This window comes from Momordica charantia (assembly GCF_013281855.1).
Source record: "Momordica charantia cultivar OHB3-1 chromosome 3 unlocalized genomic scaffold, Mcharantia_2.0 BLBB01000003.1, whole genome shotgun sequence".
Taxonomy (NCBI): domain Eukaryota; kingdom Viridiplantae; phylum Streptophyta; class Magnoliopsida; order Cucurbitales; family Cucurbitaceae; genus Momordica; species Momordica charantia.
Genome location: NW_028275161.1, coordinates 16,725,128 through 16,797,216, shown reverse-complemented (window position 1 = coordinate 16,797,216; position 72,089 = coordinate 16,725,128). Strand labels below are relative to the sequence as shown.

The 72,089-nt window shown below is 35.6% G+C and overlaps 3 protein-coding genes and 1 long non-coding RNA gene across 6 annotated transcripts; 2 read left to right on the top strand and 2 right to left on the bottom strand.

The window, feature by feature from the left end:
• The first annotated feature begins 2,363 nt into the window (after positions 1–2,363).
• Positions 2,364–10,304, top strand: LOC111012620 (Mo25 family protein). Of its 3 annotated transcripts, none has more exons than XM_022286835.2 (11): positions 2,367–2,785; positions 5,175–5,336; positions 5,639–5,757; positions 7,161–7,235; positions 7,869–7,962; positions 8,277–8,336; positions 8,735–8,803; positions 9,251–9,349; positions 9,622–9,666; positions 9,755–9,857; positions 9,953–10,304. In XM_022286835.2, the coding sequence occupies exons 1-11, from the start codon at positions 2,666–2,668 to the stop codon at positions 10,024–10,026; spliced, it is 1,020 nt and encodes a 339-aa protein (XP_022142527.1). In that variant the 5' UTR covers positions 2,367–2,665; the 3' UTR covers positions 10,027–10,304. The 3 variants fall into 3 exon arrangements, with proteins under 3 accessions (XP_087977951.1, XP_022142527.1, XP_022142525.1); XM_022286833.2 differs by having other exon boundaries at positions 5,172–5,336; XM_088121825.1 differs by lacking the exons at positions 9,755–9,857; positions 9,953–10,304 and having other exon boundaries at positions 2,364–2,785; positions 5,172–5,336; positions 9,480–9,634.
• A 15,647-nt stretch (positions 10,305–25,951) lies between these two features.
• On the top strand, positions 25,952–27,763 carry LOC111012733 (uncharacterized). Its single transcript, XM_088122237.1, has one exon. It carries the CDS (start codon positions 25,952–25,954, stop codon positions 27,761–27,763), a length of 1,812 nt encoding a protein of 603 aa, XP_087978363.1.
• Positions 27,764–59,964: 32,201 nt separating this feature from the next.
• LOC148212476 (uncharacterized) lies at positions 59,965–60,369 on the bottom strand. The gene has a single exon (XM_088122236.1). The coding sequence runs from the start codon at positions 60,367–60,369 to the stop codon at positions 59,965–59,967; it is 405 nt and encodes a 134-aa protein (XP_087978362.1).
• A 4,892-nt stretch (positions 60,370–65,261) lies between these two features.
• On the bottom strand, positions 65,262–67,049 carry LOC148212475 (uncharacterized). The gene is made up of 3 exons (XR_015789871.1): positions 66,628–67,049; positions 65,858–66,045; positions 65,262–65,694 (listed from the first exon to the last, which is right to left on the bottom strand). It is a non-coding gene; the product is annotated as an uncharacterized LOC148212475 (long non-coding RNA).
• Positions 67,050–72,089: the final 5,040 nt, after the last annotated feature.

The window sequence follows — 72,089 nt, the reverse complement described above, 5'->3', positions numbered from 1 at the left end:
TAAATAGCTAGAATTATATCCCCACGATTGAAGTTGAAAAGGCAGGCTAGATAGTAAGCTGGGTAATAGTTAATACTTGTTATTGACTTTTGTCATATATCAACTAATTGGCCTTATGATGGCAGAAATTTCTTGCTAGTTAAAGATCTATCTTTTTATGTGATTCGTCTTTATATGCGTTGATGCCGATTTTTGGACAGATGCCACATGTGTCCGCCACGAGAGTGCCTCATATGTCTCTATCTCCATCTCTTAGTTGATCAGAGTTCACTTGCACATAGAAACGTCTTGGACTAGTGGGGTGCTCTACCAAATGCATTTTAATACCTAAGTTACAACTTAAAATGAGAGCAAACGGGTATGGAACAAGTAGAGTAAGAACGATGTAGGAATCTTTGAGTACCAGTTTCGAAAGTCTGCATGCATAATTTTCCTAAGGATTCGTGTATGAATTTTTACTTACATGTATTAGAGTTTCGAGAGAGAACGATAGAGAGAGGAGGGTTGTGCCAGGTGTCATGGAGACCATTGACACTCTCATTCCCTCTGTGTAGCACAAGGGGGCGCGACGACGTCCTGAACGATCCTTTAGAGCGTATCATGATTCAAGCATAGTGTGTCAGTGCCTTTGCTACCGAAGTCGTCTTTCGTACAAACAACCCTAAGCATGTTCACCCCTTTGATATAGTGCGCTCAGGTTGTGACACGATGCACTCGATTCTCTTTGTCTTGCATCACGCAAGTGACGTCCACGTGGCTCAATTGGAGCTCGAACAGGTGTCGCCAGGCCCGATAACAATAAGATTAAAAGACTGACTACTAAATGTAGCAATCACACAAATGGAGTAGAAACACCAATTTCAGACATCCAACCGCTAGCCTAGACAAAATGACAATCACGCTTATGTTGAATGATATTCTATCAAATGGGTATTAATAGCTACATTTTGAACATGTCCTTCAGATTCAACACTAGACCTTGAAACAACTTTTTGTATAGAAAACAACAACCTTGAGCTAAAAAAAGTGTAAAATCCACCATCAGTAACCAATTAGCCAAATCAAAATCTGTACAACATGAGGAAAACTGATTTAAAGATGCAGTGAAATAAAATACCAAAAGAATTAGGTACTCTTTAGTCCTTAGATAACAAGCAATTGTTTGACAATGTGTCAAAAAGAGCTCATTAGAACACAAAAACGAAACATATTTTATACAAAAAAGTTTAGATATCAAAATTAAATATGAGGGTGCGATTTAAGTATACTATTGCCATTAGAGTTGCAATTTGTCAATTTTTGAGCCGTTCTTAGTCAATTAAAATACGACAAACTTTTCCAATCCTATAGAGATGAACCGAATCAATAGTTTTTTTTCTTTCTTTCTTCCCAAGAGAATCAATAGGTTGTTTTATTATCAAACTTTGGGGTCTTAAGATATCATCTACCTCTTATTTTTTACGGATCTATTTCCACTAACTTCACTCTGCTCAAAGAATGATTATATTTATTATAACCAACCACAATATAGATTATATAGAGTTGAAAAATTAAAATACAGGAAACATAAAAACTTTTTAAAATATAAGAATGATTATATTCATGATGACAAACAAGATTTTAAATGTCGATGTCGAGATCTCAATTTCATGAAAATATCCATAAAATGTCGATGTTGATAGATATTTCTAAAAAAGTTAGAAAAATTAAAAAATCGTAAAAAAGTATTTAAATTAACAAATACACATTTTCCTATTTCTCAATTAATTAAAAATAATTAATATTTATATTATTGTCGATTTTCTTATACTATGATGGAAATATCAATTTACCTCTCATGTTGATGTCGAACTGATGGAAATATCGACGTGAATGACTAGCCGAATAAAATTGTTACACTAAAATAACACATAATAAAAATAGTCTAAAATTGCATCTAATTTTTTAATGAATAAAATTGTTACGTTAAAATAACACCTAATAAAAATAGTCTAAAACTGCATTTTATTTTTTAATGAGTAGATAAAAAAAAGGAGTAGATATAAAACATATAATATTTACCAAAATTTATACTAACTTTTATCAAAGTTAATAGTTAAACATAATTCACCAGTAATTGACATTTATTATTCTTTCTTTTTTGAGTGGAGGTTCAAATTTCTATATCTCCAATTTATTGTACTAAAATAACGTTTTTTAAGTAAAAATATCTTTAATAAATGGTAATAAGAATAAAATAATGTACTTTTAACTAGATCATCGTAGTTGTTTTATTCATTCAACTAGGTTGGAATTAATTTAATTAATTTTTATTCTTTTATGTAAAAACATATTAATTGGAGAATTTGCCACATTTTCCTAATTTTCTTAGGAATACGAAGAAAAAAGGGGAAAAGAGAGATGAATTTCTGCACCTCTGATCTATCAGCTTCATCTGTGTAGCCCAAAAATCTGGTCCATACAACCACCACAGAGAGAGCAGAGCAGAAAGCCCTTGGATTTACTGTACTTCGTTCGAAGCATTTCAGCAAAAATAGGAATCTGTGCGTCCGGACCTGCTCCTTCACGGGGAGCCTCGTCGGTGGTGCAGAGGCTCTCGCAAAACCAAGATCAACAACAACAATCTCAAGCCGCGCCGGTTTTGGATTCCCAGAATTCGAAGAAGATGAAAAGCCTCTTCAAACCCAAGCCCCGTACACCCATCGATGTCGTCCGCCAGACCCGCGATCTGCTTATCTATACAGACCGGAACCCCGAGACTAAGGAGAGCAAGCGGGAGGAGAAGGTCTGATCCGTGTCTTTTTTTTTTTTTTTTTTTTGGTTTTTGTTGCTTCTTAGTTGAGATTCGTACTTTGGGTTTGTCTGTTCTTGGGTAATTTTGCTTTGTTTTCCTGTGTTTCTCTGTTTCTGGGGCGGGGAGGAATTGGGATCATATCGATTTTTTATGAATTCTGCCCTTTTTGCTTCTGGGTTCTGTGAATTGCGATCGAGGATGTCTTAAGACAGTGTTCATCGGTGCGCTTGGTTTTGAATGGTTAAGTTTTTTTTTTTGTTTGTGATGGTTCAAGGGGAAATCAACTTAATTTTTGTTTTCCTGGTGTTCCTCGTTATTAAGCAGGCAGCTAAATATACTCAATGATAGTTTAATTTCGTTTTGGTTTTAGTCTTTAGCTATTTATATTGATGTACAAAATGATTGTCTGGATTAAAACCATCTAATTATTAGTAGTTTGATTTCTTCCCATCATTCAAGATTTAATAGTTATGTTTTCAGAAAAAAGAAGAAGAAGAAAACTCCTGCTTAGATGATAGATCCCTTTTGTGTCCAAAGAATAAATAAAAAAGATCATCTTTGGTTAAAAATTGTAATGCCATTTATCCTAGGCAGATTTCATTTCGGAATGTGGTGAGAAAGGTCTGGAAGGAGTGCCTCCTGTTAGATAGCTTGATTTTCTAAGGGGGGAGGGTGGCCGTTCTCTTGTTGCTTTTGTTTACATTTCGGTGGAAAGGATTGGTTCTTATTTGGTGAAGTGGGTGAGACTGTCGGAGATTGTCTAGGGTGTTGAAAAACTGATCAGCAAGAACTTAGTGCTTTTTCATAAATGGCTGTGGTCTTTTTTGTAAGGGACTTCTTATGGCACAAGGTTATGGTGACTATCTTGGAAAACCATCTCTCATCACCCTTTACTTTTATCTGAACTTTGGCACTTTCCCTTGGATGACAGGGCCTGTATTTGGTTTTGGAGAATGTATCTTTTTAAGACTCCTATCATTGGATTAACTTTTCTGTTTATACACTTGCTTAATTTGTAATTTTATTAAATTGCATCACTCACCCCTTCCTTTTCATCCCTTGCTTTCTCTTTTCTTCAGCTTCCGGTGAAACGTTAATGAAGAGGAGTTAGAATATTTGTTATTTTTTTTAACTTCACTTAGGGGTGTCAGTGTGTCCTTTGTCTCTGGTCTAGCAACTGTAGAGTATGGAGTTTGCCTTTCTCCAGAAGCTATTTTTCAGTCTTTGGATTCTTCTACAATCTTTATTATCCAACAATGCAGTGTTGTACATAAAGATGAGCCGTATGATTTAGTGAAGGTTGCTCTCTAGTGAGATTTAAGTGTGAATCAAATTCAAAACAAATATATGGATGAAAATCTAACAAATTAATTTAAAAAGGGAAACAGAATAGTTTAGAAAAAGTTCAAGAGTGGTTTAGCACAGAAAAAAGCGTTAGAAAAATTAAAGTAGGCTGAGAAGGGTCTAATATAAAGAAGTGAAGGAAAAAGGTGTTTTGGGGAAAAAGACAGGATGAAGTAGAACCATTCAAATTTTTGAATGAGAAAAAGATGGTTGGAAAAAGGAAAAACAGAAGGAGAAGAAGAACAAGAAGATGATGACTTTCTTCTAACAGTTGAAGGGTGATAAGGAGGACATCAAAGACAATGATTCTACTTGCTGTTTGGAGGATTGATCAAAGAAGAGATTTCCTTTCTTACCTTTGGAACCTTGCAGAGGATGAGAACAATGCTAAGTCTGGTTGAGTTCTTGGGCTGGCAGCAATGGACTGCTGCCAGCAGTTATGATTTCGGGTATGAACAGAAGCTCAGAGGTCTACCTTTCAAAAAATTTCCTTGTTAATTTGATATTGTAGAGACTTCCAACCTGATTGCCTCACCATGGAATTTTGTTCATGGTAACAAAGTGGCAACCATGGAATGTGCCTTGATGTGCATGCAATTGTTGCAGCAGATAAGACGTGGAATGCATAAGTGTGCTCTTGATGTGCCTTAACAACACATTTATTAAGACGTCTAATATATTATTGCTTTCTTATCAGCTGCTTTCTGAAGATTATCTTATGATGATTCTTATTCTCTCATATTTGGAAAGCTAATTTATCATCTGGATGTCTCATATCATAGGAAAGTGTTATAGAGTTTTGTTGAAACAAGAGGAATTTCAATATCATTGCTAATTGTCAAATTTAGTGCAATGATATATTATCTGATATCTAGTGCATCTGGGAAATTTATATTTTGTATTATGCTCTGGGAATAAATCAACTTTGATGTATTGTATTCTGATTGTGCTTTTTTGATTCAGCCGTTTTGTCTATCTCTTATTTTCAATTTTAATATTTTCTAACTGTATCTGTCCACTGTGCACTTTTCAGCAGATGTTAGAATTAAGTAAAAACGTCAGGGAGTTGAAATCAATACTTTATGGAAACAGTGAATCTGAACCAGTTGCAGAAGCATGTACACAGCTAACCCAGGAGTTTTTCAGAGAGGATACACTTCGGCTTCTAATTAAGTGTCTTCCTAAATTGAACTTGGAGGTAAGCAGAATGAGGCCTATTGCTTGTTTAGACTTTTATTGCGAATTCTTCAGTTAAACTCTTTTGTTTTGAGTGTTACTTATGTGGTTTCTTCTTGATACTCTTTTGAGATTCCACATTGATGTTCTTGGAGGTAAGCAGAATGGGAGCCTACAAGAAAATTGCTTGTATAGGCTTCCATATGAAATCTGCATTTGAAGTGTGAACACTTGTTTATTTGTTTTATGTTTGTGCTTTCTTGTTGCTACCCTTCTGAGATTCCACCTTGATGTTACTCGTCGTGACATGTTTACATTTTGTAGACACGAAAAGATGCTACTCAAGTAGTTGCAAATTTACAGAGGCAACAGGTTCAGTCCAGATTGATTGCATCTGATTATTTGGAAGCAAACATTGATCTGATGGATATCTTGATAGCAGGGTAACCAACTGATGATTTTTTTCTCCTGTCATAATTCTCTATTGTGAGATTTAACTAATAAGCGGAATATTTCTTTTTCCCTCTCTAAAACTGCTTTTCTTGACCACATTTAATCATGACTAATTCAGAAACAAATTATATTTGGTTAACATCTCAACTTCGAACTAGACCTTTTGATCTCTTTTTATCCTAAAGCCATGATTATACCATGGGGAAAAGGTTCTCTCTCTCATACTCTCACATGTAGACAAAAAGTTGATGTGAGCAAGGGATGAGATCAGATAACAATTTTCTGAATGTGGAAACCATTGTTTTAAAAGACATGGTTAAATGGTGCCTTGCTGTCCTAAAGTGAGGCTAGGCGCAAAATGAAATGTTTCTCCATTCTTTAAATTTAATTATTTAGTTATTTTTTCTAAGAGGAACTAAGAAAGTAAATTAGTTAAAAGCCTAAATCTTTTTCATTTATCTAAAAAAACATAAAAACTCCGAGCTGTTACTATGGCTAGAAGTTCAATTTTTGGTGGTTTCATCAAATGTCACATGTTCCCTTCAATGTTTTTTTTTTTTTTTTTAAAAATAAAGTTATCGTGTTAGCCCTTAGTTGGTATAAATGCTTTTATATACCCCTTTCAATATCTACACACTATCTCATATCTAGCTGGAAGGCCTTTTTGTAATCCAGCCTGTGGAGCCTTTTTGTATATTTTATATCATCAATGAAATACTTGTTTCTTACAAAAAAAAGAGAAAAAAAAAAGAAAAAAAGAAATGTCACATGTTACAGCCTTGAGTCTTAATTGGTTCTACTCTAAAGAGTTGCTCATAGATTAGTTAACTTGTAAGAGATCTAGAATTTCATTATTTAGGTCATCTCTGTAAAAGTATCGGAATGGGTGGATTAATTTTTTTTTGGGTATATAGTTGTTTTTCATAAACCAAACACCAGTCCTTGATTTTCCCCCCCTCCTCTTGTTCAATATGGTTTCTTCTTGTATTGTTGTTGATCACCGAGCCTTTGTGATTAGTTGTCTTCGGGTTCATATACAATTGTTGCCCTGAATTCATCTAAAGTAGCTTATCCTATTTGCACCACAATCCAAGGAATGCATAATTTTTAAGAGCTTTTGCATACTATTATCAATTAAATGATTGCATGATTCTATGGGAAAGTTGAGATTGGTAAATATTGTATTTTCTTCCATTTTGAACCGAATATCGAAAGTAATTTTTCTATTTATTGAATTATAACATGAATAGCCCATTTTGCATCTTTTATTGTTTGCGTGTTTTTCTATACAAATTTATTTTATGCTCTTCTTTTTAACTTTATAGTTTTCAAAGTAACTTCGCTTTAGTTATTATCTCATGATGGTCTCTCTCTTCTTTTTTACATTTTATAGTTATGAAAACACAGACATGGCTTTACACTATGGTGCCATGCTGCGGGAATGCATACGTCACCAAAGTGTTGCTAAGTAAGCTTACTTATTACTATTGATTAATTCGAATACTCTTGTGTGAAGGACTTTCTATTATGCTGTACCATATTGACTTAGATTTCTATTTGTAAGTTGGTGTTATTTGTTTGTTATGGTCATGAAATGATAAATTATGATATTTATTGCCATATCTGAAACAAATTTCATAAGTGGGTGCTTTCTGCATAATTAAAATGAAATTTGGGCTTGCTATATCAGGTATCAAGCTTCACAAACGATGCTGAGTAGTGCAGTCCAATCTGTATTAGCTTTTGTCTTTCGAACTAACATGCAGTAGTATCTCTAGTCTTTTGAAAATTTATGAATGCACCAATCATCTTAGGTGAAGGTATGATGATAATCCCATATATTCAATATAGTCTACATCATCATATTTTCTTATATACAGATCAACCCACAGTTTATTATCAATGACAGTCTATTAGAATTTAGAAGTTTTGCCATCAATTTAGACTTCAAAAGTACATTTTCTTTTTTAAGTTCGCTCATTTTTTCGTCAAAGTAGTGTCAACATACTTCTGAAAGAAATTTTTAGATTCTTTCAAGTTTCATTTGAGATAAAGATGTTGATTCTCCTCAAGTTATGACAAGATTTTCAATTCTTTGTAGGTATGTTTTGGAATCGCAGCACATGATAAAGTTTTTTGATTATATTCAACTTCCAAATTTTGACATTGCTGCAGATGCTGCTGCAACTTTCAAGGTCGTGTTTTATTCATAAAACAAACGATAAAAGATGCTTCTCTTTTCTTGCTTCCTTTCATCTCACTCTTGGTGCATTTATGTTCTTTTTATACTACTAAATCCTTACTTGCTTTCAAATAAATAATGTAAAATAAAAGAAAGAAGGCAAAGTATGCAGATGATACATGTTGGTTGTTAATAAAATATTTATTCTCCCTTTCAAGAAAATACGCCACAGTTGAACTTTGTTTTATTTTTATTTTTGGCAATACATAGACGTGTTGCATCTCTGCAAGAAATGTCATAGTGATGCTATATAATACTTTGTTGCAGGAATTGTTGACTAGGCATAAGTCTACGGTAGCTGAATTTCTTTCCAAGAATTATGACTGGGTAATGTGTCTTTTCTTCCTTGAAGCATATCATGGCTTTACTCTTAGTCTTCTGCTTTAGTCATTCTGTTTCCATTTATGATTCAACACAATCTCTCTGTGTAATGCTCATCCCAGTGAAATTTATTAGAAAATGCTAATCTATTTCATAGTTTTGGAGGGTTGAGATCTAAAGTCTTATCACCTTTCTCATTCAGTGCACTTCTTTTTTGTTTGTGGAATTCGGTTAAAATTTTCTCGGGAATTTGGTTCTCAGTTATGTCGTCTTTAGGTTATTATATACTGGATGGTTTTCTTCATCTTTTATACTGCAGTCCCCACATTAACTCTGCACATCTTATACATTGGTGCCACTGGTGTTCAATATTGGCTGCCTGCCTGACTTCTTCACTGGTTCAGTTTTTCGCAGAGTACAACTCAAAGTTACTCGAGTCAACTAATTACATTACTAGAAGGCAAGCTGTAAAGGTATGATTACTTAGAACACTAAATTCTTTCACAAGCAAAACACTGATTCTGAAATGCGGATTTATGTGAAAGGAATGTGTATATGCAAGCAAGCATTTGATTGAGTTGAATGCCACTCAAGATAATACTTATTTTGACATTTGGAAAAATATTGGTGTTGTTTGTGCTTGATCACCTCTCCCCCATCTCAACATGGTTTTCCAATTGGTGATGTGTATTATTTTGGATCGATCTCAGTCTAGAGTACCATATTGCAAGTCTTTTAACTTGGTTGCTTAATGCTATCATGTATAGATTAGCAAGGCCACAATTTTTGCATTCCAGCAAAATTTCATAATTTTCAGCATATAGTAACTTATATGCGAAGGTCATGTTTATCTTTGTCAAATCCGTGTACAACCCTGATAACAACATTAATTTCTCAATATATTTGTATATTTGTTTCAGCTGTTGGGGGATATACTACTGGATAGGTCAAATTCAGCTGTGATGACACGTTATGTGAGCTCTAGGGACAATTTGAGAATCCTTATGAATCTTCTTAGGGTAAGCGTACGATCTTATGTTTCATATTTCTTATTCATAAACTCTTTTAAATTTTTAATACTAGCCTCTCCTCTCATTTCCTTCTTCCCTCTTGTGTCCCTCTTAATTTCTTATCCCATCATCATCACAGATAGTAGATTTCCGTTACCCATTCGAAACGTGCTCATATATGTGTGTGATCTCAGTTTTCGTATGTTCTAAGTCAGGTGGAGCACTTAAGCAATGTTTATATGCGAAAAACTGTGTAAACTCGTAAATTCTCTACTTTGCAGGAGTCGAGCAAGACCATACAGTTAGAAGCATTTCATGTTTTTAAGGTAATGGTCTCAAATTTGTCTCTCAAATCAACCTTATGATGATTTTGTGCCGGGGTTTCCACTCAATCCGTGTCTAAATCTCGAACAGCTTTTCGTCGCGAATCAAAACAAACCTGCCGACATCGTTAGCATACTCGTCGCGAACCGAAGCAAGCTTCTAAGGCTGTTTGCTGATTTCAAAACCGATAAAGGTACAACGTAATCTTTGAATCATTTTACAATGTTCACTAAAATTCTCTTGGCTCTGTTCTCTCTTCTACCATTTTTGTGTTGCTTTTTACTTCAGAGGACGAACAGTTTGAGGCTGACAAAGCTCATGTTGTTAGAGAAATTGCTGCCCTTGAACCCAAAGGCCCATGAGAGAAGGAGGGGTTGCCTTATATGAATATCTTGTCGTTTTTTCCCTTTTTTAGAAATCCAATTTGGTTGTCAATTATATAAGCTCAACCAGCTCTCCAGATGATGACTTTGATTAAATGTTTTTACTACATTAATAATGGGCTTTATATATATATATTTTTTTTTGGCCTTCTTTTTTGCTTCTTAATGTTGTATTCTAATGGTTTCGATATGTATGTATATTGTAGACACTTGATTGTGCACAGTATATAAATAAAAATTTTATTGTTTGAGCTGCATCCTATGTTCAGGGATGAGTCGTGATTAGTCAAGGTGCGTGCAGTCCTATTTACCCTTTGATTGTGAAAAATAACAAAAGTTATGTATTTCCCAGCTTTTCAAGACTTGTAGTCTAGATTTTATTTGCTTGGCTTCCCAATACTTGCTTTGACGACTTAGCTCTTGAAGCATGTGTCTATCAATACTCCAACATTCGAGGGAGCGAGACTTCAGTATTGAAAAATGAGGAATAAGGGGAGAAGGAAGAATGAAAAGGGAGTGAGTTCTTTTTAGTTTCTTTTTAAGTTCCACTTGTCAAGTAAAATCGAGTCTTATAAAAGATGTTACTTTACGAGGGAAGTTCCTGGTCGAGTCTTTGCAAGTTCATGCTTAGGGTGGAGAGTTAGTAATTTCCACGCCCTAAAAAAGGAATTCTAATTTGAAATTTCAACTGTTCTTCATTTTCCCCTTTTATCAATTGAATCTTATTTTTTAATTAATATTTGTATCTTAAATATCTTCTCCTACATCATCAGTATTTTCTTTTGTTGGACCTTTCTATCCCTTTAAATAAATAATCTAAGAATTGAGTATAGCATAAGACACCATTAAAAAACTATAGTAAATACCGCATGTTATATCAGAATGTTGGGAGTGTACAACAATGTATGGATGCAGAAGTTTAAACCCATAATCTTTAGGTTCGAGATATATACCTTAACCAGTTGTGATATATATATACTTTTTCTTTTTTTCTGTCCCTTCAATTTTCTAAATTTTGCATGTTTCCAGTAGGAGGGAGTGTGCATTTGTTTGGTGATATGAAAAAAGAAATATGAAAATATTGTATTTAAGAGTGTTTTCAAATATGTGGTTGGTAGCAGATTTGGATTGAATCTCAACTTTTAAAAATTATTTAGAATATTTAGTTCAATAAAAAATATTATCGATTAATTTATAATCTATTATGTTGGGTTTGTAAGGTGATTGTAAACAAAGTCCCAAATGATTATGGATATATAAGAGATGACAATTATCTCCATTGGTATGAGGCTTTTTGGGTGAAACCAAAAGTAAAGCCGTGCAGGCTATGCCCAAAGCGGACAATGTTAAAATTAAATTAGTTTATAACATGATATAGTATATTTATCAAAATTTTTGTATCATTTTTTAAAATCCAAAAATAGAAAAAAACCTAAAAAATTTGTTTTTAAGATTTTCGTTATAGCTCAGTAATTGACGTATGTTTCCAACCAAGAGGTTTTGAGTTCGATCGTCTACTCCCACATAAAAAATTATTTATCTATTCTATTTTCTTTCTTAATAAAAAAGGGTCTTAAATGTCCTGCAACGTCCCTAAAATATCAGATATCTTAAAGCGGAGAGATATTGCTCTTCTAAAAAATGGGTACGAGTTTTCACGACACAATTGATATATAATTATTTTTCTATTAATTTATGCTCGAATTGGGTTTGAATGCAGATCACACCACCAATGGAAATGGTAAAAACCAGTAGTGAGCTGTAGATAATATTGTGGTACACGATCATAATGAATACCTAAATTGTAAGGAAAATGACCGAATTTGAATAGAGATCATAATGAATAGTACCTAACAATATAGGTCGCACTGTATCTTGAGATGGTTGTGTCCTGTTTCCATGTTTTCACATTATTGATTAGGTTATTCATTATATACCATAATATTATCTACAACTACCATTATTGATTTGTCGTATTTTTTAATGGGTGTCCCTATTCAAATTCAATTATTGTCTTTACAATTTAGGTATTAATTATGATCGTGTATTATTCTATTATCTATCTTTGTAATTTACATTGATTGAGTGGTCTCTATTCCATTTTTTTTTAAAACGTGGTCTCTATTCAAATTTAAAACTTATCTTTTCAATTTGAATCATAAACTAATAAAAAAATTTACATGATTTGTGTGGTGACACGTGGACCAATAAAAAGAACTCACCATAAGATTAAGTATGAACTAAACCCATTTGATTTTCATTAATATTCAAGAGATTTTGACATTTCCATCCACGTTAACATCTAAAAGTTTGGATATATCTAAATTCACTCTCAAAATTATTTATCTTTTTATCTCTCTAAAATTTCTCATTTCACCCTAAACTTTTTTTTTTTTTTAAATCTAAAATCCCGTTTGCATTTTATTTCTCTTTTCTCTAAAAAATATTTCTCCCTAACATATCTCTAGCTTTTTAACTTAGGTGTTTTCAAATCTTTTTCCTTTTATCTCTATTAATTTAATTTTGTCACTAACTTTTCTCTCTATATCTCCCTCTAAAACTTTTATCTTCTCTTCATAATTTTTATTTCTCTAACAACCCTAAATTAAAGTCTCTGGACCATTATCAATTATGAATTAGGGCTCCCCTATTAATTTAATTTGATTCTCACTAACTCTTCTCTGCTTATATATTTTTCAGAAATAACGCGGTTGATAAAATACCTCCATTAATTGAGGACGTTTATATTTCTAGTTCTTTGAACATACAAGCTATTGATCAAATTGGTCATTCCAAAATATGTTTGAATGTTATTCTTAAAATAATTTTTTGGCTAATATATATTTTAACCCTTAATATTAGAGTGTTTTTTCAATTTAATTAGTTCATTTGAATATGTTAAAATTGAATGATGATAAACTTACGTGATATGATACTTAATGAATTGACAAAAGTTTAATTAGAGGAGAAAATATGTTACCAAGAGAGAAAAAAAACTTGAAATTTCTACAAATTTTTTTTTCAAAAAGATAAATTTCAACATTGCCAGTGTATCAAACTTCTACCTCAAATTTTTAATTTCGTTGGATTGCACTCTAAATTTGGATAAGTGTTACAATATACACCTTAAACTTTAAAAAATATTGTAAATTATTTTACCTTCTACAGTTTTTGTTTGAAAAGTTGTTGAATAAAAGTCTCACGTGCATCCAATAAATCATGAAAGATATATTTGGTATATGAAATCGATAGGATGAAGAAAAAAACGTCAGTATTGCTTTTTTTTGGTCTAAGTTTTAAAAAACTTATTTAATTAATATTGATATTTGTGCATTAATATATCAAACTTAATTTTGTCTAACAGTAGTTGATTTTGTTAAATTGGTGGGTTCTTGGAGTTAATACATTCTTTTTTGGTCAAATTAGTAGGCGAATTAGTGAAAAATGGAATAGACATCAATGATAAAATTCGTATCAATAATCTAAATTTAGATTCAAAATGGATGAAATTAAGAATTTAGGATAAAAATTGATACAACTAACATAAAATCTTGATTTTTCCCATATTCTTTTCCTTAGAAGGAAGAAAGAAACAAAAACGCCTACCAACTATCATGAGGTCTTATATTCGAAGTCTACGTGTTTCAATTATAATAAAGATCCACAAGCGCAAGACATCGTCTTCCAAAAATAAAAAGAAATACCCATCACAAAATAGCATTTTTATTCCATAAAGATAGACGGGAGTAGATCTCTCCAACATCAACCCCATAACACATAACACAAGGAGACCAAACACAAACTGAACGCAAACACCAAGACAACACTAGCCAACATTATTCATTAGAGATATGAGAAAATGTGGAAGAAGCTAAGCTTTTGCTTTTGCTTTTCCATTTGCTCGGGCAAAGCAACACTCGAGGTCGATGGGGACGAGGTGGAAGTCATTGATGAAGATGTTCGCGCTCGGGTCTAGCGTCACGTCAATTTTATAGTGAAACACTGCATTATTATTGTCCTTATCAATGAGCCTCAAGCAAAACTGATAGTTGATTCCTCGAACAATTCTGGACCATCCACACACCAGTTCCAGGAACTGCAGATTAGACCCTACTTGCCAATTGTGTATCTCCACTGTAATTTTCGCCAGGCTTTGGTATTTTGGGTCACTTATGTCTACTGGTTTAAGCCCGCCGGGCTCAGATAATTGCTCTTCTACACCACTTGCCGCCACCACCAGGAGGAGGAGAGAAGCCAACCACAAAACAGACTTTCCCATGTTTAACTTTTGGGGTTACTTTGATGCTTTGTTTCAACAACTGGGTATTTATAATTATAGAATGTGTACGTAACCTAATAATATTTATGGATTCTATCTCAAAACGACAATTGGAGAAATAGGGATATGAGATCTTTAACATAATCTTGGTGGGTGGGTGGGAGTTACAATTTGCACAGTTTAACTCTTTAAGGATTAATTGAGAGGGAACGAGTTCAAATTCCATGATGCTCACCTATTTTAACAATTAATTTCTATAGGTTTCAATTTTGCAGAGTCAAACGATTGCTTCTTGAAATTAGTTGAAGTACGCGCAAACTCGATCGGATATTAAAATAAGCTTACCTCTCATTGCCATTTTAATATTAAATGATGTAATTGTTTACTACTTACATGTTTGTTTATCAATTAATAAATTAAAATTTTGTTAATTTATTCACCTTCCTAACTTTACCCTCTATTCTTATATATTAATGTAACACAATTAGAATGATCGTTTATGATTTAAGACAACTCTTTTTTTGAATATTACATAATTTTATAAAATTAACCAAAGTATTTTGCAATTAATTATGTTTTCTTGTTTCTAATTTTGTTACAAAAACATAAATATAAATATTATTTGATTATCATTAAATTCATGGGTTGTTGGGAGTTGTATAATTCTATTTTTTTTTTATAAAAAAATGATGAAACAGAAAAAAGAAACGAAAACGTTATCAAAGGGTCATAAATTTTCAATTTGTTATCGTAATTAATTAATATGGTGACGTGTTTTTGTATTAATATTACCTTGTGTACAAACATGAACTCTAACACACACAAGACACATGTAAGCATGTTGATCTTATTTTGGTAGATATGAGATTATTTATTAGTGAAATTTTCAATTAAAGGATTAGTCCAAATTACTTTTACGATGGACTTAATTTAGACCTACTCGTAGATTAAATAAAAGTTTGGAGGACTAAACGTAATTTTTAGACTCTGTTTAATATCTATTATTTCATTTTTTGTTTTATATGTTTAGAAATTATCTTGCTTCCTCATAGTTTCTTTGGAATGCTTGTCATTTTTTTTTAAATACCCATTTAAATTTTTAGCTAAATTAAAAAAGAAAAAAAGTTTTTTAATATTCAAATTCTGACTTAGATGTTGAAAACATATTACGAATTAAAGCAGATAAGCTTAATTGATGGAAATAATTTCCATTATCCATCTTCATTGTTTTGTTTCGACATTTCCATCGACGTCGATATTGTCATAGATAAGTTACTCATATTTTTATATATGATGGTTAAAAGTGATCAATTATAGCATAATTATTAAGTTACCATTAAAATTCATTTACTAGCTCAAATAATTTCTACAATTTTTCACCATTTTTGTTATTTTTCTAAAATATACCTTTCTATCGATAATTTTTATAAAATCGAGACCTCCAAATTTTCAACGTTGACATTTAACCTTGCCTCGGCTAGCTACACATCTTCTACGCATCTTACAATTTAATATTCTTAGACCAACCGTATAAAACAAGTTTTTCTTTTAGCAAAATCCAAAACACGTTTAAAATGTTAATGGTTTACATATTTTAATTATTGTCAATTATCCATCACAGTTAAATAATTGCACGCGAATTATATTTTCAACTACAAACGAAGGCCAATAATTGACATAAGTTCTTTATATTTTATTATTATTTTTTATACACAACTAGGATGCAGAATTCATATTCATGACCTCTTTAATCCGAGGTTGAGTTAAACTTATGTTAGACACATAACTATGTTCGGTTGATGTGGCTATTCAGAGATGAAATCAAGTCCAGATGATATTTTGGAATTGGAAGGACGTGATGGTAGCCCACAATGAATTTATTACTTTTGTACCTCCTTTTCATCTTTTTTATTTATTTCATTATTCTATCGTAAATGCCAAAACCCTAATGGAATTTTTTCCTATGTACAAAGAGAAAGCTCTTTACCCTGTGGACGCAATATAATGAAAAGGAGTTGCAATTGGACCACTTGACAGAAAATTTTGAATTCCTCTTATTTTGGTATCAGAGTTCAAAAAACTTAAACGAGCATGCGGTCCAAAAAATAGGACCCAACCAAAATTCGTGAACCCAAAAGAGGTACGACCATCTTAAAGGCATGTTAAGGATCTCGTATCATGAGTTACTGCTCTCATTGTCACTTGGTTTTGACATGGAACCCCATAAATGTTGATAGCTATCCTACAATTAATTATAGTAGCTATCCTACAGTGGGTTTCATTTGGGATAAAATTACATTTTCAGCGACAAATCCCACTTATGTGTCGCTGAAAGTCTATTTTCAGTGACACCGTCAGTTGACGTCGTTGCTGAAAGGACACTTAAAATAGACTTTCAGCGACATACAGTTGATGACGTCGCTGAAAAGGAGATTCAGCGACATCATATGTTGATGATGTCGCTGAAAGCTCATTTTAGTGACATTGTTGTTAATATGTCTCTAAAAGTTTGTCGCTGAAAACTCCGTTTCTTGTAGTGTGATAACGTTCCTATTTCTTATTGTTTCTGTTTCTTTATTTTTAATGAAGAAAAATGTATTCTATGGTTTCAACCTTCAAGAATTCAAGTACGATAAAACAATGTTTTTATTTATGTTTTAGAACAAATTGGAAATGAAAACAAGAAAATAGAAACTTGTTTTGATTATTCCCAAAATTTTTATACAATTGTGAGAATATTCCAAAAAAAAAAAAACAAGAAACAAAGTTAGTTGTAAAATACTTAGATTTCTTAAGAAAATTGGAAACGAGGAACAAGAAATGAGAACGTTACTAAAGAGGCCCTTAGGAGCTGGACTATAAAACTTTTCTTAGCTTGGTTGATGTCAAGGGAGGGTGAAAGTTTACGCTAGTTGGGTTCATTTAGGCACCTTACCAATCACTTTAGCTACGTTTTGTTGAATGAAGGGCTGGTTGGGTATGATTTTCACTTGATTGAGTACAATGTGGATGTGTGTTATCATGGCTTAAGCACCATTTTAATTTTAACTAGGCTAAGTTAAAGAGGGATGACGGTTTTGTGGTATTTGGATCATTTTAGCTTCTTTAAGTTCAAATGGGCGGGTTATGTGATATTGTGTTCATTTTTGCATTTTAGGAATCGTTTTAGCTATGATGACCACAACGAGAGTGGACGGTGTTTTTGGATTCTCTTCGGAATCCTTAGACACTACTTTGACACCATTTGGAGCATGTTCCTGCGGTTTTAACACCAAAAGAGTGTTACACTGAGATACATTATTACACTAGGTTAAGCTCAATGGGGTAGATTATGTGGCTAATTAATAATTGTGCTTCAATTATCCTCTCAAAGAAAAATAATTGTACTTGAATCATTTTCAACTAAAACGAGGCAAATTATTTTAACATAGTTTTCGTAAGAGTTGAAAATTTCCACGTTACTCTTTTAAAACAAAAAGTCTGTTTGGGGAAGAAAATACCCCGGACACGTGGAGGACTCCTATTGATGCTCCAAGATGACTCATGAGTCCAGATCTCTGACGTACTGATCCACCAACGCTTGGGGGCCAGGGGTGCCGCCAGGCCCAGACGCCCACTTCTCGGCATACCTCCTTTTCAGACCGCTGAGATCGATCTGAAGGTCGGGCATGTCGGAAGCAATGCCCTTCATGAAGAACTTGAAGCCCGCGTCAGAAAAGTCTTTGGCAAATCCATCGAAGTCAGGATGTTGCCTAAACGATTCCTCCAATAGGACTCCATTGCTGAGGCGCTCCTTCGCCGTCTCCAGCTCGGCAGTCGCATGCTCCAGCTCCTTATCCTTCGCATCAAGCGCCTGGAGCATGTCGTCCTTCTCCTTCAGGAGCTGGAACTTCTCCTTCTCCAAGCCCCTGGTGATAGCGTGGGCAGCTCGGAGTTGGGCCTTGCGCCTGTCCTCTTCCTTCTTCAGCAGCTCGGCCTGGGACTCCACCTCGGCCTTCAAAATCTCCACCTCAGAGTGAGCCTTCAGCAGCTCATCCTTCATGGTGGAGGAAGCAGCCTCCAAGGCAGCAGAAAACTCCTCTTTCTCCCTTGCTGCCAAAACTTCCCTCCCATCCAGCTCGGCCTTTACAGCCAGAGCCGATTGAATGGAAGCAACGAACGCCTGAGAAACGGTACAAGGAAAAGGTTAGACCGAGCTACCTGTTAGGCGAAATTAAGCAAAAATGGGGACGCTAGTCTTACCTCGGCGGCGTAGTCGATGGTCCTCTGCAGAACGGACCCAGGGTCGCTCAAAGATTTGGACGCCCTTCTTAGGCAGCGGTTCAAACTTGCAGCTGATATGCGGGACACCTGCTCCCTCACCCCGGAACTTGACGGCTCAACTCTGAACCGTGCCGTCACGTCGGACGTCCCGCCCATCCTGGCCGCGGGATCGTCCACCCGATCTGGGAAATTTGCAGGCAAGACCCTGCAAGCTCCGACCTCCGAGGGGGAGATCGCCTTCTTTTTCTTCCTTCTTTGCTTCAGAGGGGCTTCCTCCCTCACCTCCTCGCCCAAAGGCGGGGCGTCCACCGCCTCGGTCTGATCCCTGGGGCGCTTCTCCCTCGAGGGACCCCCAGAAGACTCCAGCTCGATCCCTGGGGCTGGATCTTCCGAGGCAGGCCCTGCCACGGCAGGGGTGGTAGGTTTCGAACTCTAGACGGCCTCAAGAGCATGGGCTCGGCCCTTGGACTTGCGCTTCACGCTGCTTGCAAATCCGCAAACCATGGCTGCAAAATAAAAACAGGGGTCATCACAAGGTTAGAGGAAAAAGGGGGGAGTCAAGCTCGGCATACCAAGTTCAGAGTTCGGCCTTGAGGATTCGATGGGACGAACTGCAGGGTTGTAATCTAGCAGCCCGGACTCAAGCAGCAGCTCGTCGGTCACCAGGGTTCCGACCTTCCTACCCCTCGGGAAGCGCTCCTTCTAGTATTTCAGCGTGTCGAAGGAGACTTGTGTAAGCTCGGGGACTGGTCGGATTGAAACTGCACAAAGACCAAATTTGAGTTAGACCTGAATGACAGAAAAGAAAATTACAAAAAGCAAGAACTACTCCGTACCTAGGTTCCCAAACCTAGTGGGGACGTCGAAGAAGGAACGACCTGACTCGTCCTTTGCGAGCCATTCCCCAGAAGCGTAGAACCACTTCCTCACCCATCCCTTGATGGAGGTCGGCCCTTTAACTATACCGCCTGCGCCTTTTCTTGCGCACATATAGAACCGACCAGGCTTCTTAGCTATCCTTTTCGCTTCGAAGCACGCGAGGAGCTGGTCTACGTCCAACAGCTCGGCTTCCTCACTGTCCCGAGCTCGTAGCCAAAAAAGGATGGCCAAAGCGAAAATGACACCCCACCCATTGGGGGCCACTTGAGCCGGAGCCAACCCCGTCCGGAAGAGAAATTCTTGGACGAAAGGGTGAAGGGGAAGTCTGAGGCCGTACTCAAACATTTTGAAGTAGAGAGTGACCCATCCCTCTGGAGGATTGTCAGCTCTCTCCCCCTCCTCCAGAAGCCTGAGGAGGATGTCCTCAGGGATAGCGAACCCCCTACGAAGGGATCCGATGTAGTGCTCAGGTATCCTAGAAGGGTATTCCAAACCCTGACCTGAAGTGGAGGCGTCACTATCCTCCCCGTCATCGGAGAATCTAAAGTTTTCTATCTCCTCGAGCTCGGACTCTAACCTACGAGCTAGGTCCTCATCGGATCCTAAGTTGCTGCTAAAAGAGGACGACATGACAACTACGTTCGAAAGAGAAAGTGAGGGAAGGGACCGACCTACCAAGGGTTCGAGCTGCCTTCAGATCGAACTCCAAGAATTCAGGGAACGTAAGGTATGACCTGAAGGATTGGGGGCATTTATAGCCCATCGGAAAAATTTCCCCGCCGTACACGTGTAATCAACGAGCGGCTAGGATCCTCCCTAAGATCCGAAGCGTCGGAATATTTGAATTTTCCGACAATAATTCTTCCGCAGCAGTTTTGTTTTCCCACGAATAGGAAGTCGCCACGCGTCCAAAGCAAATCGAATGAACTTCTCTGCCAGGTCGAGATCGGACGAGACAGAGAGGGGGCCAATGTTTGGGGAAGAAAATACCCTGGACACGTGGAGGACCCCTATTGATGCTCCAAGATGACTCATGAGTCATCTCAGCTCGGATAGCCGAGATGGCCGCCACTAACGTCGACAAATGCAAAGTATGAGGGCCGAGGTGAACCTGGCCCAGGTCCGACCTACCGGGGAGCTCGGTAGGGGCCAATGTGAGCAACTGTCAGCGGCGTGATTATCGGGCGTAACCGTCGGTCCCGAGATTACCGGGTGTAACCGTCGCGAGATTAGCGGGACTACCACCCATAAGTAGAAGGCCTCACTCCACGATCAGGTACGATGATTTCTGACCTCGAACTAAACTGGGAATCCGACCTATACTGACTTGATCGTCGGAGTGCTCACCTTTTTGTGCAGGTCCGCCCAAGTATTCAGATCGGTCCGGAGGCCGAGTTCGAGCTGCAATCAGAAATACACTGTTGTGCATATCCTTGCATAAACAAAGTCATTAATATATAACTCAATAACAGATAATTGGTATTGTCACAAACCAAAAGATCATGAGTTCGAATCTTTATACACCCTCATACTACTCTACTTAAAGAAAAAAAGTAATTAATTATAACTCAATAACATGATAAACGGCCATTATTTGGTTACAATTATGCAAAAATTTAGGTGTTTGGAACGAAGAGTTGACTGGAATTAGTTTCATGGAGGCAGAGGCAAATTTAATGCTCCAAACCCCGCTGCCTCGTAGTGATTCCGATGACTGAGGTTATCTGGGGACTTGATAAGAATGAAATTTTTTCGGTTCAGAGCGCTTATCATTTGGGAATAGAAACCGCTCGGCGACTGTCGGAGGGAGATGAAGCGATGATGTGGGAAGAGGGTTTGCTAGAGTTCCTCGCCTGGATGAGGGAGGAAGAATTCCAGCCTCTTTAATTTCTTTTATCATATTTCGTTTTGGGGAAAAAAAAGTGGCCATTATTTGTTAGGAAATTGCAGAAGTATTTTATTAGACAAACTTAATTATTAAATTAATTTTTTATTAGTAAATTAGTATGATTTTTCAAAAATATATTACAATGAAATTACTAGTTAACAATAATTACAATAATTATTATAACGTTCTGTTATGATCTATAAGATGGTGATTCTCTTTTTTAGTACAAAAAATATCTAGTAGGAGGAATTTAACTTTTGACTTCAAATAAACGAGTAGATATCATTTACTGCTAAGTTATGTTCATTGAACTTTCCAATCTATAAGAGGGTTTACTAATACTTTAACCTGACATTGAATTCTTTGTTTTTTTGGTTGAGTACGACAAGACTATGCATATGTATGATACTTGATTGTGCGTGGTATATGAATAAAAATTTATTATTTGAGATTTGAGCTCAATGTTGAATGGCGGGAAGATAGTTTAAATTTTCCTTGAGAATAATACATCATGTATACGGGACCCCGATTCCTACTACGAGATAGAAATGCCACTTAGATTTGATAGATATTATAGTATATTTTCTTACACCTTCCGAGGGTGTGTGGGTATTGTTTGGTTTTTATTTACTCTTTTTTTTAATACAACAATTTGAAGCAGGGAGAGTTTGAACCTCACACTTCAACCGAAGGTGTAGGTTCCAATTATTGCTGATGCTTATGTTGACGACTCTAAGAGGACATTTAGACGGACATATGTTGGAAGTGTAGTAGGATAATATAGTATTCGATATTTTATTATTCAGCCTGGAATTATAAAATATGTAGAATTATATTAATATTTACGTTAAAGTTAGTTTATTTTTAGAATCAACAACGATGGTATTTATATTAGTATTAATATTTTAGAATTAACAGAATTATATTAATATGTCGACATATGGACTTTGTCGATATGTTGACATGTCGACATTTAGTACATTGGTTGTGGGCAGGTGTTTTTTCTCTTCTTTTTTTCTTGTCTTTTTTTAGAAGACAGTAATGCACAAAGTTAGCTATTACATAAATTCGTTAAAACTTATAAATTTAAAAAAAAAAAGGGAAAAAAAGGGAACTTCAACTCTATTGTCGTTTTTGTTTTGTTTGGATTTTCTATCAATTTCATATACTAAATATATATTTTATAACTTATTAGATGGACTGAGAAAACTTATTCAACAAATTTTCAAACGAAAACCTATTAGAAAGTTAAATTACAATACTTTTTAAAATTTTTGATACAATATCTCATGAAGCTCTAGGTTTTGAGTTTTTTGTCATGTTGTTTTCTTATTTTCAAGACAGGGCTTAATGTTTGTACCTCTTCCTTTAGTTGCTTTTATCTATAACTTTTTGTTGTTTTAAGTTTCTTTTGGGCTTTTGTTTTAGGCTCCATCTTTTACAACCCTAGTTTTAATTATGCCGCAGGCAAAGAGGGATGAAACAGTTTTCATTTTGGAAAGAATATTACAGAATCTCAAGAATCAGCAAATTCGATTTACTCGAAAAATCCAGCAGAACATGGAACAACTACTCGCCAATCCTAGAGGAGTGCAACCTCAAAATCGCCGTGAACATCCACGAGCTTGAGGGGTTGAACGTAGGGGGTGATCGGCGATATGCTGGAGGTAGACAAAGACCTATGTTGGAAGAAGAAAACAATAGCCAGTCATAAAACTATGAAAATAGTAGTTTCGAATACGATGATCTTGTTGAAGAAGCAATATTAAGAGAAAATGGATAAGGAAGAGAATTTTGCCAACAAGCACAACAGAGGAGAGCAGAACACAGTGGGTATAAAAAAATTGATTTTCCTTATTGTATATTTGGTCCAGTTTAATTTTATTTATTTTATATCTTAGTTTACTTTAATTAATTTTATTTTGACCATTTTAGTTCAAAATAAAGAAAAACTAAAGTTTAGCTTAATTGGTTTTAAGCTAAAGTTTTAATTAAATTAAAAATAGACTTTGTTTGAAAAGAATTTGAATTATTATTAAAATAATAAATAAATAAGGATTTGATTTGAAGTAAAAAAATTTTGTTTTAAATAAAATGATTTTGTTTTTTAACTAAAACTGATTTTTTATTATGTTGGTTAGTTTTTCTCGTCAACCGAATGACGTGTTTTTGAGCTTAGATACCATATTAATATTCATGACTATTGTAGGTCCCCTCCCTTTTCAACATGGGATCCTTAACATAAATAAAAGATGAGAAAGATGAGTCAAGAAAGTGTATTTCTCTTATGATATATTGAGTGCACCAAATACAAGTATTTATAGGCCTTTAGCCGATTTAGTGAATCAAAACAATTTAACTAATTACTCTAACAAATTAACTAACTCATTAATACCTCGTTAATGAGTCAGCTTGACAGTGGATAGGTTTTGAGAGGAACAAAAGGTAGGAGAAGATGGTGATGGTGAGAATAAAAGGGGAAGAAGATGAAGATATCGTCGGGTTGAAGAGAGAGAAAGAAGGGAAAAAAAAAAGTAGAAGAGTGTTTAAGAGAGAGAGGTAGAAGGTGAAGAGAATGGGGGTTGTAGTGAGAGAAAGTAAATGGTGTTTAGGAGAGGTAGAAGATGAAGAAGAAGATTTTTTGAGGGAGAGAAACAATAAGAAAATTGGGTTTTCTTAGACAGAAAAGGGGCTTACTAAAGAGAAGTTTTTCCTTTCTACTGTTCTCTTCCCTGATCTTTGTGCTGTCATTCGTTTGTATAAACAGAAAATAAAAGATGAGAAAGATGAGTCAAGAAAGTGGGAAATTGGGATTTTTGACCCCTTTCAATAACTACTTTGGACTTTTGACCCCCTTTTGATTTTTACTTATTCATTGACCCCTTCACCTCGATTTCTGACCCCTCCCCTTATTTTATCAGGTAAATTGACTAAATTGCCCTATTCATAATAAATGCATTTATGATATAATAAATTTCCAACCAACCCACCAACTTAACAATTCTCACTTTGTTTTTCAACTCCAAATCACCACACACACACGCAAGTCACGTTTTTTTTTCCAATACTCAAGATTTTCTCCACGTGATTGTTGGCCCACATTATCCAATCGATCGGTCCCCACATAATCCGTTATCTCGAATCCATTGTTTTCACAATATAGGTATGTCCATTTCATCATTTTAGAATATTGTACTTCTTCAAACTTGTAATGATATGAAATTTTATCATTTTTCTAGAAAAAAACGTTATTTTACGGAAAACAGAACGGTGCATTGAAAGATCCAACAGTAAAAAGGGAAACAGGCTCTAAAGGCAGCTACTGACTCGATAGCTCAAGTTGAGTCGACTGTGATTCTTCTTGTTCCCCTTACTCACCTCTTCAACATCTATAAAAAAGCTTTTCCCCTTTGAATAATAATAAGGTCAAGTCAAGCTTTTTGAAGCAAGCTGCTGCCGCCCGCTTGGCGGGCTCCGCGCTCGTTATCCTTACTGTTCTCTCTGCAAAGGAAAGCGAGATCGTACCTCTTTTTCCAGGCCTGTTCGGACATACGGTTCCCGCGGAAGATCAAGTTGGTGAGCGGTCCTTCATGTCCAGATCGACCGGGACCGGGACCGAGATGGGGATAAACTGGGGTAGACCGGGATAGGGATTGGGACCGGGATAGGGATTGGGGCCGGGATAGGGACTGGGACCGGGACCGGGATAGGGACTGGGATAGGGACTGGGACCAGGACCGGGATAGGGACCGAGACCATGCAATATAAATCTTGAATTTTTCTTGTTTGTTTGTAAATTTATTGATTTGTATTTAATTATAGTGTTTTGGTCTATTTGCAGGATGCCTCGTGTTTTTATATTATTCGGTGGAGAATGGAAAGATATTGAAAAGGATTACGTGGGTGGTCGTACAAGAGGATTGACTGTGGATAGTAAAATCACCTATGCTGAATTTCCAGGACATGTATGTAGGCTAAGTAGTACAAATCCATTACAGGAAGATATCATAATTAGACGTGTATATAATTTTAAAGCGAAGGTTTGTGTAATGGAAATAACTGACGACGATGACCTGACTTTCTTCTTGACTGGTGAAGATGTCTCTGAATTGCCGCTATACATAGCTACCGTGCCAAAGAAGGTACATCAGAATGAACTGTACATGCCTTCTTTCCCATATTATTTAGGCCAACACGTGTCCAATGTTCCTATTCCCTCAGCTTGTGCCCCCCATTTGCAAAACCCTTATTTTCAAGACCCTCATTTTCAAGTCTGTCAATTCCGTCCTCGTCGTCGAACCCCTCTTCTTCCCGCCCACCACCCCCTACTTTGGTCATATTGGTCATGATATAGCATCTCTCACACCGTTAGGGTCAGATGTTGTTCCTTGTAATTTGGGAGATGATAGGGCATATGATTGGGATGTGCCTGGCTTGTGGAATGGAAGTGAAAATGTGGATGAAGATAGTGATGAATCATATCGTCCAATGACCGACATGGGAGAAGGAGACGACGAAGGGGAATATGGAAATGAGTACGCCAGTGATCGACTTGATGTGCACATGAGCATGAAAAGGTAACAATTCATAATACAATGGCTGAATATCCTGTAGACGCCGTCCATGAAATGGCAAACAATAGAGTCACCGGTCAGTCAGAAGGTGATAGATTGCAAGCCATGGTCCAATCGGCTGGGACCGATGATGTTAAGGAGGGTGACGTATTCGACTCGAAGAAGGAACTAGTTATGAAAATGCATTTCTTTGCATTGCGGAAGAACTTTCAGTTTCGAGTGAAGAAGTCTACGCCGGAACTATACTTGCTGCGATGCATCGATCCTACTTGCACATGGCGACTTAGAGCCACTAAGATTAGAGATTGCAACCTGTTTAAGATAAAGAAATATATCGCAGTTCACTCTAAGTGCAATGGTGCCGTTATGAAACAGGATCATCGTCAGGCGAAGAGTTGGGTGGTCGGTCATCTAGTACAATCAAAGTTTACTGATGTTTCTCGCACGTACAGGCCGAAGGACATCATGCAAGATATTCGTGAGGAGTACGGTGTAAATATGAGTTACGACAAGGCCTGGCGTTTGAGCGAAGAAGCACTCCGACTTATCAGAGGGGATCCAGCTTCATCGTACGTGCTACTACCCGCTTATGGGGAAGCCGTGAAAATCATGAATGCAGGTACTATATTTGAATTGGAGTTGGATGATAGCAAGTACTTCAAATATGTCTTCATGGCCATGGGTCAATCAATTAGAGGTTTTATGTGTTGCATTCGACCAGTTTTGGTTATTGACGGGGCACACCTTAAAGGGAAGTACGGAGGTGTATTACTCACTGCTTCTACTGCTGATGCGAATAACCAAATATACCCAATTGCTTTTGCAATAGTCGGGAGTGAGAGCGTCGCATCATGGGTATGGTTTATGACTCAATTGAAGAGTGTTGTCCACACCGTTCAGAATTTGGTCTTCATTTCTGATCGACATGCCGCCATTTGTAAAGCGATTGATGAAGTATTTCCTACTGAATTTCATTGCTTTTGTATACATCATCTAAAGATGAACTTGCTGGCCAAATTTAAAACGCCCGAGTTGGAGGGATTATTTTTTAAGGCTGCGAAGGCATTTCGCGAGTCATATTTCAATGAGAACTGGGTCCAACTGTGCGCACACCCAAGAGTGAGGGAATATCTGGAAGCTATAGGAAAGGAACGATGGGCTCGCTGCTTTCAGACGAAACTAAGATACTCACAAATGACCACCAATATTGCAGAGTCCGTTAATGCCCTTTTCAGGCATGCACGTAAGTTGCCAGTCACCGCATTACTTGATCATATCAGACGTGTGTTGCAGAGGTGGTTCTACGAACGTCGGACGCTTGCTTCTTCACGTCAGAGTACGTTGTCTGACTACGCAGAGGAAATGATTTCCGAAGCTTCGGATAATGCACGGAGACACATTGTTATGAACATCGACCAGTTTAATTTTGAGGTACGCGACGGGAACCTCAATGGGGACGTTGACTTGCAATCGCAGACGTGTACTTGTCGGGGGTTCGATTATTTTAAAGTCCCGTGCTCCCATGCTATTGCTGCAGCTAGTTCTCGTAGCATAAATCCGTACACACTATGCGATGAGGCGTACACGGTCAACAGCTGGATGTTGGCGTATGCAGAACCAATATTTCCAGTGGGTTCATCCTCAACATGGAAGAGTTCTCCGGGGTTTGTGAATATCGATGTTCAACCACCGAAGAAGGTCGTTAGGGTTGGACGGCGACAGACGGTGAGGATTCCTTCCACAGGCGAGGTCCGTCCACCGCGCAAGTGCAGTCGATGTGGTACGTCGGGACACAATCGTAAAACTTGTCGCGAACCACTAAATACTGTGTAGCAATATTATGGCTATTTACGTTGTAATATGTAGACATTTATGTACCTCAAACAAAAATTTATTAAAAGGACTAATACATTGTATTTTGGTAGATATGAATAGGTAGCTTGTACCGCAAGTAAGAATCCATGCACATGCATGAACAATAGGTTGCTATTCTTTCATATATGATTACAAACGTGTTTTATGTTACGTTACTGTTCATTAATGACTACAGCTAAAAATAAGTATGCTAAAACAAATCATGATAGGTTATATTTAGGTCGGTGGAAAAAAAATCGATACAAAGAATAATTACAACTAAAAAAAGGGTCTGCGAGCCCACATTTGTACAGCATATTGACGACGAAATAAAGAAATGTTACTTTGAGTCAAAGTGTCCATCTTTGACCCAGTTACATCGTACTCGAAAAATCTAACACAAAATATGCTGCAATTTGTGAACCCGGCTTGCTGAGGTACAGTACGTCTTCGGACCCTCCACGGCACCGTGGGCAGGTTAGGCCGAAGTGCGAGCATCCCGCTCCAATGAAGAATCGCCGGGATTATCGTGCACATTGGCTTGAGCGCCTTCTCGAGATCATCCAACGGGGTGATCGACTGCAGTGAGTCCCATACGGTTAAATCACCCTCCACAAGATCAATCCTGATCATGACCCAGTGGTTGCCGCCAATATTCATCGGCGTGTACACGATATCGGCCTCGCTCCATGGGGTGTCGTAGTCCGATTGTCGACCAAGCACGTACCGAAAGATGGTACGCTCTTGCCTCCAATCATACGTACATTTCGACGGCAGGACACCTGGCTTCATAGCTGCATATGGTCCGTCTGTTCGTCGTAGCAAGTTCTGCAGAAAAAAAAAACCCCACAAACGTCATTCACGTATCGAAGTAATATCGTTCGTTACATGGGTGAAAGGTAAGCCGAACTTACGGATAGAAGTACGTCGCCTATTGCGAATCACACGCGCAATAGATGTTTACACTTCTCAACCCTCCACGCCGTTAACATCATGAGCGAGTCGATATACTGCATGTGACATTATAAAAAGTATAAGTCTATAATTAAAAACAACTTTGCTGCTTCTAAACTTCACTAACCTCGTCGTCCAGTTGAAACTTAGGATCCAGGAGCAGGCCAAACCAACTCTTGTATTTGATCCCGACGGACGTTGAACGGGAATTGCCGTCGGTTGATGGGTCGTCCATCTATTTCTGGAACCCCTCGTCCAGGAGCGGTGGGATGGGGCATGTAGGGTTGTACGCTTGAACTTTGATACCAGTTGGCCGGTGGGCGTGTATATGGCCCGCAACTTCCACGGATATTTCCTCTTCCGAAGACCCTGGCCAAGTGGGCCTTCAATAAACTCAGGTTCAACCTGTAACAAGTATAAAAGAAGTTCAATACAAGACTTAATGACATTGAAGTTGGAGTTGGACGTTGGAGTTACCTTAACAACGGTCAAGTGTGGAGTTCCTCCATGTGATAAGGGTAGGGGTCGACTTTCTGTCCTATTAGTTTGCTTTCTCGGTGGCCCTGCGGGTTGCGGTGTCGGTACGTTAACCATCTGCCCCTTACTTGCCTCCCCGTCACTGGCGCACTTACCTAGAGTAAGATCCTAAAAATGGACGAACATTTGCTTTAAGTAAATAAAGTTAGGTTAACGTAAAAAAGTTAGTATCGTTACAGAAATACCTCAATTACGTCGACCGGACTAGGGTGGCCACTTGGGACCTCCTGGGTAGCTCCAACAATGGTAGGAGCGTGATCCATCTCCACGTTACTCTCGGTGACGTCGGCGGGTTCTTCAGAATTCTTCGGATCCTCGTCCATCCTCGGCTCGTCCCCTGTCTTCGGCTCTTTCCCTGTCTTCGGATCCTCATCCATGTCCATATCCTCCTCGTTACGCCCACTCGGATCACGTCCGCCCGAAGAACCATCCTGATCCGGCCCACCGCCCTTCTATCATATTTATTCTGGCCCTTCGACATAACCTACATAATAAAAATTATAAATATACGGATGTAAACAAGAAATTCAGATAATACAATTACCCTTACCTTTGTTAGCCTTTTCATAAACTTCTTTATGTCTTTTATGTCAGTCGTCATGCCCGTCAGAGTTGTCTCAATGGCCGTCACTCTGTCGCCGAGCCTCCGCGGCTCCCGACTCCACTTATGCTTCGACTTCTTCTTCTTCTTCTCCGTCCCTTTCTGTGGCAACAATTGATCTTGTCCTCCATCGGTCTCAATAATATCTTCTGTTACATGATCATCCACTGGGGAAGCATCCTTTGCTACATCATCGAGCTCAACTGGATCCCCAATCTCACCAGTAACGGGAGACTTCTAAGCGGTGGAAGTAGTAGCCAGTGGTTCTGTAGCAAGTTCTGTGGGTGCAGGAGGTCCGACAGGGGCCACTGGTGGATGCATAACGCGAGCCATATGCTGTCGTTCGACATCAGTCGCCTCCAAACGAACTACAACCTTCGACTGTATAACACAAATAGTTAGGTCAATTTTAATATTAAATACTAAAAACAATAAGAACATGTTGTACTCACCTTGACGTTCTCGAAGATCTCTCGCTCCAAAACATTAAAAGCACGCGAATAGGTGCAGGACCATCTAAGTAGACGAGGAATAGCATCGTCATTCAGCCTCAATGCTACTCGAGTCGACAAGGTTGATATTGTCTCGTATGCCCAAACCTGCAGTCACGTCAAGTTAGACTCCACGGTATTTCACAGGTACATAAATATATAATAAATTACATTTAAATTTCACTAACCTGAAAAGCGTATGGAAACCCATACAAGCTATACATCTCAACATGGCTCGAGTCCATAGCGACCTTCTGTTTGTACGCCTCGACCTTGTCCTTCAGAGCGTTCTTCAAGCTCCAGAGAGTCCTTTCAAAAATCATTGAACTCCAGTCATAATTACAGAAAACTTCCCACCGATCACAATCCCAAGGAGGCTCGTGTCCATTTTCTGCTTCCTTTCCTTGCCCATCATGGAAAGCTCTATGAAGTACACTATAACAATCTTCACAGCGTCCTCGTCATTTTCGAATGTGCGTTCTAAAAAAATTTTCTCCAACTCCGAACACTTCACACTCGCCTTGTCTTGAAAATACAGAATTCTAAGTCTCCGGTTACGAACATCCTCATCTACCCTATTAATGGTGTGTCTAAGACCGGTTATTAGGTCGAACTCCCGCTTCCCAAAAGAGAACCTATTCCCGAATAGGTTAAAGCTAATGAGGTTGTCTCTAGGTTCATCCACCTCTCTAAGCAACAGGTGATGGAGCAACGGACCATTAAATACAACGTTCATCCCTAAAATCAGACCAAAACATGTTTGACTAAACATGTCTAACTGAGAGGGAGTTAACCTAGCCTTAAGACGAGAAGAGGTTTTCCCTACGTGAGCGAGATTTGACAGCGCGGCCGGGAACCAGTCGTCTTGGTTGATCTTAAGTGTCATATCCATGTTTCCTGTAACAAAACAAAACAATATTGCTTAGAAACGGACCGGGTTGAAGCCTGGGATGGAATCCAGAAAGTCGAAGTACAAGATATGGACTTTCTGGAATCCATCTCAGGCTTCGTCCCGGTCCATTTCGAACCGGGATGAGTCCCAAGATGGATTCCAGAAAGTCCATCCTTCTTTCTGGATTCCATTTCGGGCCTCATCCCGGTTCGAAATGGATCGGGACGAGGCCCGAGATAGAATCCAGAAAGAAGGATGGTCTTTTTGGATACCATCTCGGTCTTCATCCCGGTCTATTTCGAACCGGGATGAGTCCCAAGATGGTATCCAGAAAGACCATCCTTCTGGAATGGACTTTCAGGGTTTCATCCCGGTCCTAAATCCACCGGGCTTAAAGCCGAGATGGAACCCTGAAAGTCAAAAATTAAAACAAAACAATGGAAGCAACATTAAATCAAACTTCATAATAACCTTGGCTACTTCAGATAGAGCCGAAGGTTGAAATCATTCACACCCACGCAAAGAACGAAGAAAAAAAAGGTAGAAAATCATTCACAATAAGATCGCGAGTTCGAAAGAAAAATTACCTCAATTAGGGAAGGGGGAAAGCTCTGATAGAGACGATGTGAAGGAGACGAAGAAGAAACGACGGAGATGAACTTTTTGGTTGTGAGGGAGAGACCGGGATGAAGACTGGGATGGACAACGAGATAGTGAATGAGGGAGGGGAAGGACCGAGACAGGGAGGGAAAGGAGGGGAGGGCTGGGTTTGATTTCTTTTTTTTAAATTGAGGGTAACTTGGTAATTTTACAAAGCAAAATAAGGGGAGGGGTCAGAAATTTGAGGTGGAAGGGTCATAAATAGGTAAAAATCAAAAGGGGGTCAAAAGTCCAAAGTGGTTATTGAAAGGGGTCAAAAATCCCAATTTCCCCAAGAAAGTGTATTTCTCTTATGATATTTTGAGTGCACCAAGCTCTACTGGTAATTGCCATCATATGGTAACTCGGGCCAAAAACGGTATTTTCAAGCATAGAGTTTTCTTAGTTGATTACATTGACACTGAACCCTCTACCGTCACTGAGGCTTTGAAACATGACCATTGGAGAACAGCTATGCATGATGATCAGTATACAGCTTTAATGAATAATAGTACTTGGGATCTTGTGTCTCAACCTCCAGATACGAAAGTAATAGGTTGTAAATGGGTATTCAAAATCAAGAGGTATTTACTATAGTTTTTTAAGTGAAAAATATATATATATATATATAAATTCACGTGATTCACGTCAATCAGTACTGTTTTTGTCATTTTTTTCATTTTCTTTTCCATATCTCTCCCTCATTTTTTTCCTCCCACTTTCTCTCTCTCTCGTTTTTCTTCTCACTAGTCTTTTTTTTATTTATTTAAATTCTATGGTTATCAACAACGATTAGAAATATCAATATCAATATTAATTAACTCGCTTTTCAGAAAAAAAAATCATGGTTATCATGGAAATTTATTTAAATTCTATATTTTTTTAATATTTAAAAATTTTTATTTAGGTCATAAACTATGATTTTAAGCTAGTATATTAATAACAACATATATGCATTAACATAACAATAGATGGTAAAGTTAGTAAATGTCAATAAATCAACAAAATTTGATTAATTCATTATTGATAAACAGAACATATCAGTACTAAACAAATGCATCATTCAAAAAGATGGGTCCATAGATTTGTGACGTAGGGTCAATGCGAAAACAAAGATCCAGTGATTCAACATACTACTTGCATAGAAAACGGTAAAAAATTTAATGGTAAATAAGTCATTTACCATTAAATTTCAGAAGGTAATTTCTCTGTCAAGCAGGGGCCTATTGGGTAAAACAAAGAAGCTGTGAAAAATAATTGGTGGTCGTGACTTTCTTGTAGGGAGGACCATTTTCAAGATTTGATGGAATAACTCCACGTTTCCCTTTATCTCCCAAAGTAAGTTATTTAAAATTTAACTTAAATTTAGATTTCAAAGCAACTTAAGACTAAACCCATATAGGAAGATAGTGGAAGTAGAGACTTTTTGGAAAAATAAATGGATGATTTTTGCTTCTCTCCAAATAGAAACATTTTGCTCATCCATAGTTTTGACGCAAACACTTGGAAAAATATTAGAATTAAAGTGTCTATTTTGGATTCTATCATTTTGAATGGTCAAATTTTGAGATTCCATCACAAGAACGAAAGTGTGAGGCCCCTATTTCAAAGAATCAAAGAAAAATTTCTAGCATGTCTCGTAATGTTCCTGTTTCTTCTTTCTGTTTTCTTTATTTTTAATGAGAAAAAATGTATTGCATGGTTCTAACCTCCAAAAGTTCAAGTTATGTTTTGAAACAAATTGAAAATGGGAACAAGAAAAGAGAATTTGTTTTGGTTTTTATAAAATTCCTATATAATTGTGAGAATGTTACAAAAACGAGAAACAATAAACGATTAAAGTTAGTTGTAAAGAAAATTTCTTAAGAAAATTCGAAACGAAAAACAAGAAATGGGAATGTTACCAAACGGACCCTTTATTTATTATTTTATTTTTTAATACATGACATGTGAGGGTAAAAATTCGAACTCCTTACTATTTTAGTCGAAGATAAATATCATATCAACAAGTTGATTTTAATTTAAAAGACTTTCTTTACATCTTTCAATCAAAATAAATCAAATCATATTTTCTTAGGAACGTAATCAATTAATTCGTTTGAACAAGCAGTAAAATTATAATAAAATGGCAATGAGGTGAGATTAATGGCTATTATTTTCTTAATTCATCTCCTCGAATTTATACACCTCCTCGAATATGTAATTCCAAACCATTCATAGGGCAAACGAATTGGAAGCTGGTTTGAATTTTTGGACTGGAAAGAATATATAGTTCATGTTTATTATAAATCTCTTATCATTTCAATATGAGAACGAGACTCCATGAACATTGATAGGTTACGTGCGCATTAATTCTATGGCTGTAAATAGCAGTAGGGGTGTTGAAACAAAGCATCAAATTGAAGCTAAGAAACCCCAAAAGTAGATCAGATGGGAAAGTCAGTTTTGTGGTTGGGTTGTGTTCTCCTGGCGGTGGTGGCGGCGGGAGGTTTGGGAAGTGGTGCAGAAGAGCAATTATCTAAGCCCCACGGGTTCGATCCAATAGACGTAAGTGACCCATATTACCAAATGCTGGGGAAATTGGTAGTGGAGAAGATGAACAATCAGGAAAGTGGGTCGTCTCATCTGCAGTTCCTGAAAGTGATGTGTGGATGGCACAAAGCTATATTGAGGAATTATGATTTGTGTTTGAAGGTGATTGATGAGGACAATAATAATGCAGTGGTTACCTACGAAGCCTTCGTCCACGAAGAAATCCGTTTCATAAACGTCACTGCCCACCCCGTCCCCCCTATCATCAACTGTTGCAGCTTTCCCCAAGCAAAAGCAATAGCTTAGCTTCTTCCAAATTTATGTATAATTCTGTCTACTGTTTGTGTTGTGTTTCACCTTTAGTTTCTGTGTTTCGTCTTCTTATGTTATGGGGATGATAAATGTTGGAGAGATCTACTCCCATTTACCCTACTTTTATGGAATAAAAATGCTAGCTATCGTGTTTAATTAGGTTGTCTTTTTATTTTCTTTCGAATCAATGTCGGTAGGTAGATCTCTGTAATCATGGCACGTAGAGCTCGAACATAAGACCTATGTCTTTACCAGGGATATGCTATTGTATTCTGTATTGGTAGGTGTTTTTTTATTTTCTTCTTTCTTAAAAAATAATAGAGGGAAAAAATCTAAGAACCCGTTTGGTAACGTTCCCGTTTCTTGTTTCTTGTTATTTTCAATTTTCTTAATAAATTTAAGCATTTTACAACTAACTTTATTTCTTTTTTTGGGAACATTCTCACTACGTAAATTTTGGGAACAATCAAAACAAGTTTCTCTTTTCTTATTCCTATTTCCAATTTGTTCCAATTCTTGGAGGTTGAAACCATGCAACACATTTTTCTTCATTAAAAATAAAGAAACAGAAACAAGAAACATGAACGTTACAACGAGCCCTAAATTCGACCCATCATAAGGCTTCACGGTAGGAGCTTTGAACTTCGGAGGGATCGGTGCTTCCAAAACGTCCGAGGTGAAGGGCGATTCTCCCAAGTCGCCATCGTTTAGTGAACCTTCTTTCTGCTCACATTTGGCCTTTAAGGCCTCCACCTGAGCGCCGAGCTGGTCCCTCAGCTGGTCGAACTCCTCCCTTGTAATCACTCCTGCAGGAGTTGCTGGGTTGTGAGAGGATTCAGCCTGCTGGTTGGAGCTCCTGTGTGAGCGGGATGGTGACTGTCCTTTTCGGAGAGATGAGCCTCTCTTTCTGTTGAGGTGTTCACGAAAGTATCCTCTCTGGCAAGTGTGTCCCTCACTCTCGTTGTCTTCGGGATGTTCCTCCTCGACTGGGCCGAGGTGGGAACCCCTTTGCTCGCGTATGTCAATGCGCGTCATTCGATTTTCAGATCGAGACCCTGCGCCTGCAGCTAGTATCATCTCGTTATACATTTCCTCCATGGACCGCATTTGTGTGCGCATTGCCTCAATTTCTCTCTGGAGTGCGTCAAAGTTCTCACTTGTTGGAGCCGGGGCTGGACCCCGGGCGCCCTTCTTAGAGGTCCCACCTCGGCCACGGGTGGTCTTGGATGTCCTTGGATGCGCAGGTGGTAGGACATGCGCGGTGATTCGTGCCGACCTGCGGAGGGGTTCTGTTGCTAGGCCGTCGTGACCTTGCCCCTCTACCACTGCTGCTCCGACCTCCCTCTGGTGGGCATCGCTGGCAGCTAGAGTCCTTCGATCTGCCGTATTGGTCGAGTTTGCTGGTTGAACCATGTTCGCTCGCGTGTTGGTTTAAAAGAATTGGGATGACTTAGATTGTCGTTTCCCACAGACGGCGCCAAATGTTTATGGAAGGATATGCACAACAGTATATTTCAGATTGCAGCTCGAACTCGGCCTCCGGACCGATCTGAATACTTGGGTGGACCTGCACAAAAAGGTGAGCACTCCGACGATCAAGTCAGTATAGGTCGGATTCCTAGTTTAGTTCGAGGTCAGAAATCATCGTACCTGATCGTGGAGTGAAGTTCTCTACTTATGGGTGGTAGTCCCGCTAATCTCGCGACGGTTACACCCGGTAATCTTGGGACCGTCGGTTACACCCGGTAATCTCGGGACCGACGGTTATACCCGATAATCACGCCGCTGATAGTAGCTCACATCGGCCCCCACCGAGCTTCCCGGTAGGTCGGACCTGGGCCAGGTTCACCTCGGCCCTCATACTTAGCATCTATCAACGCTAGTGATGGAGATCTCGGCCGTCCGAGCTGGGCATGACTCATGAGTCATCTTGGAGCACCAATAGGGGTCCTCCACGTGTCCAGGGTATTCTCTTCCCCAAACAACACCGTTAAAGAATTATAGTAAATAACTAAATACCTCTCTTTTGTAAAAAAAAAAACAAAGTTATTTCGATAAATTTGATTATTGTATGTTTGAAACAAAATAGGCGAAGTCTGCATTATGCTTCTTTGCTTTCGAGGACGTACGTTTTTTTTTTCACGGTCATATTTGCCTTGTATCTTTACCATTTGAACACTAAATTAATGGAAAAAAAATTTACATCGATCTTGGTCGAATTCCATTTTAAATCATTTGGTCACATGAAAGGAGGAGTCCACTTATATTATAAATTCTTTATAGGTCCCTAATCTTTTTAACGTAGGATCGCCTTAACAAAGGGAGCCGTCACACTATTGCATATATATGTCCAGACTTTAAGGGAAAAAAAAAAGTTAGGACCACGTCTCATTTTTCACATGTTCTTTGTTTTACTTACAAGAAAATCCACGTCAACAATGTCGATAATGCATATAATCTACTACCTAGATTTTGCAAATAAATTGGTTGAGTTGTCAAAATCGCTATATTTGTCTTGTACGATGTATATTTAGTGTATGAATTTAGACATGTTTCAATTATGTTTTTAAAATTTCGAGTAGTACACTATTATTTACGTTGCAGTTGAGAGTGCTCTCGCAAAAAGATTATTGTACCATTTTCGAATAGCGCGAGGTAATTAAAAGATGCTAATTTTATGTTCCTACTAAAAATTTGAGTGGGAGCATTAGGGCATATTAATAGTACAACAAAAAAAAAGGAATTTATTTTTTAGTACAACAAAAACAGAGTTATGACATGACTTTATCTACCTCGTAGGTCTGATGTTATTTTTATAATATAATATCAATAAAATTAAAGATAATTACAAAATTAATCTATTAGGACTTTACATTCCTATTTTGTAGAGGTGATCAAGCATAGGCAAAAAAAACTAATTCGACCAATTAAAATCGATGGAACCGATTTTAGTTGGGTGATTTACAAGATAAATCGGTCGATGTCAATTTTTTTTGATAAAAAATTGACAAATAGATTAGTTGGCTCATCCAATATCAAAGCAAGCGGATTGATTGAAAAAATAAAGAGAAACTTTAGAATCAGCCAAGTGCACTTAGAGGGAGAACTAGGAGAAAAAGATATGCAAAATGATAATCAAGGAGTACCTTGAAAGAAAAAGATTAGATAAGACTAAAGAGAAGAAAAACAAGAGAGAGAAAGTGGGAGGGAAAAGAGGAGGGAGAGAGATAGAAAAGAAAATGAAAAAAGACAGAAATAATACTTATTGACGTAAATCACGTGAATTGATATATAGCTACACACATACATTCACGTAAAAAATTATAGTAAATACTTTTTGCTATCACCAGAAAGTTGTAACATAATATAGCTTGTTTACAAAAGTTTTTATATCTTTTCTAAAATCCAAAAATACTAAAAACGTAAAAACTTTGCTTTCGTGATTTTCATTATTTAGATCACAGAATCTCAACGAAGCAAAAAAACATGATTTTAATTACTCAATTTCTAACTACTCTTAGTGGCAGATCTAGCATGTCGTTGAGGGGACTTCATTTTTTTGTTTTTTGTTTTTTTTGAAAATGGACTTCACTTAAAATTTAGTATAAATAATATACAATTTATCAAGAGAGAATAAATCTTGAAATTTCTACAAATTTCTCTGAAAAAGATAAATTCTAACTTTGAACTTGGTGAGGTGTATCGGTTTTTACATAAAATTTTTAATTTTGTCGAATTTCACTTTAAACTCGGATAAATGTTGTAATTTTCACCTTAAACTTTAAAAAAGTATTACAAATTTTATGTTCGGCTGGTTTTTGTTTGAAAAATTATTGAATAGAAGTTTCTCAGTACGTCGAATAAATTATTAAATATATAAATTTGGAATATGAAATTGATAGGACGAAGACAGTAACAACATTATAATTTTATTTTTTTTGGTTGAAATTTGTAAGTTTTAAAAAACTTGTCTTCTATGTGCATTGATTCTTTTTGACAAAATTAATAAGTGAATTAGCGAAAAATTGAGTAGAGATTATTGATAAAATTTATATCACCTATCTAAATTTAGGATAAAAATAGATACAAGTCAGATGAATTTTTGATTTTTCTCCCTATTAATTATTTTCTAAGAAATACGAAGAAAATAAAAAAAACACCTACCAATATACTGAACACAATAGCATATCCCTGGCAAAGACATAGGTCTCATATTCGATCTCTAGGCATCGTGATTACATAGATCCACCTAGCGTAAGCTGTAGGATATGGATTCAAGAAAATGAAAAGACAACCGAATTACACACAATAGCATTTTTATTCCATAAAAGTAGGGTAAAATGGGAGTAGATCTCTCCAACATTTATCATCCCCATAACATAAGAAGATGAAACACAGAAATTAAAGGCGAAACACAAGACAAACAGTAGACAGAATTATACATAAATTTGGAAGAAGCTAAGCTATTGCTTTTGCTCGGGGAGAGCTGCAACAGTGGATGAGATTGGTGATGGGGTGGAAGCCAGTGACGCTCATGAAATGGAGGTTTGCGTTGGCGAAGGCTTCATAGTAAACCACTGCATTATCATTGTCATTATCAATGACCTTCAAACACAACTTATAACTGCTCGAGAAACCTATATGGCTGTGCCATCCACACATCAGTTTCAGGAACTGCAGATGAGACCCAGTTTGCTGATCGTTAATCTTCTCCACTACCCGTTCCCCCAGCTCTTGGTACGATGGGTCACTTATGTCTATTGGTTCAACCTCGCCGATCTTAACTAATTGCTCTTCTGCTCCACTTGCCAAACCTGCCGCCGCCACCACCACACAACACAAGCCAACCACAAAACAGACTTTCCCATCTTTAACTTTTCGGCTTTCTTCAATTTGATGCTTTCTTTCAAGGAGAACCCCATGGGTATTTATAGCCATACAATGCGTCCCGTCAATATTCATGGAGTGTCATTTTCTAAAAGGATTTCATATTCAAGATTTATAATAGACATAGACTTCTCCGCATGGTAGAAAATTTAGGTATCTTCATATATTGGTTTAGTCTTGAGGTGCTTTGAAATCTCAATTTAAGTTAAACTTCGATACTCCATTCTTAAATAACTTACTTTTGGAGATAAAGGAGACATGATGTTATTCAATCCAATCTTGAAAATGGTCCCCATTACAAAAAGTTAGGACCAGCTCTCATTTTTCTCATGTTCTTTGTTTTACCCACATAGGCCCCTACTTGACAGAGAAATTACCTTCTGGAATGTTGTTACCCCTTTTCTTTTCGACAACGAGAGGAATAAATTGCCTACATTGGCTTCACACCACCAATTACTTATTTACGGTTTTCTGTGCAAGTGGTATGCTGAATTATTGGATCATCTATTTTTGCATTGACCTTACATTACAAAATCTATGGATCGCTATGGACCGGTCTTTTTGAATGATGCATTTGTTTAGTACTGATATGTTCTGTTTATCAATAATGAATTAATCAAATTTTGTTAATTTATTGACATTTACTAACTTTACTATCTATTGTTATGTTAATGCATATTGTTACTAATATAATAGCTTAAAATCATAGTTTATGACCTAAATAATTTTTTTTTAAATATTAAAAAAATATAGAATTTAAATAAATTTCCATGATAACCATGATTTTTTTTTGAAAAGCGAGTTAATTAATATTGATATTGATATTTTTAATGGTGGTTGATAACCATTGAATTCAGTTTAAAATAAATTTTTAATTTTGCCCTCATAAAATGAATTTGGCAATAATAATAATAATAATAATAATAATAATAATAATAATAATAATAATACCATGAGATTGTGAGAACAAAAATAGGAAAACTAAAAAGAATTTATCTTTTTGGTACGACAAAAAAGAGTTACTAAGATGGCATGACTTTATCTATCTCCGTATTTCTTCGTGGCTCTTATATTATTTTTTTAATATGATATTAGAAAATTAAAGATAATTATAAAATCAATCAATTCAAACTCACACATTCCTATTTTGGAGGGTGACAGAGCACAGTCGAAAAGATTAATCTGACTAACTAAAATCAATTGAAACGAGATAAACTGGTCGCCATTGATTTTTTCATGTAAAAAGTTTACTATTAGATCGGCCGACACATCTAAAGCAAAATGATGGATGGACTGATTTATCAAATAAAGAAAGAAAAATACTTTTAAGAATAAGCCAACTGCATTTAGCATTTAGAGGGAGAACTACAATAAAAAGATATGGTAAATGAAAATTAAGGAGTAGATTGGAAGAAAGAAAAGATGGACTAGTGAGAAGAAAAACGAGAGAGAGAGAGAAAGTGAGAGAGAGAGATGCGAATCACGTCTGAATTCATAATTCATATATACACACACATCTACCTAAAAAACTATAGCAAATATCTCCTGTTGTTATTCGAAAGTTGTGAGTACAACAATATATATAGAGGTGGGAATTCGAACCCATATCCTGTAGTTAAAATACATGCCGTAACCGCTGTTCAATTTGACCTATCATCATGCTTCTCATTTCCTTCTTTGAAGTTATTTTGATAAATTCGCTTTTTGTACGTTAATTAGAAACGAAACAAGAAACTAAATAGGTGAAATTTTCATTATGCTTATTTGCTTTTGAGGACATCTTTTTCTATTTTCACTCTCATCTTCTCCCTATTTATCTTCTTTTTATTTTTCTTAATTTTTCAAGTTTTTCTTGGAGAAAGTCATGCGTTTGTTTTATGATCTAAAAAATAAATATGAAAATAATGAAATTTGATGAAAAATAAAATAATATTTCACAGTGTTTCAATATATGTTTGTAGAGATTTAGATTGAATCTCAATTTAAAAAAAAAAAAATATTTCAAGTGCGTTTTGTACTATATTTTATAAATTTATAGTGATAGCAATAAAAAAAATTACCAATTAATTTAGAATATGTTTTACATGTTTTAATTTTAACAAAAATGAAATTAGTGTATAAATATGATCCTATGTTTATCAAAGTTTTTGTATCTTTTCGAATATGAAACCACTAAAAACATTTAATTTAGTTGTCATGATTTTCATAATTTAGGTCACACAATCTCAAAAAAAAAAAATAAAAAAACATGATTTTAATTGCTCAATTTCATTTAAAATTTAGTAAAAATAATATATAATCTATCAAGATAGAAAGAAAACTTGAAATTTCTGCCAATGTCATTGAAAAAGATGAATTTTAACTTTTAACTTCGCAAGTGTATTAACTTTGAGTTCAAATTTTTTATTTCATTGAATTGTATTTTAAACTTGGATAAATGTGGTAATCTCCACCTTAAACTTTAAAAAATATTGTAAATTTTACTTTGGTTTGTGTTTGAAAAGTTGTTTATTTCTCATTTACAACTAATAAATTATTAAATACATATTTGGGATATGAAATTGATAGGAAGAAGACAAAAACGACATTGTAGTTTTTTTTTTCTTGTTGATATTTGTAAGTTTTAAAAAACTTGTTCCCTTGGTGCATTAATGTCGTATCAAACTTAGTTTTGTGTACGTAAAGGGCAGTGCTATAGTGAATCATTGCATTATTATTGTCCTTATAAACGAGCTTCAAACAAAACCTATAGTTGGTTACCAAGGCAACTAATTGATTTTTTCACGACTTGCAAACCAGACATTGAGAGAAGAGAAGCCAACAACAAAACAGACTTTCCCATGTTTAACTTTTGGGCTTTCGTTGTCCTATTTCTTGCGTGTATCAATTGAAGTTTTTTGAAAAAATGAAGTTCAAATGAATGTTTTCTTAGTTCGTAGCAAGAGGGATAAAACTGAAATCAAAGAATCGTCTTTTTTATAGACCATAGTAATAGTATAACTTAATTGAAATTTCTTCAGAATGCTCATTTGAGTTGAAGCAGGCGTATATGAAACAGTAAGAAAATAGTGTTTGTCCACAATTTTTTTTTATGCTTATGTAAATCTACTCTACCGTAACAAAAGTGGACTCTTTGTTATTTTGTTTCTATATTATTTCGAAATTCAAGGACTAACCAATGAATCATCTTTGTTTCAACAACCCTATTGGTGTTTATGACCATAGAATGTGTATGTAACCTATAAATATTGATGGTCTCATTTTCAAACCAATTGACATAGAGAGTAGTCCACGTATGTATGTTATAAATTTTTCTTATGTTTCTTATTGGGATCGGGATCGATAAACATTATAAACATTTCCTAGATCTCTTATCTAAGACCAGATACTAGTTGTTCCATCCCCATGGGACAATTCTCACCTTCAACTAATGAGTTTTCGTTTGAAAAATTATGTTGAATCAATTTTTTCATGTGTGCCGAATAAATTATAAGACAAAGATTTGGTATGTAAAGTAATTGATAGGCTTTAGACAAAAACAACAATAGAAGCTGGTTTTTTTAAAATTTATGTAAATTTTGCAAGACTTATCTAATAGTCGATTATGCGTATGATTAATCAAACTTAATTTTGTGTCAAACTTGATTTTTATTAAATTAGCGAGTTCTGAGTTTTAAGGGTGAATTAGTGAAAAGTATAAATAAATGATAATAAGTGTGAAGAAAGAAGAAAAAAATGTTAGATGATATTATTAAACTATGTTATTTGACCATGATAGTTTAGATTATATTATTCTAATTAGATTTCCTATTTGAAATAGGGTTAGGAAATATAGGCCGTATAAATAGGTTATTAAGTTGGTATAAAAATGGAAGAAATTACGCCTATCATATTTTCTTTCTTTTTCTCCCCTCCTCTAAAATTAACATCTATAGAGCCTTCAAAAGTTAATAAAAAAACAAACACCACATTCCAATACCCAACAATAGCATTTATTTTATTCAATAATCAAAGGAGTACCACATATGAAGGTAAATGGGAGTAAATCTCCAACATCACCCCTCACAACATAAGAAGAAAGAACAAGATATTACACAAGGTTATTCATAAGAAGAAGCTAAGGTTAGGAAAGCAACACATTCAATCCCATTTTTCAAAAACAGGATCCTAATATCGAAACCAGCATAGTTTCACGATAATTAACATATATCTCAAATCAAGAGATTGTGAGTTCAATTTTTCACCTCTACATGTTAGAATAAAAAAATAGCTGGACTCTTTCTCTCTAACCTTTTTGTCTCTTAATCTCTTAATTTTCTATACGTTGTTTTTAGTATAATAAATAAGGGATCGAACTCACAATCTCTTGATTGGAGAAACTTTCTATACGTTCTATTTCTCTTTCTCTCTGACCTTTTATCTCTAAAACTCTTTTCTATTCGTTTTATTTCTCTTTCTATAAATAACATTTTTCTATCTAATTCATAGCTCTAGCTTTTTAACTTTGATATCTTTAAATCTTTTTTTTTAAGGGAAATTGTATTGGATAGCTAAACTTTTATACATATTTACAAAAATGTCAACCACTTTTGTATTTTGTAAATATGGAAAAATATTTGAATTTTTATTTTCGGAATTGTTATTATTCCAGTTTTACCCTTATGATATCTGATATACACCCGATGTATATCTGATATAAGTCCAATGAATGTATATATGATATACGCCCGATGGATGTATATCTAATATACACTCGATATATCTCTGATACACTTTCGATTTACATCTGATGTACATCTGATCTATCTCTGATATATATCAGATGTACGTATTATATATCTAATATACATCTAATGTATCTCTAATTTATGATATACTAAATATATTTGTAATGATATATCTATGTATATCTTATCTGATATATATTTGATATATCTCTTTATGTACATCTGATGTATATTACAGATGCATCAATGTTAGATATCAGTAGATATCATGATTATATAAATGGTAAATTAGAGACGTATTAAGTATATATCATGGATGCATCAAAGTTATATCAGTGGTAAATCATATAATCATATGAGAAGTTATATGAGTAGATATCATAGTTATATAAGTGGTAACTTAAAACATATCAAGTATACATCACAGATATATTAGTGTTATATCAGCATGGTAAATCAATGGTAAATTATATAATCATACAAGAACTTATATCGGTAGAAATTATAGTTATATCATACGTATATCAGTGGTAAACTATATTAGAAGTTATATTGGTAGATATCATAGATATATTAGAAGTAAATCAATTGTATATCAGTATTATATCAAAGGCATATCAATAATATATTACACATATATTAGTGGTAAATCAATAAATAGTAAATTATATAATCATATAAGAAGATATATTAGTAGATATCATAGTTATATCAATGATATATCAGCTATATCAATGGTATATCAATGCTACGAGGGTAAATTTGACATTTTATTATTGGACCTCGATTTTTTTTTAAAAATTTTGCTATATTTGCAAACCTAAAATGTAGATGCTAAATTCGTTATTTACTTAAATTTTTTTGCCATATTTGTAACCGCGCTTTTTTAATCTCTATAAATTCTCTCACTAACTTTTGTCTCTGTCTCTCCTTCTAAACTTTTCTTGCCTTATCTCTGCATAATTTTATTTCTCTAACAACCACGAACCAAAGTCTTGACTATTGATAAAAAAAACGAAAAAAAAAAAAACCAAGCTAAGCACCCCATGCAATTCAGAATAAGCTAAAAGAAACATACTCTCTTATTTTTTTCTGCGTCTTTCTCTATTTAGCATCTGTTGGGGTAGTAAATCATCTTGTCACGTGGAAGACGAAGGAAGGCTTGGATGAATCGGGTATTACCTAAGAACTATCTCAGACAGGTTTGACTTGTCATACTTAGTCGTAAAGCAATGTAGAGACATCTCTCAGTAGTATTCATATCGTTCGGATTCGACATTGGCACCTGACATGTCCGAACTTCATAACTGCTTGTCGGATCCCCCAAACTATAAATAGGGATCCTCGCTTCTACATCAGGTATTAAATTCTATCTCGAACTCCCTATTAAACACGAACTTAAACTGACTTAAGTACAGGATGTTTGCCTCTTTTGTGTAGGTTTCCATGCCTGGACATTCAAGTTATTATCCGTGTCATATACTTTGACCTGGTCAAACTTTATTGAATTTCGTTGCACAAGTAGCTTCAATTTAGGCAATTAGAAAAATTTTGCGCTAAAAATTAATTTATACAAAGTACTAATTAATTATATATTTTCTCATCAAATCATTAATTCATCGAGATTAAAACTCAAAAAGCCGTCCAAAGTAAAAATGTTGAAGTGACATGCTTAATTGTGTTGTCCATGTTTTCTTAATCACTCTATCTCAGCCGTAATTTATCTAATGGTGTACAATTTTGGCAATATCACCCTGTGAATGATGTCAAAGTGAAAGTAAAAACATGTTTGAAAGCTATGCTTAAAATAATTTTTTGGCTAATATATTTAAATTTCTAATATTGATGTTGTGTTTTCTAATTTAGCTTCCTATATTTGGATAGTGTTTAATAATTAGAGGAGAAAATATGAAACATCTCGTAACACGAATACCTTTCGTGATGGAAGTATACGTGACGTCGTAAAAAACGTCACAAAAGGATTCTGTGATGTTTAAAAGCTGTTTTACATCCTACTAGTGTATGGGGTTCATTTTTTAAGAATCATTTTAACTATGATGACGACAATGAGACTGGACGGTGTATCTATTGCACTATTTGAAGCATGTCCTTATGCTCTTTAACACAAAAGAGTGCTACCCTGAGATACATTACACTAGGTTATGGGGTAGGTTATGTGGCTAATAATTGTATGTCAATTTTCCTCCCAAAGAAAGAGTAATTAGTACGGTTTTCCCTAATCATATTTCTATATATTTGAAATATAATTAGGGAATATAGTAGTATAAAATAGGTTATTAGATAAACTTGCTGGTTGAATTGCATCTTGATGATGAGACTTTCCGTATTATTTATAGAGGGAAAACCTACTATTATTCTTATAGTATATTTTCTTCTCTCGAATCTCTAAAATTTGAGGGACTTAAGTTCGGGGGCTTGATAGGCCTTCAAAAGAACCAATAAGACTTAGACTCGTCTCACATAAAACAGCTCTACTTAGTATCAATATTTATGAGATTTCATCTCGAAATCAATCGAGCAATGTGAGGAGTAGTTCATATATGTTTATTCTTTTGTCTTTTTAAACTCGGATCCTTATATAACACTGAGCTAGCGGCTCGATCTCTTGGTCCGTGCCTATAGATTGGATTCATGGTGCATGACGTGTGTGTGTTTGGACTTGTGGGGTTCGTGCATGAGGCTTCAACCTTTTGGATCGTTTTAAAGCCAAAAGACTTTGAATGACATGAAAAAGACTTATTAGGCTTTTCTGCAGCGCTCAGTTTTGATGTTATGCATAACATCTACAACCCAAAAAAATCTTATTATTATTAAATGATGCATAGGTTTAGTACTTATATGTCTCTCTATCAATGAATTAATCAAAACTTTGTTAGTTTATTGAGATTCATAGTTTTCCTATCAATTCTTATATTAATGTATATGTTACTAATTTATTGGCTTGAAATAATAGTTTATAATTTTAATAAATTTTTTAAATATTATAAAGTTTACAAATTTTATTTAAATTTCCATGATATTATATCCAAAATTCTTTAAAAAATATCCATTGATGTATTAGATAAATTGAATTATCAATATTAACATCAATATTTTCAGTCATTGTTAATAAATGATAAATGTCAACATGAACATATCTCAACGATAATTGACATATACTCCTTTTCTCGAAGTCGGAGGTTCGATCTCCTATATCCCCAAATTATTGTAATAAAAAAATCATTCAATTTAAGTTTGAAATAAAAATTTACTTTAATTGAGTGGTCTCTATTCAAATTCAATTTTTATCCTTACCTTTAGGTGGACTATAATATTATCTACAACTAACCATTAGTTTTCTGTCATTTACATTGATTGAGTGGTGGTCTTAATTCAAATTCAATACATTTGAGAGAATCATCCTCAACAAGAAGCTACGGAGGAAAAATGAAGAAGGTCATAGTTAACTGACGTGTTGTTCAATCGAAAGAGACATGACAGAAGGTGATGGAGGTGAAATTTAGGGCTAAATTTTTTATGTCCATCTGCCAACCAAGTTCATCCCCAAAAATAGAAATTGTTGAAAAAAAATTATATGATATTTGTATCGGACCAATAAAAAAGAGGTAACTATAGGCGGGGAGTTAATACATATCTTTAGCTTTTTAACTTTGATCTCTTTAAATCTTTTTCCTTTTATCTCTATAAATTCTCTCACTAACTTTTCTCTCTCTATCTCTCCTTCTAAACTCTTCTTGCCTTTATCTCTAATAACCACACATCAAAGTGTTGACAATTGATGTAACCCTTAGTTATCCTATTTCTTTTAAATGCAATGTTTCTTTGACTAAAAGAAAATAGAGGAGAAAATATGTCGCCAATATCGAAGAAAACTTAAAATTTCTATAAATTTCTTTGAAAAAGATAAATTTTAAGTTTAACTTTGAACGGGAAGATGTATCAACTTTTACCTCACATTTTTAATTTTGTCTAATTACACTTTAACTTGGATAAGTGTCGCAATATTCACCTTAAACTTTAAAAAATATTATATATTTTACTGAATTTTTGTTTGAAATTTTGTTGAATAAAAATTTATCACCTGCATCCAATAAATTATAAAAATATATTTGGTATATGAAAATGATAGGATGAAGACAAAAACGACAGTATAGTTTTTTTTAAATATATTTTTATTTTTGAATTTGTAAGGTTTCATTTAACCACGTTGTCAAAGTCTTATTCACAACCCATTCATTGGCCTCATTAGCTTTAATTAGTGGGCCTATATGGGACCAACAACAATTTGGAATTAGAAAACGTGGAAGAATTAAAAGATACCAAAACATATTAAACAAATTTACAAGAAATATCGAGAATTATAGATAATCTCGCTTTGACAATTCTATTTTATATATGATAGATTAAAAAATGTAAATGATAACCTAATCGAGCCACAATTACAATTTTATTTACTAATTCATATCATTTCTATTAATTTTCGTGATTTTCAAAAATTTTAACGAAATATCTATAATCGATATTTCATTAAATTTAGATTTTTACATTTCTATCAATATCGAAATTTCAAACCTTGCTCAAAACACACACAATAGAGAGTATAAAATAATCATAATCATATATAACAATATTAAAAAAAAATCTACATTTCACTCAAAAATATTTCTTTATCCTTTTTTTTTTGTTAAAAAAGGTTCTAAATGACCTACAACGTCTCTAAAATATCGGATATTTTAAGATGGAAGTATTGCTCTTCAAGAAATAGGTATGAGTTTTCACACCTCCGCATATGATAAATTCTTCTTATTGGTCCATGTTTCATCACAACACAAATCATGTAATTTTTTTTCATTAATTTGTGACTCAAATTTCAAGGATAAGTATTTGAATTTGAATAGATACCACTCAATCAATATAAATGATAAAAACCAATAGTGAGTTGTAGATAATATTATGATACACGATCATAATGAATACCTAAATTGTAAGGAAAAGGATTGAATTTGAATAGAGACCATAATGAGTACCTAATAATGTAGGTCGTGCTGTGCTTTGAAATGATCATCTCCTATTCCCCTCATCGGTGGGAAATGGTGAGTTGTAGATGGTACAGGATCATAATGAATACCTGACTAAATTGAAACTTCTAAAATCATAGGAATCAAATTCGAAATCTGCGCAATCTATGAAGACAAAGTTTGTAATTTAACAAAAAGATTTTTGATATGGTATGTTGATGATAAAGAGGAATATATTTTTATTTTATTTTTTTAAAAAAATCTTTATCTATATTTGTAGAGTATTTTCGGGTCTTTCATTATGGTAGTCATTGTTAGTTATTTCCATAATATTTAATATGGTAGAACATTGTTAGGTACTCATTCTTGATTTGCTGATTTTATATGTAAAAAATACCATTAATTTGCCTTTTATTTTGATTGTTTACAATTTGAATTATAAATTAATGAAAACAAATACATGATTTATGTCGTGACACGTAGACCCATTTTTGGAACAGACAATACATGAACATTAAATTTTTTTGGTATTATCATAAAATTGAGAGACCTCAATATTTACATCGACATTAACATTCTAAATTTTAGGTATATCTAAATTTTCTTTCAAAATAATCTCTCTTTTTATTTCAAACTTTTATCTATTTTAAATTTCTCTATTTCACTCTAACTTTTTTTTTAATCTAAAATGTTTGTATTTCAAGAGAAGCAAAAATCATCCATTTATTTTTCAATAATGTCTATACTTCGACATGGTAGTAAATTTAATTATTTTCATATATTGATTTATTTTTAGGCTGGATACTCGTTTGAACTTCATGAACTTTGATAACATATCAATATTCATAGAGTTCCATCCCAAAACCAATTGACCATAGAAGGAGTAGTTCACTTATATTACAAACTCTTGTAGGTCTCTAATCTTTTCAATATGGGATCCTTAACAAAGGACACGTCATTATTGCATATATATGTCCACACATAAATATTAAATTATTCAAATTCCCTCCTTGGTGTTATTCAATCCAGTCTTGAAAATGGTCCAACTTCAGAATAAAAAAATAAAGTTAGGACCACCTCTCATTTTTCGCATGTTCTTTGTTTTACTTACAAGAAAATCGACCGTCAACAATGTCGATAATGCATATATAATTGACGACCTAGTTTTTGCAAATAAATTGGTTGAGTTATACAACTGCAATTCAAAAGACCAGAGAAGAAGATTATTCTCTTACTCGCACTAACCTGAAGAAACAAGAACTTATATTTTTTAAATAATTGTTTTCTCTGAGTTGATTACAAATGACAAATCCTACACATATTTATAGTAGTAGGAAAATACACCAAAAGACACTAATAGTAAATATCAATACATGTGACCCTTCACTAATACATGAACATTCATCAATGTATTTAGTGATTCGTCATGTATCCTACAATTCATGTATGTAATTAATTGTTAATTCATGTATTTGCAATAGTATTTATTCGTCACGATAACTTTTTTTTCGTAACGTTTAAAGAAAGCCACGAAAAGTGAAATTCATGACAGCTAAAAGACGCCACGAAATTTTTTTCACGACGTTTAAAAATCGTCACGAAAACCTGTATGATTTATGACGTTGTAAAAAGATCACAAAATTTACATTTCGTGACGTTTATTCAAACGTCACAAATACCTTTCATGATGGAGGTATACTTGACGTCGTAAAAACCGTCACAAAAGGATTTTTTGACGTTTATTTAAACATCACGAATACCTTTCGGAGGTATACTTGACATCATAAAAAACATCACGAAAGGATTTTGCCACGTTTAAAAAATGTCACGAGAGCCAAAAATTCTACTAGTGTATGGGGTTCATTTTTTAAGAATCATTTTAACTATGATGACGACAATGAGAGTGGACGGTGTGTTTTGGGTTGGTTAATTCTGTGGCACTATTTGAAGCATGTCCTTATGGTCTTTTAACACAAAAAGAGTATTACACTGAGATACATTACACTAGGAGCATGTCCTAATATTGATGTGTGTTTTCAATTTAGTTTCTTATACTGTAATAGTTTTCAATTTAGTCCACCACCATTTGACTGAAATTTAATTAGGGAAAAAAGTATGAAACATCTTTTAGTAACCACCATCTTTTTCTAACCTAAAGGTCTCTCCTAATTTTTTGAAAGAAGTTAGAGAAAAAAGTGGGAAGGGGGTGGCTAGTGGCCAATGACTTGCTCCGGTCCTCTACATAGAGGGTGTGTCTTCTCTCAGTCTTCCGACTGAGTATTTTTATGGGTCTCTCTACTTTATTTCAGTTCTTCCGTGATTTTCATTCAACAAGTAAGTAGCATAAATCGAGATATAACAGAGACCTCTCTTGTTGTTGTGGACACATTTTCGGGGAGGATTCTTCTTGCCCACTGGTTTCTGTGATGGCGGACGGTGGTCTAGTATCAGAGATCACCTTGTTGAATGCCAATAATACTGTTGCGACTGACAAAATCAAATGCAACATTGTTATGTATGATTTGTGGCTTCGTCATTATGGCATTTTGAAAAGTTATCACGCACAAAATTGGAGAGGGCACCCACCTGCAATTTCTTTGTATCATCTTCCTCTTCATGCATCTTGATCAAGAGGCAAGGGTGACGAAACAAAAGGTGGACGACGACCGACTCGAACACTGTTTATAATTTGTGGAGGCTATCAGTCTTACTTGTATTTAGATTCATGACCAGCATGAATTAGAGAATTTACGTAATCCTTTCTTACCTGTCATGGTGGAGATAAGACAACTTTGGGGGCAATTATTTCTCTTTTAATTCTAAATAGGAGTGTCATAATTGACAAGATCATTCAATTAATCGAGGAGTCTCCTCCCCGACGTCATTGAGGATATTTGTTTCCTTTGCCGACTCTGATTATAGTGCATGGTCACCATCACTATCCTTCTATAACCCTTAGTTATCCTATTTCTTTTAAACACAGTATTTCTTTGATAAAAAAAAATTAGAGGAGAAAATATGTCGTCGGTATAGAAGAAAACTTATAATTTCAATAAATCTCTTTGCAAAAAAATAAATTTTTAACTTTGAACTTGGCTATCAAGTTTTACCTCACATTTTTAATTTCAATTAATTGCACTCTAAATTTGATTAAGTGTTGTAATATTCGTCAAAAGGTTTTAAAAATATTGTAAATTTTATCACTTACTCCATTTTTGTTTGAAAAGTTGTCGAATAAAAATTTATCATCTGCGTCCAATAAATTATGAAAATATATTTGGTATATGAAAATTTCATTCAACCACGTTGTCAAAGGAGATGGTTGTACTCGGTGAGAAATCACTTTCTGTCGAGGAAAAAGAAAATTCTCATTCTCATTCACAACCCACTCATTGGCCTCATTAGGTTTAATTGGCGGTCCTCATAGGGCCCATGGAGCGACAGAAAACCCAGCAACAAATCCTCCCAATATAGAAAGCTAACCATTTCATTTATCCTTATTGTCTTCTATTTTAATGGGGGGACTATTATTATGGGGGAGATAAATCGAGATCCAGCTAGGCGAAAGAGGACCGAAGAAGAACCAAAAGAAGGCAAGAACCAAGAAAGGGAGTTGGCACTCGGCGACCCGGGCTGGCCCCGACCGACCAGGCCTCGACGTCGAACGGTTGTCGGCCGATGGTTCATCTCGACCGTTGTGCGTACACCAATCCACATATGCAAATTTCCTAGATGTATACGGACTCAACTTCTATAAATATGAAAATATTTGAGGAGATCTATGGAGGCTAAATTTGTGCATCAACAATAGCCCACTTATATTATAAAATCTTGTTAAGTTCTTACTCTTTTTCCGATCTCATTTTTAGGACGGATGCTCGTTTGAGCTTCATAAGATTTGATACCATATCAATATTTTTAGAATTACATCTTAAAACTAATTGAACATAGGAGCAGTCAACTTATATTATAAACTCTTGGAAGGTCTATAATCTTTTTAACGTGGGATCCTTAAAGAAGGGAGACATCACTATTGCATACATATGTCCACACATAAATATTAAATTATTCAAATTCCCTCCCTGATATTATTCAATCAAATCTTGAAAATGGTCCAGGTTAAAAAAAGTTAGGACCACCTCTCATTTTTTCACATGTTCTTTGTTTTTACTAAAGGAAAATGAACCGTCAATCCATATAGGCCCCAGAAATTAACTTCTACAATGTTGTTACGTCGTTCTTTCTCATTTCTTTCAACGGCCGAGGAGCAGATGGCCTTAGCTTCACACAAGTAATGGCTTATTTACCGTTAAATTATATAAATCCATCATTGTTCCCCATCATTAGGGCAATCGGCAGAAATTTTTTCCATTCTTTAGACCATACTCTTCCCAAAAAAAAAATGCAAATTTTTTATATATTGCATCCTTCACCGAGGTTTAAACACGAGCAAAAAAATTCAAACTTAAGTACAAGTCTCTAGTTATTAATCCAAACTGTAGGGCTGATCATCGGTCGGTCGGGGTCGGTTTTTGGCCAACTCCGACGTTGAAACCGACGGTTTCCCTCTCCAGGCGCCGACCGGCCGACCGATAAGTTCGATCGGTCGGTTTGTCGGTTTAACCGACGATTCTTTTTTTTGGTCGGTTTAACTAAACATTCTGTCACGGTTGGGTTGGAGCTGTTGGGACGGCGAGGGCGAATGACGAGTGTGCTATTATTGTCATTGAGAAATAAGAACTAAGAAAACTTCAAAAGACTGTCGGTGAGAAATAAAAGAAAAGAAGACACGGTAAAGAAAAAAAAGATCTAAAATGATAATGGAAGAAGAAAGGAAGAAGATGGAGAATGAAAGACAAATGAAAAGGTAGGAGAGATAAAGCGTGGAGAGTGAAAATGGTGGGAGAGAATATTTTAAGAGATGAGAGGAGAGAGAGAGTGATAAATGAAAAGGTTAATAATGAATGATTTGGGGAAATGGGAGGTGAGAGAGGAAAGAGAAATTATTAAAATAATATAAAAAAGTTGGGTAGTTTCTAGAAAGCCGTGAGCACCCATGATTTTTCTTAAAAACCACTTTGAAAAACGGGCATTTTTCCAATCTAACTTATAAATGGGTTGGTCGGTCGGTTTTTCCTTATTTGGAACCACCGACCGACTGACTGGTCGATTTTACAAATTGTAAAACCGACCCCGACCGATCTGTAGCTGAAACTGATCGAACCGAGTCGGTTGGATCGGGACGGTTTTTCGGGGTATGATGCTCACCCCTACCAAACTGGTGTTTTCTGTGCAATTGGTCTGCTGAATCATTGAATCATCTGTTTTTACATTGTTGGATAAATCTATGGAACCATGTTCTTAAATGATATATTTGTTTAGTACTTATATGTTCTTCAATAATGAATTAATCAAATTCTGTTAATATGTTACACATTTAGTAACTCTAATATCTAATGCTATGTTAGTATATTGTTACTAATATGCTAGCTTAAAATCATAGTTCATGAATAAAAAAATTTTAAATATTAAAAAAAATTTAGAATTTATATAAATTTCCATAATAACATTGATTTTTTCTGGAATATCCATTCTTATAACAAAAAAATTGACTTTTTTTTTTAATTATAACGTACAACAATTGGCGTGGAGGATTTGAACTCACAAACCTCATGATTGTAGATAGGTGCCACTATTGCTAAGCTAGACTGATATTGACGAGTTAATTAATATTGATATTGATATTTTTAATCGTTGTTGAGAACCATTTAATTCAGTTTAAAATAAAAATTTTATTTCGCTCTCATAAAATGAATTGTTGCAATAATAATAATACTAATAATAAAATAATAATACCATAAGAGTGTGAGACCGGCCAAAACACATAGTTGAACGGTAATTAGTATATATCTCCAACCAAGAGATTGTGAGTTCGATCTCATCCCTACATATTGTATAAAAGACGAACCGCATAAGTAAAAAATAGGAAAAACTAAAAAGGATTTACTTTTAGTTCGAGGAGTTAGGTAGGTGGCAGGACTTTATCTACCTCCATATTTTTTCATGGGTCTTATATTATTTTTATAATCTAATATTAGAAAATTAAAGATAATTACAAAATTAATCTATTCAAACCTCACATTCCTATTTTGGAGGGGTGACCAAGCACAGGCGAAAAATTTAATTTGACCAACTAAAATCAATCGAAATGACAAATGATGTTGGTCGGTTTACGAGATAAATCGGTGGCGTCGTTTTTTTCATGTGAAAAACTTACTAATAGGTTAGTTAGCTCATGCAATATCAAAACAAATAGATCGATCGATTGAGAGGAAGAACTCCAAGAAAAAGATAAAGATGGACTAAACAGAAGAAAAAGTGGGAGGAAAAAAAAGGAGGGAGAGAGATGGAAAAGAAAATGAAAAGGGACAGAAACAGTACTTATCGACGTGAATCATGTGAATTCACATATATATATATATATATATACGTATACATATATACTTTCACGTAAAAAATTATAGTAAGTACATCTTGCGGTCGTCAGAAAGTTGTGAGTAGTACAACATATAGAGGTGAAAATTCGAACACATGATCCTTTAGAAACAAAATAGGTAAAATTTACATTATGCTCGATCGCTTTGGAGGATGTCTTTTTTTTTCATGGTCATCTTCGAACCCTATCTATCTTCTTGTCATTTTTCTTAATTTTACGAGCTTTCCTTAAAAGGAAGTTGTGCGTTTAGTAGGTGATTTAAAAAAGAAATAAAAAACAATGAGTTAAATATTTAGTTTCATAAAAAAAAATTTATAATATATTATGTTTTAATATTTATAAACTTAGGGTGAGAGTTAAATATTTAGTTCCATAAAAATTTTATAATATATTATGTTTTACATATTTTAATTTTAACAAAAATAAAATCATCCATTTATTTTTTCCAAAAAGTCTCTACTTCGATAGTCCATTCTTAAATAACTTATTTGGTGGGTTCCCTTAGTTGTTAATAGTACATTACTTTTTTTATCAAATTAGGGTGAATTAGGGAAAAATTGAATAGAAATCAATGATAAAATTCCCACCACTTATTTAAATTAGAGTAAAAATTGATACCAACTCAAATGAAAATTTAATTTTCCCCCTATATTTTCTTTTTTTAAGAAAAAAATGAAAAACCAAAATTAACACCTACCACCAAATACCCAACACAATAGTATATCTTTGGCCTAGACATAGGTCTTATGTTCGAACTCTAGGTGTCTTGATTACAGAGATTCACTTAACCTAAGCTGCACTAGGTCGATTCTAGAAAATAGAAAGACAACCCAATTACACAATAGCATTTTTATTTCATAAAAGTAGGGAAAATGGGAGTAGATCTCTCCACCATCATCCCCATAACATAAGAAGACCAAACACACAAACAAAACGCAAACACAATACAAACAGTAGACATAATTATAATGAATTTGGAAGAAGCGAAGCTAAGCTTTTGCTTTTGGTTGCCAAGAGCAACAGTCGAGAAGAATGGAGATGTTGTGCTTTTTTTCAACCATCCTAGTGCTATTTATCGCCATAGAATGTGCACGTAACCCATCAATATTTATAGGGTCTCATTTTCAAACCAATTGACATTGAAGTTCATGTAGGTATATTATAAACTTTTGGGATCGATAAACAGAATCATCGAGTGGAAAAGAGTGCTTACTTGAGCACAGCTTAATTGGTTATAACATATATCTGAACCAAAAGGTTGTAGGTTCGAATCCCTTTTTACACATGTTGTTGTTAAGGATGAATAAACCACCACTCAATCCAAAAGGAATGGGATAAATTTAATTCATTTATAAGATTCTCAACACTCCCCCTCACTTGTGGGCTTGGATAATTGACAATGTTCAAAAGTGGAAATCAATATAAATGGGGAAGATAAGCGTTCTTTATTGAGATACCCAATATATGAATTAAATTAACTCAAACCTAAGCTCTTCAGCAAAAACCTAAAGGACTCTTCATTCCATCAGGGTCATTTATCATGTTATTAGTTATAATTAATGACATTTTTTAAGAGACTAAGAGAGTGCGTGGCAATTTTCAACTCTTACAAAAACTACGTTAAAATTGGACTTCGTTTTAGTTGAAAATAATTGAAGTACAATTATTTTTCTTTGGAAGGATAATTGACGTACAATTATTAGCTACATAACCTACCTCATTGACCTTAACCGTACCTAGTGTAATGTATCTCGATGTAACACTCTTTTGGTGTTAAAAGAGCATAGGGATCACACGCTTCAAATAGCGTCTAAGTGGTGTCCAAGAATATTCCAAAAGGAAACCAAAACACACCGTCCACTCTCATTATGGTCACCATAGTTAAAATGATTCCTAAAATGCGAAAATGAACCTAATACCACATAACCCGCGCTCATTTTAACTAAAAAAAAGCTAAAATGGTGGTAGGTGTCAAAAATGTGATCCAACACCCCCTCCTTAACTTAGCCTAGTTAAAATTAAAATGGTGCTTAAGTCATGACAACACACATCCACATTGTACTCAATCAAGTGAAAACCATACCCAACCAGCCCTTAATTCAACAAAACGGAGCTAAAATGATTCGTAAGGTGTGATTCGTAAGGTGCCTAAATGAACCCAACAAACGTAAACTCATCCTCTTTGACATCAATCTAGCTAAGAAAAGTTTTATAATCCAACTCTTAAGTGGTTACCATAATTAATGGTATGACAGCTATAACATTTACGGAGTTTTATCTCAAAATCAATTGTCCAGAGTAGTCCGTAACACAGAATCCTTAACTATACCTCATAAAGTGGTGTCTTTTTTGAATTCACCAATCTTGACTGGATTATATTTTCTAGACCAGATGCCCGTTTAAGTTTCTTAGACTTTGATACCAAAACAACGAGTTCATAACTTTTATATATGTCAAGCTGTCCAACTGCAGCAACTTTTGATTATATATTACCCACGTGGTAAATCACAGGAAAATACCCATTAGGGTTTTGGCATTTATGACATAATAATAAAATAAATCAAAAAGATAAAAGGAGGTACAAAAGTAACAAATTTATTGATGGAGAATCCAATACCACTTGAAATTTGTTGTTAGATGGTTGTGGGTTACGTGGCTGCATCACGTCCTTCCAATTCCAAAATATCATCTCTCTTTCTTCTTTGCAATAAGACACCAACTAAACACATAATTAATATGCTGACATAAACTTAATTCAACAATTCATACCAATATCTTAATGACTTCAAATTTTCCACCTTTTTGTGGTACTAAAAAAACTAAACCCAATAATGTCAAATTCATTTTTAGTTGAAAATATAATTGTCGTACAATTATTAAAAAATGATAAATAATTGACAATAATTTAAATATTTAAACGTGCTTTGGATTTTGCAAAAAAAAAACTTGTTTTATGCGGTGGGTCCAAGAATAATTTGTAAGATGTGTGCAGCTAGCCTACCGGCAAGGTGAAATATGGACGTCAATGAAAATTGAAAGGTCACGATTTTACGAAAAATGTGGATGTCAATGTATATTTCGAAAAAATTGTGAAAAATTGTAGAAATTATTTGAGTTAGTAAATGAAACTTTAATTATAGCTAATTGTGCTATAATTGATCACTTTAACCATCATAGGTAAAAATGTAAGTAAATTATTTATGGAAATATTATTGATGCTGAGGAAATTACGATTGGTGGAAATTATTTCTATTAATTAAACTACCCTTTAAAGTTTTAATTTTTTATCTTGTTATCTGCTTAAATTTGTTAAAACATTTTCAAAATCTCTCTCAGAATTTGAATACTAAAAAACATTTTTTTTTCAATTTAGTTAAAGAATTTGGTTTATCTTACTCGAAAGAAACAATCATCTCTTTAGAGAGAACCACGACTAATTTATGGGAGGACATCAAGACAACTGCTTCTTACTAGTCCAGAAAATCATCTTTATTTTGTAATTACGATATTTCTACCATCTCTTTGAACTGGAGTGCATTTATTTAGCCTTCTCTACTTGTATGTTTCTCATGTACTTTTCTAAATGAATGGTGTGTCGTTTTTTAAAAAAGAAAAAAAATTAACTAAGAATTCAAATGTGTTTTAAAGAAATAGGTTTCCTCATCTTATTTGTGGGACCCTTAACATGCCCCCAAAATTGCAGTTCTTTTAGCTCATCAGCTCATCGATGTGGGTCGAACCCCATTTTTTGGATCGAATGTTGGTTTGAGGTTTTGGACTATGATACTATATTAAAATTCATAGAGTTCCATCTAATTCACTTATCCTTAACACGTATCAACCATTTATTTAATTCAACCAATTCCTCTCCCTTCAAATTAAAATGGTGTCAGAGCCTAACAAAAACAAAACAACAGCCAGCATTATTTTTATTCCACAATCAAAGGAGTAGAACATACACATGAAGGTGAATGGGAGTAAATCCCCAACATCACCCTCATTATAACATAAGAAGGACAAGACATGAGACAAGGTTATTCATTAGGAGAAGCTAATTAATTAAGGTTTTTTGATCAGTAGCCAAAGCAACAGTCAATGTCTTGGAAGAAGCTGTTGACACGAATGTTGTTGGTTGCGGCGTCGACGAAGACGAGGGCGGTGAACATGCCCCCTTCAGTTCCAGCCTTGTTACCGGCGAATAAGCAAAAGTTGTAGTCGATTCCGTTCAGCACGGTTTCGGACCTTCCACACGACACTCCCTCCAGCTGCAGCTCCGACCCCTTTTGCCAATTGTGTATCGCCACCGTAAGCCGCACCAGCTCGTGGATTCTTGGCTCAGTTACGTCTATTCGTTTATAGTCACTCCCACCAACTGGTTTCTTTTCGCCCAAAGTTATCACACTGTCAATTGTTGCCTCGGCCGCCACCAGCAGCACCAGAAGAGATCCCAGCAGCAAGAACACACACGACTTTGCCATTGCTTGATGATGTTAATAAGTTTTGGGTTTGATGGGTTGTTTGAGGGAGAATCCTATGTGGGTATTTATAGCAATGGAATGTCTATGGAGCCATGGAGCTATGGAGCTAGTGGGAGTTGATATTACTAATTTAACCCCCGATGAATTGTTTGGAATTACATATTTAAGACGATGAATTTGGAAGTTTGAATTAAGAGCATAATTCAGCATGTCAAGACATATATATTAAACTATGAGGTTAAGAGTTTGCATCTCCAACCACACATGTTGTACTAAAAATAAAAATAATAAGATTGAACTGAAGCTAAGAAATGAGGAGATTGCACACGTGTGTGGTGTTAGTCACACGCACTCCAACTAAACCTAAGTATCAATATTTATGAGATTTCATCTCAAAAGCAATTGACTATGAGAGGAGTAGTTCATAGATATTATAAACATTTATTTAGTTTCTTATCTTTTTAAGGTGCTTCTTAACTCTCAACCAGTGGACCGCTCGACCTCTTGGTCTGTACCTAAAGATTGGATTTAATGTTGCATGACCTGTTGTTGGACTCAATGGGGTTCGCATGAGGCCTCAACCTTTTGGATCACTTTAAAGTCAAATGACTGATCACCTGGGCAGACTTACTAAGCTTTTTCTACCGTTGGTTCAATAGATATGTGGTTTACTTTACCCATAACATTTACAACCAAAAAATAATCAATCTTAATATTATTAAATGATGTATATGTTTAGAATTTATGTGTATGTCTATCACTTAATTAATAAAAACTTTGTGAGTTTATTGAGATTCATAATTTTACTATCAATTCTTTATTAATGTATATGTTACTATATATGGGCTTATATAGTAGTTTATAATTTTAATAAAACTTTTTTAATAATTAAAATGTTTACAAATTTTCTATAAATTTCCATGATATCCATTATTCTTTCGAAATATGTATTTAGATAAATTTGAATTATCAATATTTTAAGTCTTTTGTTGATGAATGGTAACATTTGAAATAAAAAAAATTATTTTTATTTCCATCTCATACATGCAACCCTTATCCAAAAAATATCAAGGCGAGTGTGTGGAACCATCAAAGATAGAAAAAACAAAAATGAAGAAAAACAAAGAGAGGAGGTTTTTCTTTTTTAAAAAAAAATTTATTTAGTACAACGAAAAAAGAATTATAAACGTGTATATATTTCTTTCATAAAAATTAAAGATAATTACAAAATCACAATTTATCTCAGTCCTCCCATTCCTATTAATTTGTTTTTCATGTTTTGGGTTAATTTATACCAAACACCAATATTTTTTTCTCCAAAAAAAAAAAAACCCTATGATTGGATTTATTTAGAATACAAAATGAAAAGAAAGCATTTTAAATTAAAACCAACGTGTTGCTAAAAAAAAATACCAAGTTTGTGATTTTCTTTTTAGATTACAACACATTTATAAAGCTAAGTTAGTTTTTTTTTCCCTATATATGATTGTTTTTAAAATTTTTATTTTACCTCATTTTTCTAATTAAATCCTTACCATCACTCAATGTCAAAATAATGCTTAAATTAAATATTAAAATAGTAAATTTTATGAACTTGTCAAATAGTTAATATACCAAATTTTAATTAGTCTTGCTCTTCCTCAACTTTTAAAGTTTATATTGATGCATTCATTATGGAATGTCTCTATATGTCCTAAAAATAGAAGACATTACATTTGGATATTTTAATCAGAAATTTTTTTTTTAAAAAAAGCAATTTCTTGTAATAGGATTACTAGGAATACGAGTAGGAGCATATTAGGGCATATTAATAATACCTTGAAGATAATTTAAGAAAATAATAGGGAAATTGTATTGGGTAGCTAAACTTTTGTACATATTTACAAAAATGTCAACCACTTTTGTATTTTATAAATATGGCAAAATATTTGAATTTTTCTTCTCGGAATTTTTATTATTCCAGGTTTACCCTTATGATATCTTATATATATCTAATGTATATCTGATATACGCCCGATGGATGTATATCTGATATATGCCCCCGATGGATGTATATCTGATATACGCCCCCGATGGATGTATATCTGATATACACTCGATAGATGTATATCTGATATACGTCCGATATATCTCTGATATACTTCCGATCTACGTTTGATGTACATCTGATGTATCTCTGATATACATAAGAATATATATTATACATCTAATATACATCTGATGTATCTCTAATTTAGGATATACTAAATATATTTTTAATGATATACCTATGTATATCTTATCTAATATATATCTGATGTACATTTGATGTATATTAGTGGCATATTAAATGTATTTGTAAGTGATATCTGATATACATCAGTAGATATCAGTAGATCACAAATACATCAATGTTAGATATTAGAATATATCATGGTTATATCAATGGTAAATTAGAGACATATTAAGTATATATCATAGATGCATCAAAGTTATATTAGTGGTTGTTCTAAAAAAAAGTTATATTAGTGGTAAATCATATAATCATATGAGAAGTTATATTAGTAGAGATATCACAGTAATATTAGTGGTAAATTAAAGACATATCAAGTACATATCACATATATATAAATGTTATATCAGCATGGTAAATCAATGGTAAATTATATAATCATATAAGAACCTATATCAGTAGAAATCATAGTTATATCATACGTATATCAGTGGCAAATCATATTAGAAGTTATATTGATAGATATCATAGATATATCATAAGTAAATCAATTGTATATCAGTATTATATCAGTGGTATATCAAAAGCATATCAATAATATATTACACATATATTAGTGGTAAATCAATAAATAGTAAATAATATAACCATATAAGAAGTTATATTACTAAATATTATAGTTATATCAATGATATATCAATTATATCAATAGTAAAATATATATATCAGATATATATATATCAGTGTTATATCGATGGTATATCAATGCTATGAGGGTAAATTTGACATTTTATTATTGGACGTCCGTTTTTTCTAAAAATTTTGCTATATTTGCAAATCTAAGTAGATGCTAAATTTGTTATCTCTTTCAATTTTTTTTGCCAGAGTTGTAACTGCCCAAAAATAATATCCGTTTTCACCTCTCACTATATCTCTTATATATTTATCAATAACATATTAATAATAGCCTATCATCCATGAAAAAATATCTTAATATTGTTAAGAAAATTATGTATTTGTTTAGTACTTATATGTTCTGTTTATCAAAAAATGAATTAATCAAGTTTTTGTTAATTTATTTACATTCTTAATTTACTATCTATTCTTCTCAAAGTATGTTTATCGGTAATTGACATATATCTCCAATCAAAAGGTTATGAGTTTGATCTCTCACCCCATATGTTGTATTAAAAACAACTTTTACTAATGTATATGTTACTAATATACTAAAATCCTATATATATCTTCTCCTTTTGAATCTCTAAAATCTGAGGGGACTTAAGTTGTTGGGGGGAACGAACAAAATTTAGACTCGTCTAACATTAAAAAAAAAAAACAACCTAAAGGACTAGATTCATGGGCTACTCATTATCAATATTCATGAGATTTCATCTTTGAATTGGCTATAAGAAGAATAGTCTATATATATTATAAATATTTGTTTAATTGCTTAATTATTTTTTTAAATTGGGATCCTTAACCCTCATTTTATGGGCGGCTCGACCTCTTGGTCTATACCTAAAGATTGGACTCAATGGTGCATAGCTCGTGTGTTGGACTCGTGGGATTCACATGAGGCTTCAACCTTTTGGATCATTTTAAAGCAAAATAACCTTGGAATGACTCGAACCGACTCATTAGGCTCAGTTCATTCAATAGATATGTGTTTTATTTCACCCGTAACATCTGCAACCCAAAAAAACATCTTAATATTATTAAATGATGTATATGCTTAGTACTTATACGTCTGTCTATCACCGAATTAATCAAAACTTTGTTAGTTTACTAGTATTCATAATTTTACTATCAATTCTTATATTAATGTATATGTAAATAATAGTTTATTAAAATGTTTACAAATTTTCTATAATTTTCCATGATATGCATTATTTTTCCCAGAAAAGTATCCATTGAAGATGGAAAATTTAAGTTTTGCGTGGCCAAACACGAAAGATGGAAAAAACAAAAATTAAGAAAAAGAGAGAAAGGAGTTTTTATTTTGAATTTAGTCGGAATTATAAACGTGTATTTATTTCTTTTATTGGGCCCCAGATTATTTTAAAAATTAGAGATAATTACGAAGTCACAGTATATCTGTCCTTACATTCCTAATTCACGTGATTCATGTCAAACGGCATTATTTCTTTATTTTATCTTCCTCTTCAGTTTTGTGTTTCCTCTTTCAACGCCAAAATATTGTACATGAATTCATCCACTGTTATTCATGTTATTAGTTAATGCTACGTTGGCTCATTCAAATCTTAAAATTCTTCAGTTCTATTAGGTAGGGTTATAAGAAAAGAGGGATGCACGAGAAACTTTTTTAATTCTATTCATATTTTTGTGAATTACAATGAAGCGATATATTTAATGCTAATTGAATGGGAATGCCACCCAATTGAAACTAGTAGCAAATAAAGGCTTAATCAGAATGTGTGCAACTTGTGCGGGAGCGGGAAGATGTTGAACACAAATCTTCTTTTGAAATACTAAGTCACGAACAAAATATATGTCAATTTCTACATGAGTCTTTGTATGGAGAATCGGATTGACACTTAAGTGTACACCACTTAAGTGGACATCACTTAGGTTGTCACACCAAACAATAGGAGGCTGTGAGAGGCGAATATGTAGATCTGCAAATAAGGATTGTAACCATTCAAGTTTAGTAGCAACGGTAGCAAGGGAACGATATTCGGCCTCAGTACTTGATCGAGAAATAATAGATTGTTTCTTAGAGTCTCAAGTAATAAGATTGTCCCCAAAAAATACACAAAATCCAGAGGTGGACTTACGATCATCTGGATCAGGCCCAGTCGGCATAAAAAAAATCATGAAGTAACAAGTCAGGAGGCTTAGATAGAAACAAACCAGGAGTAATAGTACCCTTAAATAGCGAAGGATACGTTTGACCAACTGCCAATGAAGAGTCGTGGGTGAATGCATGAACTTGCTATGTCATCCACATAAATAAGAACATCTCGAATTAATGAATCCCAAAGAGTTGAGAAAGACACTCAAGCACTCAAACCAAGCCCGAGGAGCTTGCTTTAGGCCATAAAGTGCTTTATGCAGCTGACAAACAAGAGGTACTGATCCATGCGAATGAAATCCTGCCGGTTGTTCCATAAAAACAGATTCAGCAAGCAAACCATGTAAGAAGGCATTATTAATGTCTATTTGACGAATAGGACATCTATGAGCAAGAGCAAAAGTTAAGAGCACTCGAATTGACCGGTTTTACCACAGGACAATAAGTCTCAGAATAATCAATACCTGCAGCTTGATGGACCCCTTGGCAACAAGTCATGCCTTGTAACAAGAGATAGATGCGTCAGAATTTCTCTTGATCTTAAAGACCCATTTGCAACCAATAAGAGGATCAAGATCCCAAGTACGATTTTGAAGTAAAGCATCGTATTCCTCTTTCATAACTTGACGCCAATGAGAACATCGTAACCTTCCTGCACCGATGGAGGTTCAGAATCAACAAAATCCACCAAAAATGCCTTGGGTACGGTTTAAAGATACCATTTTACTATGAGTAATCATAGGATGAGAATTTTCTACCAAGTCATCCATAAGTGTGGTGGAAGAAATGGAGGTTGTACCAAATGGAGGCAAGTCATTAGTAGGCAAGGTAGCAGGTGAAGTAGGTTTTGAATTAGTGGAGATAGAAGTAGGCTGTAACATAGATGATAAATCTGGAGGCTGAGATGTAGGTTGTGGTGTAGTACTAGGCGGCTCAATAGAAGGGGTTAAAGATGAATTTGAGAGGGAAGATGTAGTAGGTCGAGATGTTGAAGGAACAAGGGAAGGTAGTAATTGTAAGACAGTAGAATTAAGTGGTGGTAAAGAAGGTTGATGTTGAGCAAAAGGGAAAGTAAGTTCATCAAACAAGACATGGCGAGAAATAAAAATTCTACCATTTGAAGACATGCAGTTGTAACTTTTATGCATATTACTATAACCAATGAAGGTACAAGGACGAGATCGAAATTCAAGTTTATGAACGTTATAAGGTTTAAAGCAAGGAAAACACTTACAGCCAAACGCCTTCAAGAAAGAATAGTCGGGTTTCTGCTGGAAGAGTTTTTTCCAAGGGACTCAAATCATCAAGAACAGTAGTCGGTAATCTATTTATAAGATAAACAGAGGTAGAAAATGCACCATCCCAATAATCAAGTGATAAAGAGGATTGAGACAACATTGTAAGACCGGTGTCTACAATGTGACGATGTTTCCGCTCCACTATCCCATTTTGTTGGCAAGTGTAAGGAAGGGAAATTCAACGATCAATACCATGTGTTTTAAGAAATGGAGTAAACACTTTAAACTCTCCACCCCCATCGGATTGAAAACGAAGAATTGATGTGCCTAATAATTTTTCAACAACAGTCTTAAACTGAACAAAAGCATTAAAGGCTTTAGACTTAATCTGGAGAAAGTAAACCCATGTATATCGAGAATAAGCATTCAATAAAGCTATAATGAAATAACGAAAACCATTACGAGAAACCTTATGAGAAGGCCCCCACAAGTCAGAAACAATTAATTGCAAAGGAGCATTAAATTTTGTAAAATGAGTATAAGGCAGAGAATGATGTTTCCCAACAGCACATGCTTGACAAAAATGAAAAGTACTATTATTAGGCACATTAGACTTGCAAATTTTGACAACATGTTTTATAATAGAGAGGGCAGGATTCCCAAGTCTTCTTTGCCAAATGTCTAAAGAAGAAGGCAAAAAATCATTATTTTTAGAACGTAAAGCAGTGTCACTAGAGACGGAAGTGAAGGCATGACACGTAGAAGAGTGACTCAGAGATTTAGATTGGGGATGATGTTTAGAAAGATTGAACCAGTACAAGCCTTCATGAAGAGTCCCTTGGAGTAGCACCTTGTCGGTTGATGGATCCTGGATCCTTCACAAGACAATAGGTTGGGTGAAACTCAAAGAATACACAATTGTCTTTAGCAAATTGATCACATACACTAATCAAGTTTTTAGTCATGTGAGGCACATGTAATAGGTTGTTTAAATGAAAAACTTGATTAGTATCCAAAGTGTGAAATTGGGAGACTTGCTCCATTGCCTACAAGAACCTGATTGCCTCCACCATATTCGGACCCAAAAAATTGGCAGACTTCCTCCATGAGTGACATACCTCATTTCTCAAATTTTGAGTTCAAGAAAATGGCAACGAAAAATGGTGATGAAAAACTGTCTGAACTACAAGAAAAATGGGTTTTGGTAACATTTGTAGCAACAAAAACTATATTCGTCACCAAAATTAGCGAACAAAATAAATTCATCGCCAAAGAAGTGACGAAATGAAATTGTGTCGCTAAAAAGGCAACGAAAGGCATTTTCATCACATATATTAGCAACGAAAAATTGTTTTTGTCGCATGTATGAACAAAGAAAACTACAGAAAATACAAATATAAAGAAAACTAGAGAAGATACAAATTAAAATTTGAAATAACTTTCTGCTTGATGATATGTGTAGAAGAAAGCGTTGTATGGCTGTGAGTAGGTAGAGCGATAAAAGTAAAATTAAAAATCAAAATTTTCTCCTCAAAAATTGGGTAGGGATTTGTTACGTGTAAACCAAATTTCCTCGCAAATTCGACATATTTGTTACAGAAAACAATTGGCCCAAAATCAGAATTTGAAATCATTTATTAGGAAAATAGAGTAGGGATTAGTATTTCAAAACAAATTTGATAGTATACTTCTAATTAAGTTGTATTTGAGAGTACTTTCGCACAGATTATATTATACCATTTTTAAAAGTTTGTGAGGTATGAATTAAAAGATGCCACTTTTTTATTCATACTAAAGAATAGGAGTGAGATCGAACTTTCAACGAAGAAGTTGTGAGTTCATTCCCACCACCACATGTATTAAAAAAATAGTTGGAAATATAGTCATATTGATAATTGAAATTTACAGATAATATTTTTCTCACCGACCTTGTTAAAATATCAACTTTGTATATTTCTCTGTTGATAATTGTATTGAAGTTCACACATGAATGTTTCTCACCTATACTTTGTTCAATAAATTGGTGTCCTTTTCCAAAAAAAAAAAGAAATTATAATAATAAGTTTACACATATATCAATGGATAAGATCATCCATATCACTCACTTATTGAGATTTTGTGAATTTTTTTAAATAAAACTTTAACAAAGGCTTTTTTTTTTAACCCACAAATTTGATCTTCAATATTTGAAGTTGCACGGGAAAGATAAATTAGCCCTGAATAAAATTGTTTGGTTGTTGGGTAATGTTTGGGGAAGGGAATACCCTGGACACGTGGAGGACCCCTATTGGTGCTCCAAGATGGCTCATGAGTCATGCCCAGCTCGGATAGTCGAGATGGCCGCCACCAACGCCGACAAATGCTAAGTATGAGGGCTGAGGTGAACCTGGCCCAGGTCTGACCTACCGGGGAGCTCGGTAGGGGCCGAGATGAGCAACTGTCTGCGGCGTGGTTATCGGGCGTAACCGTCGGTCCCGAGATTACCGGGTGTAACCGACGGTCCCGAGATTGCCGAATGTAACCGTCGCTAGATTAGCGGGACCACCACCCATAAGTAGAAGACCTCACTCCCCGATCAAGTACGATGATTTCTGGCTTCAAACTAAACTTGGAATCCGACCTATACTGAGTTGATCGTCGGAGTGTTCACCTTTTTGTGCAGGTCCGCCCAAGTGTTCAGGTCGGTCCGAAGGCCGAGTTCGAGCTACAATCAGGAACACACTGTTGTGCACATCTTTTCATAAACATTTGGTGCCGTCTGTGGGGACGACTGACAATCTAAGTCATCCCAATTCCTTTAAACCAACACGCGAGCGAACATGGTTCAACCAGCGAATTCGACCAATACGACAGATCGAAGGACTCTAGCTGCCAGCGATGCCCACCAGAGGGACGTCGGAGCAGCGGCGGTAGAGGGGCAAGGTCACGATGGCCTAGCAACGGAACCCCTCCGCAGGTCGGCACGGATCACCGCGTCTGCCCTACCGCCTGCGCACCCGAGGACGTCCAAGGCCACCCGTGGCCGAGGTGGGACCTCTAAGAAGGGCGCCCGGGGTCCAGCCCCGGCTCCAACAAGCGAGAACTTTGATGCGCTCCAGAGAGAGATGGAGGCAATGCGCACACAAATGCGCTCCATGGAGGCAATGTATAACGAAATGGTGCTGGCTGTCGGTGCAGGGTCCCGATCTGAAAATCGAGTGACGCGCATGGACGTACGAGAGCAAAGGGGTTCCCACCTCGGCCCAGCCGAGGAAGAACGTCCCGAAGACAACGAGAGTGAGGGGTACACTCGCCAGAGGGGAGACCTCCGTGAGCATCTCAACAGAAAGAGAGGCTCGTCTCTCCGAAAAGGGCAGTCACCATCCCGCTCCCACAGGAGCTCCAACCAGCAGGCCGAATCCTCTCACAATCCCGCAGGGATAATCACAAGGGAGGAGTTCGACCAGCTGAGGGGGGAGCTCGATGCTCAGGTGGAGGCCTTAAAGGCCAAATGTGAGCAGAAAGACGATTCACTGAACGATGGCGACTTGGGAGAATCGCCTTTCACCTCGGACGTTTTGGAAGCACCAATCCCTCCGAAGTTCAAAGCTCCTACCGTGAAGCCTTATGACGGGACGAAGGACCCCAAGGACTATGTTGAAGTCTTTGAAGGCCTCATGGACTTCCAAGCGGCATCAGACGCAATCAAATGCCGTGCCTTTCAGATCGCGCTTACTCGCAGCGCGCGATTGTGGTACCGGAGACTGCCAGCCAGGTCGATCTCGACCTACTCTCAGCTGAGAAGGGAGTTTCTCGCCCAGTTCTCTTCTCGGCACTATGACAAAAAGACAGCGACCCATCTCGCCACCATCAGGCAGAAGGAGGGTGAGACGCTGCGGGAGTATGTCACCAGATTCCAAGAGGAGCAGTTGAAGGTTGCACACTGCTCCGATGACTCGGCCATGTGCTATTTCCTCACCGGTCTAGCCGACGAAGCCCTCACGATGAAGCTTGGAGAGGAGGCCCCGGCCACCTTCGCCGAGGTGCTCCAGAAGGCGAAGAAAGTCATCGATGGACAGGAGCTCCTCCGAACCAAAACCGGCCGACCTGAACGAAAGATCGGCCGGGGCAGAAGTGGAAAAGATGAAAGGGCAGATCCCAAGTCCAAGGACAAGGGATCCTTTTCCAGCGGCCGAGCTGAGTATCGAAGGGCGAAGAACGGACCTACCAGGAGCTGACCTTACGAGCGCTTCACCCCAACCACGATTCCAATTTCCGAGATCCTAACGAACATCGAGGATTCTGGAATGGAAAAACTACTCAAGCGTCCGGAGAAACTTCGGGGAGCCCCGGAGAGGCGCAGCAAGGACAAGTATTGCCGCTTCCATCGAGAGCACGGCCACAACACGTCGGACTGCTGGGAATTGAAGCGCCAAATTGAGGATCTAATTCAAGACGGCTACTTCAAGAAGTTTGTGGGAAAGCCTGGGACCAGCTCAGCAGAGAAAAAGGAAGAGCGAAAGCGTTCAAGGACGCCACCTCGGCGTACCGACCGACCTGCGGTCATCAATACCATTTTTGGAGGGCCGAGCGGGGGTCAATCCAGACATAAAAGAAAGGAGTTAGCCCGTGCAGCCAGGCGCGAGGTGTGCATCATCAGGAAGCAGGGGCCGACCTGCCCAATCACCTTCGACGGTGCAGACTTGGAGGAGGTCCACCTGCCCCACAATGATGCCCTTGTGATTGCTCCCTTGATTGATCATGTGGTGGTCAAGAGAGTGCTGGTAGACGGGGGTGCATCCGCTAACATCCTGTCCTTACCGACCTACCTCGCCTTGGGCTGGACGAGGTCGCAATTGAAGAGAAGCCCGACGCCGCTGGTTGGGTTCTCTGGAGAATCGGTCATCCCAGAGGGTTGCATCGACTTACCGGTTACGCTGGGGCAGGACCAAACTCGGGTCACTCAAATGGCCGAGTTCGTGGTAGTTGACGGTAGATCGGCCTATAACGCCATCTTTGGGAGACCCATCATCCACTCATTTCGGGCCATTCCCTCAACACTTCATCAAATTTTGAAGTATTCCACCCCCAATGGCGTGGGCACAGTCCAAAGAGAACAGACCGCTTCGAGGGAGTGCTATGCCGCCGCACTCAAAGGCTCATCGGTCTGCGCCCTCGAAACTCTCAGGGATGGGACGCTCGAGTTCGAGGCTGACCTACCGAGGAAGGAGTTTGCCGCACCCACTAAGGAGCTCGAGCTTGTTCCTCTGCTTAGTCCCGAGAAGCAGATAAGCATAGGAACCAAGCTGGGGGCCACCGACAGAGAGGAGCTAATCCACTTCCTCAGATCCAACTCGGACGTCTTTGCGTGGTCCCATGAGGACATGTCTGGCATTGACCCGCGAATTATGACGCATCGCCTCAGCATAGATCCATCATTCCGACCTGTGAAACAAAAGAGAAGACCTATAAACAAGGA

What these genes read in the sequence shown, in the direction of transcription:
- LOC111012620 (XM_022286833.2), top strand. Translation starts at nt 2,666, where the DNA reads ATGAAAAGCCTCTTCAAACCCAAGCCCCGTACACCCATCGATGTCGTC. An exon ending in TTCCTAAATTGAACTTGGAG is followed by an intron (nt 5,337 to 5,638) that starts GTAAGCAGAATG and finishes TACATTTTGTAG; the next exon opens with ACACGAAAAGATGCTACTCA. An exon ending in AAGCATTTCATGTTTTTAAG is followed by an intron (nt 9,667 to 9,754) that starts GTAATGGTCTCA and finishes AATCTCGAACAG; the next exon opens with CTTTTCGTCGCGAATCAAAA.
- LOC111012733 (XM_088122237.1), top strand. Translation starts at nt 25,952, where the DNA reads ATGGCTGAATATCCTGTAGACGCCGTCCATGAAATGGCAAACAATAGA.
- LOC148212476 (XM_088122236.1), bottom strand. Translation starts at nt 60,369, where the DNA reads ATGGCAAAGTCGTGTGTGTTCTTGCTGCTGGGATCTCTTCTGGTGCTG.